General features: G+C 40.9%; 1 protein-coding gene and 1 long non-coding RNA gene across 2 annotated transcripts; both read left to right on the plus strand.

The window, feature by feature from the left end:
• Positions 1 to 32,012: 32,012 nt before the first annotated feature.
• LOC113018036 (B-cell receptor CD22-like) lies at positions 32,013 to 60,223 on the plus strand. Its single transcript, XM_026161109.1, has 11 exons — positions 32,013 to 32,130; positions 38,726 to 38,860; positions 53,367 to 53,723; positions 53,827 to 54,060; positions 54,244 to 54,504; positions 57,704 to 57,964; positions 58,262 to 58,522; positions 58,624 to 58,884; positions 59,505 to 59,595; positions 59,707 to 59,764; positions 59,890 to 60,223. The coding sequence occupies exons 1-11, from the start codon at positions 32,013 to 32,015 to the stop codon at positions 59,908 to 59,910; spliced, it is 2,058 nt and encodes a 685-aa protein (XP_026016894.1). The 3' UTR covers positions 59,911 to 60,223.
• Positions 43,527 to 45,580, plus strand: LOC113018033 (uncharacterized). The gene is made up of 3 exons (XR_003271665.1): positions 43,527 to 43,717; positions 43,830 to 43,955; positions 45,314 to 45,580. It is a non-coding gene; the product is annotated as an uncharacterized LOC113018033 (long non-coding RNA).
• Positions 60,224 to 72,089: the final 11,866 nt, after the last annotated feature.

Raw genomic sequence — 72,089 nt, forward strand, 5'->3', positions numbered from 1 at the left:
GTACTGTCCATGGAATCATTTTATATCTTTTACATTTCAAATATTGCGTCAGTGTTGCTGGACCCATCACTAATAAACACAAAAAACAAGGGTCGCTGGGTCAAATGACCCAGGATCATGACAGTTTTACCCCCTTTTTGTGGGCTGATCAGCCACTATTTAAGTTTCCCCTATGTCTCGTTAAGTTACCTCAGTTTTTTTGAGTTATCAGTATTGTTTGTCAACTTTGAGTAGAGTTCTGTTATTTTGACCTCTTTTATGGGCCAAGATTTTGATTCTTTTTGCATGATTTAACCAACTATGTTTTTGGGTTAAATAAAAAAAATCCTTTCTTGGCCTTTAACCTGTGCCTAAGTTTCCGTCACTGCTCCGTCCATCACAGTATCTGATCGATACTTTGTTTCTCTCCCCCTTAAGTTCAGTAGGTATAACTAAATTGTATTAAATAAAGTTTTTAAAATTTTAATTTCAATCACAGCTCACACCCTGTATTTTCACTTCCCGGCAGACTCAAGACTATTTTGTCATACACTCTGGCAAACCCACACATGTGGTAAAACTGTGGGCAAAAGTGATTTTTGTCATGGCTGTGTGCAGGCAGGCAGGGGGATAGGACCCAAAATGCAGGACTCGGAGGCAGACGTGAACTCAAAATACACAGCTTTATTGCTGGAGCAACGGAACAGAAACTAAACTAAAGTGAGAATACAAAAAAATAAACTAAGCAGGCAGATGACCGGAACACACAGATAACCTGAGGGTGCGACATGACACTGAGCAAGGGCAAACACAGGGCTAATATACACAGGGAAGTAATCAGGGAATGGAAGACAGGAGGGAGACACAGCTGGGAGAGATCAAGGCTAACGAGACCGGGGGAGCAAAGCTGGACACACTGGCATAGTACACAACCTTTCAAAATAAAACAGGAAACAACAAACAAAGATGCAGACTAAGAAACACGGACTTTACACGGGCAGAATTAAACCTAAACTAAACATGAGACACAACCTAAGAGCTAATCCCTCACCAAGAATAACTGAAACAGATCTATAATAATAAAAATTAACAAAGCACCAGAGCATCAGAAAATAATCCATAATGCAAAAATAAACCAAAACATAAGAAACTCAAAATGCTGGGTCAACACTGACCCAGAACCGTGACAATTCTTTTCTTGTCCTTGCCTAAGTGTGCTTGCTTTTTCTTTTGGGTTTGGTTTTTTTCAAGTTACTCATTACTTTCAAAGTAACTAGTTACCAGGGAAAGTAACTTTGGTTTTACTCAGAATTCTTCTATAATTGTGTTGCTTCCCTAACTGGATACCAGCTTGCTTACATGTTAGCACTATCCTGCCACAAGTGCACTGTGCCACCTAATGGCCTGAACCTAGAATGGCAGTGTAGTAGTGCGAGTGCAAGTTAATGATGAAATGAATGGAACTAAATTTGAAATTAACAATGTTTGTTTTATGTCTCACTTTTTTATCTGTCTGTTTTAAATCGATTTCTATTGTTTCAAACCGCTATAAATCCAAACACATCATTTTGGGGTTGATGCAGCAGTGTTATAAATCTAATCATTGTACATAGTATCACTAGGAAGAAGCAGTGGATCACAAAACACCACATACAGTGTGTTGAAACTTTTGAAAAGTATATTTATTTTTGCCATTGAAATGGGTAGAAAGTTTACTTTTAGCAGTGCCAACATTAAACTGTGCCTCAGACCATTTAGGAGCTGTAGGTATCAAAATAGTGCAAAAAATGGTTCAACGTGAACACAGTGAGGTTTGTCCATTCTGTGTAAGCTGAACTGCACCAACTGCAGACCTCATGTTCAGTAATGATGGGCAAACAAATTATGGCAATAAATGTAGTTTACTGATTTGAGATAACCTGCACATGATACTTGTCTTGCTGATGCTGAATGCTCTCATGATACAATTGTTTACCAGTGTGAAGTTTGATTTCACTTCCAGATCTTGTTTTCCAGGCTATGATGGTGTGTATGCAGGCTCCTAGCAGAGCCAGGTTTTGAGGAAACTTAGTATGCAAAACACACTAACATTTTTTATTGCAGTGTTATAGGTCCGGGGTGGTGCTGCTCCAGAGGAGGAGACGCCTTGATGTTGCCTGGGACATGCTCTGGCTAACCTTTTTCTTTAAGACAGGAATCTAGGGTTGATGAGTTGACTCATGGGAGTGTCCATGCGTCAAGAGGAGGGGTCCAGAATTACATGAATTACATGAAACTATGTTTTCTAAATTAGGATTTTTGCAGTGATTTGTGTGATTAACAGTTCATTTACAGGTATTGAGCCTATGCAAAGTGTTGCATCCATGTTCAGATGAGGCTTTGATGGCCTATAAGTGAAGTTCACTGAACTAAGGAGTGTTATTTGATGATGGTTGACATGCTTTCCAAATAGACGTTTTTCCTCCTAGCAAGGAAATATAGGTGCAGCAGTCAGAGTGTTGCTGAAAGGAATCTCCTGAGAAATCTTCAGAGGCCCAGTGAGAAGCAAGAACCATTCCAGGCATAGCTGACAGCCCAGGCAGTGGTTGAGGTCAAAGGTCGAGCTGGATGGGGACCACGAAACTGCGTTGGAATGAGAGCTGTGCCAAGGGGGCTTTCCAGAGGCCAACAGAGGAGATTGTGGACAACAGATGGGAACCTGAAGGATGAGGGGAGCGTGCCAAGCTCCATCGACAGCGCAGAGGGAGTTCGAGGATGGCATCATGATTCTGTGAAAAGCACAGGAACCAGAAGCTGTGGAGGTGATGACAGCAGTTTCCTATGAACATCACCTAATGCTGTGTCACTGTACTATGCATACGATGACACTCTGAAGACTGCTGGGATCATAAGAACAGTAAGATGACTGGATCCAACACCCTTTCCACAGAGGAATTTTCCTGGAGAGGATGGACAACTGAGGAGTCATAAGTATCCCCCACAAGATAAAGGCCTGAAGTGAGGTGATGGGGGTTGATAAAGGCCATAAAACAGGAGGGCTGACGAGGGCTGAGGCCTGCAGCTTTCAAGATAGCTGAGACCCATGTTTGAATGTCATTCTACATACATTTGGACTCTGGTCCTGTGGACAGTGATGGGAACAACTGGAAGGGACATCTACGAGGCACTGCAGAACTTAACTGCTCTGCAGAAATATGTGGCAGACCACACATCAGGAGGAGACGCGTCACAAGGCTGGATAGCCTGGTTGACATCTGGACCATGGTGGAATATGTTCTTAAAGTTTTGACTCCCATTCTTACATTGTTGGCATTGTTTTGCTTGGTTATAGGTTGCATCCTGCCATGTGTAAGATCGATGGTGAATAAAATGATTGCTAACACCTTTACCAACTTTATATTGTTGCAGCAGAGTGACATGGATGCTAAGGCTAATGTGTGTGTATGAAATGAAGCCTGCACTGAAAATGTTGACAAGTGGTGTAGAGCTGAAGATATATATACGCCGTATAGCCTTAAAAAATGACAAAAGATCAGGGGTGGGCAACTCCAGGCCTCGAGGGCCGGTGTCCTGCAGGTTTTAGATGTGTCCTTGATCAAACACAGCTGATTCAAATGGCTAAATTACCTCCTCAACATGTCTTGAAGTTCTCCAGGGGTAATGAACTAATCATTTGATTCAGGTGTGTTGACCCAGGGTGAGATCTAAAACCTGCAGGACACCGGCACTCGAGGCCTGGCGCTGCCTACCCCTGGTTTAGATGAACTGCTGGACTTACAGACCAGCAGGTTTAGGGAAGTCATTTATGGGGTCACACACTGACCCACCACACATACACACATACTTACACAACGCACAGGCAAGGTACTCTTTGTGTGTATGTATACGTCATATGTTAATGAACCTATGTATGTTCATGTGAGCTCAATAAAAGAACAATGTTACGGGGAAGCGGACGAGGGCGACTGGGGTCAAGTGAAGGAACGTCGCTTGTCGTAGTTCTCTCCCTCATGCATGAGTAACACGAAGAACTTTGCCTACTTGTGTCTTGCTTTTGCTGTGTAATCAAATTGTCCTTAACGTTCCAGCGAATAAGTTTACGCTACAAACCTATCATTAATATTTCTAAATTGTATAATTTTGACAGGATATAGTTTTATGAAGAGCAAAATATTTAAAGTTAAAGTTTATTTTTTTAAGTTTATTTAATCTGGAATAATATTCCTGTCTGTTTTTATTCATATTTATGTTTAAAAAACATTGTTTTTCTGTGTTCAATAAATGTTTATCTTGTTTGGCCCCCGACCTAAAGCGTGCCTTAAGTTTTGGCTCCCTGTGCAATTGAGTTTGACACCCCTGTTTTAAACCCTTTGGAGAGAATGAAATGTAAGTCGTCCTTTCTTTATCCAGGATTCAAATGTTTTTAGGGAAAAAGTCTCATCATATGTGCACCATCTGAAAGTTTCAGCATAATTTGTATTTTATATAATTTGACAACTTTCTGCCATAATTTCAATGTAAAACTTTTCCAGTTCAATTTTATGTCTAATTTGTCTGCAGGAAATCCATCTGCAATAACTGCTTGAAGTGTAATATTGGTGCATAATTCAAATTCAGATTTTTTCCATTATCCTTGTAGTCTTTGTTGTCCTGCAAGGTAGTAGTTTCTTAAGCATGGTAGAGCCATCCCTCCTCTTTCTTATCCTTGCTGCAGAACACTGAAATGATTCTAGGTTTCATAACCTGCCAGATGAATTAGGAAATCTATTTGTCCCACTCTGTAAACTCATTATCACTTACTTCTACCGACAGTGTTCAAAAATATATAAAAGATAATATATAAAAGACGAGGAAGGATATTCATCTTCATTTTAAAATAGTATAAGGTTCCGTCTTTGAGAGTTTACGTTTAAATAATCAGCAATTATATCAGATACAATGTCAGGCACATACCACAATGTGCCCGTGCACATTGTGCAAAAATATCATTTTGCACAATTATAAGTGAGGGTGGAAGATGATCGTAACAGATGGCAGAGAGAGGGGAATCTTTCCCTGACATTTGCATGCTTTTTCCAAACAAACATGATCGACATAAACTTGTGCAGCTATTCGCTGTGAATGGCAGGTGTGGCCATTCATTCCTTTGAGGCACTGCCTCGCTTTTTCTGTCATTTCCACATAAATTCTACGTTTACTTTAAAACTCCCTGTTATTTATGTGAGTTAATGTGAGTCTTAAAGTGTCTGACCTGAACCACAATGTTAGAAAGTTGTGTCCAAAAGAGGAAAGTAAAAATTGTTTTAAAAATACTCAGTCAGTGAAAATAGTTGACAGTGATATGACCCGTACCACATACAGGAGAAGACCCACAACATTGTCAAACTCATTTCTTTTTAACAAAACAAGCCAGAGATGTTTCAGTGTGACAATAAAACCTGAAGTCTTTCCAATTCTGTATTTATGTTTACAGCCTTACATGCAAATTCTTACATACAAAGCAAAATTTTTACATTTAATTTTAAATCCTTACTAAAGACATAATAAAAATGCAAAGGCATAATTTACAGTGGTTCCCAGCATTAAGCACCACTTAATGATCAAAATAACAAAGAAGGTAGAAAAACAAATGTCTTTTGGTTCATTAGGCTGAGAGTGAGAATGACTTGAAGGGATTTCACAGTTATGTACAGGAATTACAGATCCTTCCATCCTTCATCATTTTTTTTCTAAAATGTATCTTGAATAAAAACACTTTTGATAACAAAACAAATACATGCTAACTTGTTTTGACTAAATATGATGATGTGGGAACTTTCAGGCTAAATATCTTTAGCCTGAGTCTCAGGTGTATCAAACATATCGCTCACTCTACCCACTGTCTGCCACACTGCACCGAAGTAAGAGACAGATAAAGCATTAAAGGATGAACTGCTGAAATGAATAACAGAAGATTGACATTATTTTTTGTATAAATGATACCATTAAACAAAAGCATCTCGGTGTCTTTCATAGTGGGCACAAAAACATTTCTGTAAATTAATAGAAATTGTTGATCATTTTGATTATGGAGCAAAGCACAGAAAAAGAACTCCCAGTACTGTCTCTGTATTTTATTTTTTATATTTATTTAGAGTATAAGCTCAGTAGATTTCTTTGTAATGACATTAGATTGGCTGACTGTGGAAAAACACCACAGGCTGCTCAGCGCAGGTTTCATACATGAAGAAGAAGACATTTCAAATTGTGGCAGTCTTTGTTTTATTAAGCAAACATTTTAGTTTTAATGGTCTAACACAAAGGGCTGTTTGTGACACTTGAACTGAACACCTGCTGTAACCTGACTGGACTTGACACCAGCTGTTCCTGCTCCTCCTTGTCATCTGTCTGTGCTGCAGTCAGAGCCTTTGACGATTCATCGGGATTCAGTCAGGATGAGAGTATACCTAATGAAGAGAGATTAAATGCTCAGACTGAAACAGCTTCACTCATAAAACATGTGCATGTATTTCATAATAAGTCATTTGCTGAGTGGCATTTGCGCCAACTCCAATAATGCAAATAAACAAACCTCAGTCATCTCTACAGGTTCATTTGGTTCAGTTTTTAAGATGATGCGCTTCTTCCTCCTGGATATAATAAAAAACAAAAAACAAAAAACTTTAGTATAAATGTTATGAACTTTCAACTTTCAAGCTAAGAGTCTAATGGGAAAATAAAAGAGGGGTAAAGTGTTTGTATTGTTTTACCTCGTCAACAGACTCAAGACAAGCAGAGTAATCAGGATCAGGACCACCAGAGTCAGCCTGATGATATTCATGATTATTATTTTGGATTTCCCTAAAACAGAGACAAATACATGGCAGAGATTTCTCAGCAGTAAGATTAGATTGTTTGCCAGGTGATGCTATTAGTTATTCATTGTCATAATCCACTCATACAAATGTTTTTCCTTTAAAATGAATGAATAAATAACTATTTAAAATATTGTATACAATATAACAATTATATTAATATACTAAAAGATGCATTTTCTGAAGAAACAGCAGTGTGAATGCTGATAACTGATATTTTGAGCTGAAATGAAATAATTGCTGAATGTTAAGTGAAAAATAAAGAATTTTTCACTTGAAAACAAAAGTGCAGAACGGTTCAAAGCTGAAGTTCACACAGAAGTTGGAAAATAGCCGAACATGTTTAAAATGTGTATTAGAAAAACCTGAGTAATGACAAAAGAAAATTTAGCATCAGAAAACATCTGAATAACCATTAAAAGTTCATATTCTGCATCTCTGAGCTTTGGAAGACACACTGTCTGAAAGAAAACAACGATGGTTTTGTTTGGAGGTAAAAACAATGGCTGTAGATCAAACACTGTTGTTTTCTTTCTTCAATGCTTAATCACCATCCACACTAATTACTGTATAAATGTGTGTACTGTATTTACTTTACATCTGTTATTTTAAGGAGTGTAAAATTTACCTGCAACAACAGTCAGCTGTAAGGTGGAGTTATGAGTACATATGTACATTTGCATAATGACTGAAACTAGCACCACTGAATGAACAATGGACTGGGAGGTCAGTTCCTAGATCATTAAAATGCAAATTCTCACGACCACTGATCAACAGCCATGAGTACCATTCACAGAGAGTTGGGGAATGGCTGCAATCACAGCATTGTAAGATGGTGAAAGATGTACCCTTAGGCCCCCTCCTCGATTCAGAGATGGTCTTTCCCTTTTCACGTAAATGGTCTCCTTGACTCCCCGCTCAGACCAGCGTTCTTCCCTGTACAGGATGTGTACATCCTCAATGATTACCTGCTACAACAGTCAGCTGTAAGGTGGAGTTATGAGTCCCTCTGTTGTTGTGGGCCACACAGTAATAACGCCCACTGTGCTCAGGTCTGATGTTGCTGATGGTGAAGTTGTGTCCTGATGCTTTAGGTGAGTTTTCATCCTCCTTGTACCAGGTGTAGTTAGCTGCTGGGTTAGCATCACTGCTACAGGTCAGAGTGACTGAACTGCCCTCCACTATCTCAGCAGAGGGACTCACTGACACAGAGGGAAGCTTTGGAGCATCTGGAGGAGAAATAAGAGTTTAATGTAAATTATCAGTGTCTTACACACACACTGTTAATGAAAAAACTAAGTTACATACGTAGAAGAGTACATTGATGTGTTATATTTATTAAAAGAAATTCACAGAACAAAAAGAAATCCTAAATAACCTTTAGTCCAAAAAAGTGTGACAAAATTGTATAAAATATAAATAAAATACAAATACAATATATTGTTTTGCAACTCATCAGAACACAGAAAACATACCACATGTTAAACTAAGACAATGTACTTAAAAAATATATTTATTTTACTCACATTTCACATCAATAGTTCTGCTTTCAGATCTATTTTGTCCCAGGTCATTATCAGCTGTACAGTAATACTTTCCAGAATCAGAGGGCAGGATGGAGCTGAAAACATGTTGGTTTTGGTAACTGAGAGGGTTGATGACATCCTCCTTGTACCAGGTGTAACTAGCTGCTGGGTTAGCATCACTGCTACAGGTCAGATTCACTGAACTGCCCTCCACTATCTCAGCAGAGGGACTCACTGACACAGAGGGAAGCTTTGGAGCATCTGGAGGAGGAAACATACAATATGTAATTACAATATATACAATATATAGTTAGAACCAAATTTTCAAATATTAATAGCTTATATTCTAAAAGGAAAACATTGTAAACTTCCCAAAACGAAACAAATCAGCTTTATTGAGGAGTAAAGGAGTAAGAGAAGTGAACTCACACACTGTTAGAATGGAAAAGCTCTTATCCTTTCACAGCACAGTTAAAACTGTCTGCAGGTTTTTCTTCAGCTAAAAACTTGTTTGATTTCAATATTAGAGGAATCTCAATGAAACCGCTTTGCTTTGAAGAATTGCTTTGTGTGTAATGAGAAGCTGCAGTTGATGTTCTCAGTTGGATAAAGCAGTCTGTTATTTAAAGAAATGTCTCAAATATTTGTATGAACACACTTTTGAAAGTGGAAATGATCGGATCAAACTATATATCACTATTTACTGAGATTTCGATGTAAGATAAGATAAGATAACCTTTATTAGTCCCACACGTGGGAAATTTGTTTTGTCACAGCAGGAAGTGGACAGTGCAAAAGTTATGAGGCAAAAATTAGAATACATTAAGAATAAATACAGTACACAACTGTACAGAATAGAATAAAATGAAATACTATATACAGTAGAATAAAATAAAATAAATATACAATAAGATAAAAATAGAATACAAATACTATATACAACTGAGTAAAAATACAACGATGACAGAAAGGATTATTGCACTTAGTATTATTGCATATGTATGGATGTGTGTGCTTGATCAGTTAAAGTCTTTATTATGGAGTCTGACAGCAGTGGGGAGGAAAGACCTGCGAAATCTCTCCGTCCCACACCGTGGGTGCCGCAGTCTCCCACTGAAGGAGCTGCTCAGTGCTGTCACAGTCTGCTGCATGGGGTGGGAGATGTTGTCCAACAGGGATGACAGCTTAGCCGCCGTTCTCCTGTCACTCACCACCTCCACTGGGTCCAGAGGGCATCCTAGAACAGAGCTGGCCCTTCGGATCACCCTGTTCAGTCTCTTCCTGTCCCCAGCAGAGATGCTGCCGCCCCAGCAGACCACACCATAAAAGATAGCAGAAGCCACAACAGAGTCATAGAAGGTCTTCAGGAGTGGGCCCTCCACTCCAAACGACCTGAGTCTCCGCAGCAGGTACAGCCTGCTCTGCCCTTTCCTGTAGAGGGCGTCTAAGTTATGAGTCCAGTCCAGTCTATTGTTCAGATGAACACCAAGGTACCTGTAGCTGTCCACAGCCTCAATGTCCATACCTTGGATGTTCAGTGGTTGCAGTGGAGAATGCTTGTGCCTGCGGAAGTCTACCACCAGTTCCTTTGTTTTACTGGCGTTGATCTGGAGGTAGTTCAGCTGGCACCAGTCCACAAAGTCTTGGGTCAGACCTCTGTACTCCTTGTCGTCCCCATCAGTGATGAGGCCGACTATTGCAGAGTCATCAGAGAACTTCTGCAGGAAGCACTGGGTGGAATTGTGGGAGAAGTCTGCAGTGTAGATGGTGAAGAGGAACGGAGCCAGAACCGTTCCCTGTGGGGCCCCCGTACTGCAGACGACCCTGTCCAACACACAGCCCTGAGTCCTCACATACTGTGGTCGGTCGGTGAGGTAGTCCAGGATCCAGGTAGTGAGGTGATGGTCCACTCCAGAGTTCACCAGCTTGTCCTTTAGAACCGAGGGAAGAATGGTGTTGAAGGCACTGGAGAAATCAAAGAACATGATTCTCACAGTGCTTCCCAGCGGTCTCCAGGTGAGCGAGGGAACGATGTAGGAGGTGAATGACGGCATCATCCGCTCCAATGCCAGGCTGGTAGGCAAACTGAAGTGGGTCCAGTGATGAGCTTATTAGGCGCCGAAGCTGAGCCAGGACCAACCGCTCCAGGGTCTTCATCAGGTGGGATGTCAGAGCCACCGGCCTGTAGCTGTTGAGGTCCTTGGGGCGTGAAGTCTTTGGCACTGGTACAACACAGGAGGTTTTCCAGAGCTGTGGGACTCTTCCCAACCTCAGGCTCAGGTTGAAGAGGTGCTCCATCACCCCACACAGTTGGTCCGCGCAGGACCTGACGACCCTCGAGCTGATGCCATCTGGACCCGCTGCCTTCTTGCCATTAATCCTCCTCAGTTCCCTCCTAACCTGGGTGGTTGAGAGAGACAGGCTGGAGCCTTGTGTTGAGTGTGTATTGGATGCTGCAGTTGGGGGTGGGGGGGAGTGAGCAGGGTGAATAGAGGAGGTGTGAAGTGTCTGAGGTGGAACAGCAGCAGTGGGGGTGGGTGAGTCTGCAGCCGATGTTGCAGACTGCCTCATGGCTGAATCAAATCTGTTGAAGAAATGATTCAGTTCATTTGCCCACGTCACATCCCTCCCAGGCAGAGAGTTCTGCTGTTTGTGGCCCGAGATGGTTCTGAGGCCTCTCCAGACTCCACCAACGTTGTTTTGTTGAAGCTGGTTCTCCATCTTCTGCCTGTAGCTCTCCTTCCCATTCCTTATCAGTCCCCTCAGCTCTCTCTGCACCCTTTTCAACTCCTCTTTGTCTCTGGATTTGAAGGCCCTCCTCTTCTGCTTGAGGACGGTTTTAATTTCTGGGGTAATCCAAGGTTTGTTGTTGGAGAAACACCGTACAGTCCTGGTAGGTACAGTGTTATCCACACAGAAGTTTATATAGTCAGTAATGCATGTAGTAAGGCTGTCGATGTCCTCTCCGTGGTCATCACAAATCACCTCCCACACAGTCGACTCAAAACAATCCTTAAGAGCCTCCTCGCTCTCCTCTGACCATCTCTGTACTGTGCGGGTGGCTGGTGGCTCCCTGCGCACTAAGGGCTCATACACAGGGACAAGGTGCACCAGGTTGTGATCAGATCTGCCCAGGGGAGGGAGAGGTGATGAACTGTATGCCTCTTCTGCATTGGCATACAGTAAGTCCAGTGTTTTATTGACTCTGGTTGGGCAGGTCACATACTGGGTGAAGGTGGGCAGTGTGGAGTCCAGTGAGGCATGATTGAAGTCCCCTGATATTATGAGAAGGGCTCTCGGTGATTGTGTTTGCAGTCTGCTGACCACAGAGTGGAGAGAGTCACAGGCTGCATCCGCGTTGGCCGAGGGGGGGACATACGCTGTTATCGCGATAACATGCGAGAACTCCCGGGGCAGGTAGTACGGACGCATGCTAACGGCTAGCAGCTCAATGTCTCTGCTGCAGAGTTGCTCTTTTACAGTGATGTGCCCAGGGTTACACCATCTGTCGTTCACAAAAACTGCCAGTCCCCCTCCTTTCCTCTTACCGCTGTCTCTGGTCCTGTCCGCTCGCAGCAGCTGGAATCCCGGTAGTGTCACGCTTGTGTCCGGAGTTAGCGATGTTAGCCACGACTCCGTTAGCATCATGATGCTACATTGCCGGTACTCCCTCTGTGACCAGGTTAGCGACGTGAGCTCATCCATCTTATTGGGTAAAGATCTTACGCTTCCAATAATTACAGAAGGAAGAGATGGTCGATAACGTCTCCTTCTCGGGCGACGGCGCTCCTTCCCAGCACGACACCCCCGTCTTTTCCTCCTCAGCTCGCTGGGAATATCGGGTCTGTCCGCCGGCAGTACCGCTGCAGGACGCAGCGCTAACAGCTGATCCTTACTGTAAACAAAGGATCTCTGCTCTGGGTCCCCAGACACGGGTGAAAAAAGTAGAAATAAACTGAGAAAAACGACCAGGACTAGCACAAAACAGCAGAACATGGTTGCAGAGTCTAATTACTAATACGTTAGTTATAAAAAAATTACGAGAAAAAAGATAAGAAAGAAAGAAACTCAGAATGAGCAGAGCTGCTGTAACAGGCTGCCGCACACGGGGGGCGCCGGAAGCGCGAATGTAGACATTTGTAACGGTTCTTACATGTGTTCATCTACAGTGGCTTGCAAAAGTATTCGGCCCCCTTGAACTTTCCCACATTTTGTCACATTACAGCCACAAACATGGATCAATTTTATTGGAATTCCACATGAAAGACCAACACAAAGTGGTGTACACGTGAGAAGTGGAACGAAAATCATACATGATTCCAAACATTCTTTACAAATAAATAACTGCAAAGTGGGGTGTGCGTAATTATTCAGCCCCCTTTGGTCTGAGTGCAGTCAGTTGCCCATAGACATTGCCTGATGAGTGCTAATGACTACATAGAGTGCACCTGTGTGTAATCTAATGTCAGTACAAGTACAGCTGCTCTGTGACGGCCTCAGAGGTTGTCTAAGAGAATATTGGGAGCAACAACACCATGAGGGGATAAAGTTACTGAGAAATTTAAAGCAGGCTTAGGCTACAAAAAGATTTCCCAAGCCTTGAACATCCCACGGAGCACTGTTCAAGCGATCATTCAGAAATGGAAGGAGTATGGCACAACTGTAAACCTACCAAGACAAGGCCGTCCACCTAAACTCACAGGCCGAACAAGGAGAGCGCTGATCAGAAATGCAGCCAAGAGGCCCATGGTGACTCTGGACAAGCTGCAGAGATCTACAGCTCAGGTGGGGGAATCTGTCCATAGGGCAACTATTAGTCGTGCACTGCACAAAGTTGGCTTTTATGGAAGAGTGGCAAGAAGAAAGCCATTGTTAACAGAAAACCATAAGAAGTCCCGTTTGCAGTTTGCCACAAGCCATGTGGGGGACACAGCAAACATGTGGAAGAAGGTGCTCTGGTCAGATGAGACCAACATGGAACTTTTTGGCCAAAATGCAAAACGCTATGTGTGGCGGAAAACTAACACTGCACATCACTCTGAACACACCATCCCCACTGTCAAATATGGTGGTGGCAGCATCATGCTCTGGGGGTGCTTCTCTTCAGCAGGGACAGGGAAGCTGGTCAGAGTTGATGGGAAGATGGATGGAGCCAAATACAGGGCAGTCTTGGAAGAAAACCTCTTGGAATCTGCAAAAGACTTGAGACTGGGGCGGAGGTTCACCTTCCAGCAGGACAACGACCCTGAACATAAAGCCAGGGCAACAATGGAGTGGTTTCACACAAAACATATCCATGTGTTAGAATGTCCCAGTCAAAGTCCAGATCTAAATCCAATCCAGAATCTGTGGCGAAAACTGCTGTTCACAAACGCTGTCCATCTAATCTGACTGAGCTGGAGCTGTTTTGCAAAGAAGAATGGGCAAAGATTTCAGTCTGTAGATGTGCAAAGCTGGTAGAGACAAACCCTAAAAGACTGGCAGCTGTTTTTGCAGCAAAAGGTGGTTCTACAAAGTATTGACTCAGGGGGCTGAATAATTACGCACACCCCACTTTGCAATTATTTATTTGTAAAGAATGTTTGGAATCATGTATGATTTTCGTTCCACTTCTCACGTGTACACCACTTTGTTGGTCTTTCACGTGGAATTCCAATAAAATTGATTCATGTTTGTGGCTGTAATGTGACAAAATGTGGGAAAGTTCAAGGGGGCCGAATACTTTTGCAAGCCACTGTATCTTAGATTATAAAACATATCCTGCCATTTGTCCTCCAATTTTCAAAAGCATAAAGCTGACTAATTTCTGCATTAGGCTGGATGGAATACCCAGCATTCATACCCTACACACTTTTTTTTATTAGTGATATGACCAACTAGAAATATTGCTGCCCTTGCTAGTCACCTTAAACTCTAGTCTGTGGTCTTCTTATTGTATTAATATATAATGGCAGTTACTTGTTCAAAGATGAAGAGCCCACTGGCCAGTAACCTGGGCTGCACTCTTGACCGATGACTGAGCATCCAAAAAGAAGGAAGGATGTAAAGGAGAACCAGGAAAGGAAGCAAATGACAGCCCACTGGCAAAGGCAGTCTCATTCGGCATAAAGGAGTGGATGCTAGCTTGGAAGAAACCAACTTCTGTCTGTGCTGCTAAGGTTAGCCAAACTCTGCAAACTAATAAGCATATTTTGAATTCAGTGACAGCAGCACATTTTCAAAAGATCTGGAGCAGAGACACTTTTACCTTTTTGAGGGTCTGAATATCACAGGCATCCAATATTCATCTCAGTCAATGCAACTTATGCACACAGATTTCTCTAGATTCGCTCAATATTTGATGGTATCATGTAATGTAGTTTGTCAGATATCCAGAGTCTTAAAACATAAAATCGTGGACGATAATTTTGTAAAATTCCCACAATTTGTAGTCACAGGTTTTTACAGATTGAAGAACCTTTGCCCGTCTTTATTTCTGAGAAACTGCGTCTCTCGGATTTTATTTTTATACCCAAACATGTTGTGAGACTGTTGCCAGTTAACTTGATGCAACATGTTCCTCCAGATGTTTTTAGTAACTCTTAGTTTTCCAGCCTTTTGTTGGCCCCATCCAAATTTTTGGACTTGTGTTACTGTCATGAAACTCAGAATGAACAAATACTTTACTTGTACTCTTTAAATCGTACATTTTCTCAGCTGATATTTTTTTATGTTCTATTATGAATAGAAAACATGTAAAATTTGTTTATGACATTTTCTAATCATGGAATTCTGGGTTTTTTTTCTATTTGAATGCATAAAAATAGTTCAGCTCACACACTCAACCATTGAAAATAAAAAGAATAACAGTATTTCTAAAAACTGCAAACATGGTCTTCGTGATATGTAATTCAAGTTTTTCCATATTCCTGCAGCAGTCTCACAGCTCTTCAAAAAGTCTTTACAGCTTATAAATGTATTTTACTCACATTTCACATCAATAGTTCTGCTTTCAGATCTCTTTTGTCCCAGGTCATTATCAGCTGTACAGTAATACTTTCCAGAGTCAGAGGGCAGGATGGAGAAGAAAAAATGTTGGTTTTGGTAAATGAGAGGGTTGATGACATCCTCCTTGTACCAGGTGTAACTAGCTGCTGGGTTAGCATCACTGCTACAGGTCAGAGTGACTGAACTGCCCTCCACTATCTCAGCAGAGGGACTCACTGACACAGAGGGAAGCTTTGGAGCATCTGGAGGAGGAAACATAAGAATCACAACAAAACCAAATTTTAGAAATTTATATTCTAAAAAGAAAACATTGTAAACCTCCCAAAAGAAAGGCCTCTGACTAAAACTAACATACAGACACATTCACGTAAATAAAGAAAAATTAAATATAATTCTCTTAATGAAACAAAAAGTAGTGAACTCACACACTGTTGGAGAAGGGAATTGCTCATATCCTTTCACAGCACAGTGAAAACTGTCTGCAGAATCAAATGTGTTGAGGTGTAAATATTGTTCGTCTGATGAAAGTTTGTGTCCATTCCTGTACCAGATGTAGGAAGATTGATCGGGTAGCTGACAGTTGTTGTGACATGTCAGCTCTGTCCAGTTAGAATAAGAGTTTACTGTTGATCTCCTCACATGTACCTGGAGCTGTGGACCTGGGAGCAAACAACAGATATTATATTAAAACAAACTCTCAACATACAGACAGCTGAAAAGCTTATAAATGTTTAAAGTTACTTCCACTGAAAATTATTTTATCTGTGACAGTCAAAGTGACTCCAGGTACATCAGAATATTTCCCTCTTGGATCGTTTGTTATGAATCTGAACTTGTACTCGGCTGAGTCGCTCTCTCTCAGGTCTGTGATTCTCAGAGTGCAGTCGTTGTTTTTACACTGATACTGAACACGGTTTTTGTACTCTGACTCTGTTTTCAGGTCCACAGGTTCATTATTTTCGTCTCTGATGAACCAGAATTTTTGGACAACTCTTGTATTTATTCCATTTATAGTCGATGGGTATCTGAAGGTGCAGCGTATTTCTGCTGTTGCTCCTTTGAAGGCACAGACCTGAGTAGAAGTGTAAGTCACATCCCAGACATCCTTCACCACTGTGAGACAGAGAGAGTTGGATATTAGTCAGAGTCACAACATCCGAGGACAGAAATGAAAACGATGTGATAAGGCCTCAGTATAAGCCCATGAGAAAGGTCTCCTCCCTTCAGTGACCTCAGTGTAGGATAACTATTTATGAGCTCCGACTACACAGGTTGTGTGATCAACAGAAAATACAAACCAGTAGTGTTACCCTTATGAAAACCTATAAAATCTACAGCTCATTTGCCACATGGCTCCACAACATGGCATTATGTTAAAGCATAAACTCACCCACTGAAGGAGAGTGGAAGTTCTCATATCCTCTGACAGCACAGGAAATCCTGTTTGTAGGATCCAGGTAGTTTAGAAGAAGATTAGATGTTTGTCCTGTGATGATCTGTTCATTCTTGTACCAGATGTAGGAGAGATTATCAGGACAACTGCTCTCACACTTCAGATCTGCTGACTTAAAATCACCTCTGACAGCTGATCTGCTCACCTGCACCTGCAGATCTGCCCATTAGTAAATAAAGAACATTAAGCTCAGCTGACAACATTCAGATAAACCACACAAACACACTCACAGCAAACACTTGGATTTAAAATAGTAAACGAGTGGATGAACATGTTACCTGTGACAGTCAAAGTGACTCCAGGTACACCAGAATATTTCCCTCCTGGATCGTTTGTTATGAATCTGAACTTGTACTCAGCTGAGTCGCTCTCTCTGAGGTCTGAGATTCTCAGAGTGCAGTCGTTGTCTTCACACTGATACTGAACACGATCTCTGTACTGTCAATGGCGTGTCCAGCGGGGTGGCCTGGGGGGGCACAGGCCACCCCCCCAACCAGACTGGCCACCCCAGGTGCCACCCCGAAGGCAAAACAATAAAATTAAATCAAATATCCGATTATGTTTTCACGGTGACGCTCAGATATCCGAGTGTAAGTGAATGCAGCATCGGCTTCTGCGCTATGTGCATCATGTTAGCAAAGGTAGGAGAGCCAAGCACGAAAGACGTCACTGCAGGAAACAATTTTTCGGTGAAAGAAAATGAGGACAGAATAAATGTCCCGGTAAGTAATATTAAGTTTGTTGAGTTTAGTAAACTTCGGTGAAATTAGAATACCAAGGAAAAAATAACACTTAAAGAATTATTGCAGCCATGGAATATTTCAGACAGTATGCTACTGAGGGCAGCTAACATAAGAGTTATGCGTTATAAGATATAATCTAAGTCGTAACATTGCTGTATGGAGCTGCAGATTTGGTTGCAGGTTAACATAGCTGGACTGGCCATCGGGCATTACCGGGCATATCCCCAGTGACTTGTTTTTTATTTTTTTTGTAACGGCATGAACAATGAGAGGTGGTGGATTGGCCAGATGCTGGCGAATGTGTAAAAATAACTCAGTTGTTTGGTGGTGGCTATGGCGGGGCTTCCACAGAGGCCAGCAGGTGGATGAGGGAAGGGGAGGCAGGAGGAGAGCCCCGAGGCAGCCGCCAGTCCGAGTGTCAGGTGAACTGAACTTCAGGTAAGAAGTTATGACCTGCAGTCTATCTGGGTCAGATATAAACCAAGTTTAGGTGGAGTTTATTTTCATTGTGCTGACTTTTTACTGTCAGTTGCAATAACTCATATTGCGTTCTAGCCAGCTTGACGGAGTTTATATACAGCTGGGTGGGTGCTATGATGTTACTGATAGTGAACTTTATTTTATTCATAAGGTTAGTTAGTAGAGTTGCCAACGGCTCCTTAAAAAAATGGAATGGTCCCTCATTCAGAGAAAATATTACACGTTTGGTATTGAGCTGAGAAGAGATGCAGTTTGTCCTGGACTTTAGCTAGAATGGAAAAAGGCACAAAGCTGGAGTTATTCTGTCGTTACGCTGCACAGCTGCCTCTTCTCCTCTCATTCTCTCCCCTGCCTCTCCTGTTGCTACTTCAATCATGAAACTGATCAATGATCAGCTGATTGGCTTTTTTCCCTTGTTTATTTATCGCCCACTTTGGGCCAGAAAGAGGAAACCAGCAGATGTCGTGCTAAACAACAGCAGCACATTTAAACTTGATCAGCTGTTGTTAGAATTTATTTGATATTACTTTCTAGTATCAGCTGATGTTTGCTGGAGTCACAGCTGTAAAAGCTGCTGGTCATGATATCGGTTTGGATATGTGGTGAGAGGGAAACATGAAGATGAAACCAGGAGATGTCCTTACTGAACCATCAGAGCTGAACAGGTGATGGAGAAACAGGTTTACCTTTTAGGTGACATGAATGAGTTGAAGTTATGAACTGTTTCTGAGAGACAAATAACACCAGGATCCTTTTCTAAGCAGCTGACAGCTGGTAACTGTGCAGGTGTGGATCTAGCAAAGTGTTTCCAGGGGGGCAGGTAGGGCATTAACAGGGAGAGGAGGGCACAAAGAAATACTTTTCTTTCTTATTCTCATTTAAAATATTTAGCTTTTATTAAACAATTATCTAAATCTTACAACCAAAGTTTTTATCTGACGTAAAATGTATAGAAATCATACATATACCAACAAGACTGTACATCACTGTCACAACAGCATTTGTTTTCATTCAAAGGCTTTATGGCTTTAATACCTGGTGGGTCGGTCTGTAGTCAAAATGCCCGATTTTCTGTCCCAGTCCAGCCCTGCAGGTTAATACTGGCAGTGTCACCATGCCAGCTGATTGTATTTCATCATCAGCCAGTGTTGTTCTCAATATTACCAAAGTTTACCATAAGGCAGCATAGAAAGTATTTACTTGCTTTCAGGTTTTATTCAAATATTAGTCTTTTCAGTTGTTTCCCCACTTTTTCCTGTTTCAAAATCAAACACCAGTTTGTGAAAAGATTATCTTCTTTTTTTAACAGGCAGATAAAGTTTTGCATTGGCATTGGCTAATTTGTCAATTGTTTGTTACAAATGTTCGTATTTTAATATTCAAAAATGTTTTTGCCCAAAACATATGTGCACTATATGTCAGTAAAAATACTATGCAAATATTGCTGTCCTTGAATGCTGAGTAAACACTGACAGAGCACTGATTGTATCTCTTGTACTTTATCAACGCAGTATCTAAAAACTTTGCACCGTAGTGGTTAAAATCTCATTCTAATAAGAGTTAAAAGTGCATTCGGTTATTAGGTTTACAGGGTTATTGAATCATGGTTAACGGTTGGTAGAATTTTTTTTTAAACATTATCTGCCAATTACATCTGCCACCCTTCTCCAAATCTGTGCCCCTACCTGGCCCCCCCAACAAAAATTTTCTAGACACGCCACTGTGTACTGTGACTCTGTTTTCAGATCCACAGGTTCCTTATTTTCGTCTCTGATGAACCAGAATTTTTTGTCAACTCTTATTCCATTTATAGTCGATGGGTATGTGAAGGTGCAGCGTATCTCCACTGTGGATCCTTTTACAGCACAGATCTGAGTAGAAGTGTAAGTCACTCCCCAGCCATACTGACCCAGAACGACTGTAACACAGAGCACATCATAACAAAAAATAAAGTTAGATTAACAAAAATTAAACAGACTCATTTGGATTAGTATTTTTCTGTAGGCTACATTTTCAGCTTCATGTCATGGAAAACAAAGTTTGCAGATTTTTATTTTCAGCTAAAGATTCATCTGATCTTCACATTAGACGGCAGGAACTGAGTGAGAGCAGCTGCTTTGTAGACTGAGTGTAATGAGAACCTGCAGTTACTGTTGTCATTTGGACAGATAATTAGACTCTCACTTAATGTTAGAATAAAACAAACTATAATGAAAAATGATTTGCTGATGATAAAGGTAAATGTGTAGAAGTTACAGGCTGCTAGAGTTGACTGCATTGACCCACTGTTGCTCTGTGCACAAGGTAAGATGAGCTTGAAATTAATTTAAACATATTTCAGCCATCGTATGAGAGTGAAGGCAGCATGGAGATGGTTAGCACTGATGATGGAGACAGGAGAGGACATGGGAGAGGAGAAGCACGTGTAACAGTAACAAACACATAAGAGTAGAAACCTTTGTTGGAATTATTGCTCATGTAGTTTAATGTATTTCAGTCTAAAATCTTCAAAATCAGAAAAAGAAACAAAAAAAATAAAGCACAACTAAATTTTGAATAATTGTATAAACTTGTATAAAAGTAAGTTATCGTTGGGTTGAAAGCCTTGTTACTTTTTGTTTTGTTATATATTCTGTTGTGTTTAATGATCATTATTTTCTGACCTTGATGGACGATTTCATTTTTAACCAATCGGATTTGTTGTCCCGCCTTTAGCTGTTTCCTGTCTGTTTACACTGGTAAAGCTGCTTAGCGCTACACCCGCTAAAGGTGTACCTACAATGCTAAAGGAATGTTGTTGCTATTCAGGCTGGATAGCGGCTGAAGCCTGAGGTCTGTTCGGTCAGCTGCTACATCTGGAAACCTGTTTTTTGTGAATACACGGTGCTTTGCATTGGTAAGTTTTTTTTAAAATTGGATATCAAGAAACAGAGTCCACAGAGAACTTCCACAGACCTTCTGGAAATCAACAGAAGAATGATGATCTTCCATTGCGATGGATGGTGAGGCACAGCTCATATGGAACTGAATCTTGCAGTCCGATTGTGGCAGAACAAAATGTGCAAAACATACGTTGATTGTTGGACTGGTTTCACACCAGTAAAGTGCCCAGATCACCCAACAGGCCTGAACTGGACAACACTGACATTGAAAAGACCCAGGTCTGAATTCATTTTACTTTATTATATTTTTTTGGTATTCGTGCACGCACGCTGTATTCGCTACTGTTGTTGGTTGTAATTCAATTCAATTCAATTTTATTTATATAGTGCCAAATCACAACAAAAGTCGCCTCAAGGCGCTTGTAATACAGTTTACAATATTTTAATACAATGAGATGCAGTTTCAACATCTTGTGGTTGTGTTTTCCTTGTGGTTACCCATCCTCTTGGCTCCTACCATTCCTTAAGTTTCTAAAATTGGCCATCTTTTGTTATTTTTCTTACATACTGGTTACACGGGCAGAGTGGCGACGAACGGAACCACAAAGAAGAAGAAAGAAATAAAAATCGAGGCAACCATGGTCCTAAAGTACTCTTTTTATTACATTTATGGCTCTTTTAATGGGACATTAACTGGAGGGACAACTGTGCCACTGTCCATGAAAGAGCTGAGGAGAGCCCAAGGGTCACCCCGCAGCCGTGGAGCAAAAGCCAGAGGGGGTTGCAGTGACATGCCCGTCACTGCAATGATATAGATTCTTACACAGTCAGTATCAGAGTTTTTGTTATGAAAGGGTACATTTTAGATAATCAATTATTAACTCAGAAACACTCCAAAACAGAAAGGCACTAATCACTACTGTAGTACTCTAAGCACTACTGAAGAGCAGTGGTTAGACCCAAAATAAGCCTAATGGAGTATTTTGTTAGTTTAGTCAAATTGAGTTCTAGCACACACTTAAAACATCCACTGTTGACCAAAATGAAGCACAATAAACAGAAATAAAATGGAAAACATAGGAGAACAGGACAGGATTTTAAAAAGAAAGTAAAATAATAAATAAATAAAACAGATAAAAGTAGTTGGACCTCATTCTGATTTAAAGGGTAAAGAATAAAAAGTAAAAATGTAGTCTATGGAATTAACAATTTCTTACACAAGGAACTTCTAGGATAAATTACACCCAAACACACTTATATAACAAGAGACACACTGACACATAGAGACACTTCAGCAGAACCACAAAGAAGGACACAAACACAGACACAGAGACATGTTCTCATATGGGGACGTTACATGTTGGCTTTTCTGTGTAACGAGCTAAAAAATTCCATTTCACAGATAAAGTTTTGTTAAACATTAAATGACTCATTCATTTTACAGAGCAGCTAGAAGTGGCTGTAGTGTCACTATCACTTAGTCAATGGCAGCCATGACTTTACAATTTGGTCTTTATGTAGAGAAAGAAAAAAGGAAAGAGGTGAAGTGAGACTGATAGTCTGGGTTTTGTCAGCATGAAAACAAAAAGAGGAACAAACAGTTCACACTGATAAACGTCAGCCATGTTCATCCTGAGGAAATCCACTTAAACACAACAAATACATTCTGTGAATCTAAGACGACAGATGATTTATAATAATTAGACTAAATTATTGGGTCTTTCACCCAAACATCATTAGTGTCCAGATTTATGGCACTGGAATAAAACGCAGATAAAATGATTAGACTGTAAAACTCTGAACTGCTGAGTGTTAACAGTGCAAAGAAAAACATTCAAGAATGGAGACAGAAGGCTGGAGCTGCAGAGCTGTAAGGACAGACGATGTTTCACACAGCATCATTTTACAGATGGAAGAAAAATACATTCACCTGAAAAAAAATCAGTGTCTGAATTATATTTTCTGTCACATTTGGTTACTCAAAGTAGAATTACTCACAGCAGACCAACCTGTCACAGTGAGGAGAACAAATCCACTGACTGCTGTTATTACACTCATAGCTGCTCCTCTCATTGCTCTGTGTGAGCCGTTAAAATGCAAGTAGATAACTGACAGTCCTTTCTGTAAAGCAGAAGTCGACTCATCCCAGTCTTTAAGATACAGAAGTGAAGTGTTAAAAAATGACACCCTCTCATCTTCCTCCTTATTTGCATACATGGTTAACCAGATGCAAGTGGATAAAACTTCAAGACAGCAAAGCTGCAGTTTTACCAGCAGTGACAGCGTGTCTGATATTCTTTACAACGTCTTAGTCATCCAGGAGATGCTCTCTGTGGCAGGAAGCCTTTTTCAATCTGTGAACAAATGTTTTTGATGTGATACAAGTGTGTGAGATGGACTCACAACACTTTACAGAATTAGAGCTGAGCTCAAAATGAGGTCAGAGTTAAAAATGAGCGTGGTCTGAACCACGAGTGCTGAGAAAAGCACACATGAACTGTGAAAGCTAATTCCTGGTTATCTTCTTTGCATATTCATTATAGTTTAAATGTGTGTGTAGGTGCCTGTATGATCTGCTGACTAAACACAGTGTACATAATAACCTTGATAGCATAGAGTAGAGAATAGAGCTCTGCCCGTCACTTGATATTGGCAGAAGAAGCGTGACGAGACAGGTTCAACTTTTTATTGCAGACAAATTCAACAAATGCACATTTGCAGATTATCAAGTTACACATGAATATTGAAAATGCAAACTGGTTAATACACACGGCAGCTTCAGAAAAGACATCAGAGGGTTGCTCTGTGTGTGTTACATACTACACATATTACACTTGTGGTTGGCAGAGTTGGTTTATTGTGGTGCTTTTCAGTGTTTCTGCAGCATCTTGCACAGCAACAGTTGTTACAGCACAATTCATCAGCAGAAACTCAGAAAGGTAGATTTATTTTTGCCATTGAAATGGGTAGAAAGTTTACTTTTAGCAGTGTCAACATTAAACTGTGCCTCAGACCCAAGGGCGTAGATTTGGCATGGATGGAAGGAACGTGTCCCCACCAACATCCAGCGATTATTAATTTGATCTCCTCGAGTAAAGAAAAACAAACCTGATAGGAAAAAAAAAAGCGATCTGTCAACGTCTCATTCACCCAGCGGTGCAGAAAGAGTTAAATTACGTTCTCTACTGGAGTCCTACCTCATGTGACAAATATGGCCAATGTGATTGGCTGTGCCTTTCAGGGAGCTCTGTTTAGTTTTAGCAGCGGCAAGCAAGCCTGCGCTGCAAGGAGGAGAGGAGGGTTAATTTTCGAGACAAAATATCATGAGGTAGTCATGATTTTGCAAATATTCCACCTTGTAGTGCAGGTTGCACAAATTGTTTTAAAAATGCACTCACCCTACAAACATTACTGATGTTGCAAGGAGACGAGGAGGATGGCAGCAACAAGGAAGAACCTGGATATAAGAAAGTATTTTTCAAAGAAACCTGTAAGTCACTTAAAGCCAAGTTCACTCATAAAATGTGTCCGTCACAATAACGTTACAGGCTATGCTAGGCTTTGGCCCGCATCAGTCTAAAATTGTATGTAACCATGAATAGCGTGTTTTGTAAACTAACTGCACAACATGCAGGACTATTAGTTAGCTCAGTCTCAGAGTAGCATTTCTAATTTTGATTGAAAATGTCAGAGAAAACGGCAGCCTCGAGCAAGCCAGGATATTAGTTTACAGAGGCTGTTAAAATTGTATGTCTAACGTTAAAATGTTGGTGACACAATAATTTCATCCTAATGGCACTGACATATTCATAGGGTTAATTTTTGAGACAAAATATCATGAGGTAGTCATGATTTTGCAAATATTCCACCTTGTAGTGCAGTTTTCACAAATTGTTTTAAAAAATGCACTCACCCTACAAACATTACTGATGAGTCAAGATCTGCACAAAGTGACAGAAACACTGAAGCAGCTCCACATTTTATTCTTATTGTCATGTAGCTCTGCCATGTTGTAGCTCGGACAGAGGTGAAGAGGCGAGGTCACAGGTGACTGACTGATGATTTGGTGCTATAGATTAACTAGTATTTATTATCATAACAATTGTTAGGCTGTTGATGTAAATTGATTCATTAGTGTATATTTGACAAAGAATCTGAATTGACATGTCTCACTTTTTATATGGCACGAATCAATGTGTTATTTTATCAGGTGGCAATATGTCCTAGTGCAGTCAGAGGGGAGGAGCCAGGGCCAAACATGAGGCACATCAAGCACAGAATAATAATTTTAATCTGAGGATAAAACGCATGTACTGAGGCTGAAAGAAGCTTCAGTGATCTCAGAAAACTAAAAAGATGGCTAAGGTTAACAATGACTCAAATGAGATTAAACAATGCTGCTGTATGTCCACCAGGAGAGACTGGACAGTATAGATGTAAAACCAATATGCCAGCAGTTCATCTCAGTTAACGAGAGGAGAAGGCATGTGTTTGGCTCCTTCACATAGTGGACATTGAGTTGTTGTGTGGGACACCAGTAGCTGTAACAGTAGTTCATGTTTAGAATAAAAAAATCTCAGCTCACTGATTTGATCGGGGCAATAGTGCCTAAAATGTTGCATAATTTTGCTGAGAGATCTTTTACTTTGTGGTAATCTTAGATGAGTAGTTTTATGGACATTCAGTATTCCCTTAGTGCTAATGTATCAGAGATGTTGGTGTACTATAACTGAAGTAATGTTGTTAAGTCCTTAAAGCCATATTCTTTTATTGTCATGACTGTATTTGAAGCCATTTTATTTTTGTGTGATACCTGATTTATATGGAATGTGGAAGTAAACTAAAGCCTTAAAATAGTTTAGTCAGTCATTTGTTTAATAGTAATTTAACGTTATATAATTCACATATAAAACTATGAATTGTAATTTTAAATGGTTTAAAAGCATGCAGAATAGCACATGTAGGCACGTATATTTCTCCTTTTTTTTTTTTTTTTTTAATCAAGAAGCAAAGACAAAAAAGAAAAAAAAAAAAAAAAAGAAACAGGGCAGGGTTCGGTGGTTGAATCATCCGTCCCCACCAATGCCAAAACCAAATCTACACCCTTGCTCAGACCATTTAGGAGCTGTAGGTATCAAAATAGTGCAAAAATGATTCAACATGAACACAGTGAGGTTTGTCCATTCTGTGTAAACTGTAAGCTGAACTGCAAAAAGTATTTTCAGCCTCACAAAGAGAAATAAATTAAATGATAAGTACTAAAATAATATAGCTAGATAAATAAAATATAAGATAAGATAAGATAAGATAACCTTTATTAGTCCCACACGTATGATGGTAGATTAAGTGGTAGGAAGATGTAGGTAACGCCAGACTGCAGATGAGCTGCATATGTGTTTAGAAGTAATTTGTTTTTATAGAGGGCTAGCAAAACAACCGTTTTCGAGGGCGTTGCCATATTGGAATCCCGACTAACCAGAACGCCGTTTACTCGAGTGAGACATTCCCAGGTTCATGGTCCGATTTCCGAGGTAAGTCGAACGCAGCACACGAAGTAGCGAATAACGACCCTATCTAAATCCCAGTAACGATAAATGATTTTGGCATAATAACTAGTTACCGTGCTCGTTACCACAATAATAACGTAGTTACTATAACGGGTTCCTTAATAACGCGTTAGTCACTACACTGACTGTTTATAAGGTTGGGGAAACCTGCAGTCAGCTGAGACTGAAGAAGTCACTTGGATGAGCGACGAAACATTTCTCCCAGTGAAAACGCTTCGTCCAGATCAGAATCAGCCTTCTGGGATAAAGTTGTTTCCATGTTCACAGATTATATGTAGTTGCCACAAATACATGTTGTTTCCATTTCAACCTTCTTAAAAGTAATGTTGAGTCTATAGAAACGTTTGGTCACAATAAATAAATGAATAAATAAAAAGAGAAAAATCCATAACCCAGAATTTGGACCTGCGGCGTCCAGGAAATTGCTGATTTTTCATAAAAACCTACAATTGTATCATTTTGCAAAATCCATCACCAGCAGTTGTCCCGGGGCAGCCACTGACAGCAGCAGCAGACCTGACCCTGGCCTCCAAAACCTGAGACATTTGTGCCTGTGACTTTTGCGACTGTCTGAGTTCTGTATATAGTGTGTACATTAGTCTTCATTGTAAATAGCACATTGTAAATAGCACTGGAACAGAAGGGGTGAGCTGCCTTATTGTTTTCCCTTGCACTGTTTTCTCCTGTTTATTTCAGTTAGGGAGTTAGGTGTAGTGCTTGTCTTTTGTTTGATGTTTGATTTCACATAGGGTTTTAGATAGCACCTCCTCCTGACTTAGCTTGTTTTGTTTGTTATTTTGGCCTTTGTTCACCCCGGAGCTTCATTTTGCAGTGTAGAGAAATAAACCACCATTCACTAAGAAATTGGTTTTCCCTCTGTGTATGGTTTTGGGGACCAGGGCGGGGCAATCTTTTCAAACTTATGTTGCGTTCCTGTACCCCTAGACTGGGGCGTAACATAAAGTGGGGGCTCGTCCGCTCTTTTCTTTTGCCATTCTTTTTGCTCATTGTGTTTTGTGGGTTGTCTGCAGTTTTTGGTTGGCAGTTTTCTTGTAGTGTTGGGGGTGATCTAGTCACAATGACTTTTGACGTGGATGGTTTTGCACTGCAACCCATCATGGATAAGTTGGATCGATGCACAAAGGCAGATTTGTTGTTGGTGGCAGAATTGTTTAATGTTAGTCTGCCTTTACATGCTAAAAAGGCAGAAATTAAGCAGTGCCTGACAGCACAGCTGGTGGATAAGGGGGTATTTGCAAAGTCGAAACCTCGGCCGGTTGAGGCGACTGGAGGTTTGGTGGTGGATGCGGGAGCAGAAGCTGCTGCAACCATTCCACAAGCTGCCAGTGGACGGATGACGCCAGGGGCGGAGGCTCCTGCTGCCATTCAGATCCCAAACGTTAGCCCAGCCAGACATTTAACAGGATTGGTTAAATGTCTTTTAATCATGGCTTTTAAGGTTTGGTGGAAACGCTCAAGCGCACCCTGTGATTCGGGGTGATATGCACTGGATTTTTGATGCTTGATGGATAGCGATTTTAAGACCTGAGCGAAAATTTTGGACATGAAGTTAGACCCTTGGTCCATTTGAACTGATTTAGGCAAACCGAAAGTGGAGAAAAAGTTTACTAATGCTCTGACAATGGCTTTGACTTTGATAGTGCGTAACGGAATAGCCTCGGGGAAGCGTGTGGCGGTGCACATCAAAGTCAAGATGTACTGATGTCCTGACTTTGTTTTTGGAAGCGGACCTACACAATCGATGATTATGTGCTCAAATGGTCCCCCTAAAGCCGGGATTGGATGCAATGGAGCGGGAGGAATAACCTGGTTGGGTTTTCCACTGACCTGGCAAACGTGGCAAAAACGGCAATACTTGGTCACTTTAGACTTCAAACCTGGCCAGAAAAAGTGACGCAGAATACGATGGTAAGTTTTCCTAATTCCTAAATGTCCAGAGAAACTGTCATGTGCGAGGCTGAGTACTTGGGGTCGGAATTTTTGCGGTACAACCACTTGTTGAAATACATTCCAGCCAAGATCACTAGATGAGGGAGGATGCCATTTGCGCATTAACACATCATTTTCAATGCTGTAGACACGGGGATTCTGATCGCTGGAATTTGCGGCGAGTAAACATTTGGCCAAAGTCGGGTCACTCTGTTGCGCATGAATAAAATCTGTTTTGTTTACCTCAAAAGACAGGTCAGGTGTAGCGGGTAGCATTTCATCAGACACACATTTTTCAGCTTTTTCCACAGGCAGTTGAGCAGTCTCAGGAACAGCTTCAGAACATAGAAAAAAGTCAGACAACTCAACATCACTATATTTGCGCTTGTGGGCGCGTGTGACAATACAGGCAGGAAAAACAGAGGGCAGACTGTCAGCAGCAGGCTCAGAAACAAAAACAAAATCATCGACGGGGTTTTCAATTACTTCAGGGATCGGGAAAACTTTTCCATTGGCTAGATCATTCCCCAGAATCATAGTAACCCCCTGCACGGGCAAGCGAGCGCGCACCCCAACTGTTACCGGGCCCGAAACGAGAGGTGACTGTAGGAAGACTCTATGCAGCGGCGCTCGTAACACACTCATTTTCACTCCCCACACGAGAGCATCAGCACCACAAAACGAGTTACTTGAAAAAGGCAACGCGCTTTTCCACTGGGCAGCCCCAGTGTCGCGCAAAATTACAATCGGCACGCGATCCCCCTCTATTCCAGTCAGTGAGGCGAACCCTTGTGAAATGAAAGGTCGGTAACTGCTGTCAAGACTGTCATTTCCTGGTTCATCCCTGACGGGATTAGGAGTAGAAACCGACTGAACAAAACCAACACTTTTTGGCTTTTTCCATGTGTGAGTTTGCTCTTTGCGACGGAGCGACGGACAATTGGCAATGAGATGGCCAGTATCATGGCAATAAAAGCATTCTTGGACAGTCATGGGAACCTGATCAGGGCGCGTTTGACGCTTAGGAGAAACCCTCAAACTCCTTGCAGGTTTAGACAACGGGGCCCATTCACGGCGCATAGCTGAAAACGTGACGCGATGGGTCAACACAAACTCATCTGCTAGAATAACAGCTTTAGACAACAAATCCTCCTTTTGCTCATTGATATATACAACAACATTCTCTGGAAGACACGTTTTGAATTCTTCCAGCAGGACCAATTCTCTTAGCTGAGCAAAGTCCTTCACTTACAATGTGCTCTTTTTCAGCAAGAAGTTTCCTACTTGCTGGAAAATGGGCTAGCTGTCCCTAGTTCGAGTGCCTGGAGTTCCCCATGCCTTCTTGTGCCGAAGGAAGACCCCACGTTTTTGTACTGATTTTCGAAAAGTGAACAGTGTGACCAAACCCGACTCCTACCCTCTTCCCCGCATGGAAGATTGTGTTGATAGGGTTGGCTCCGCAAAGTTTGTCACCAAACTGGATTTATTAAAGGGTTATTGGCAAGTTCCCCTCACTCCGCGTGCATCTGAAATTTCTGCTTTCGTCACTCCTGATCACTTCCTCCAATCCACCGTCATGCCTTTTGGCCTTCGAAATGCCCCTGCCACATTCCAACACCTTATGCACATTGTCTTAGGTGGTGTCACAAACTGTGAAGTGTACTTGGACGACATTGTAGCCTATTCACAGACTTGGTCAGAACACCTTGAAACACTCACGGAGATTTTTGAAAGATTAAAAGAGGCATCCCTTACCCTAAATCTTGCCAAATGTGACTTTGGTAAGGCCACTGTGACTTATCTAGGGAAGCAGGTGGGTCAGGGACAGGTGCGCCCCCTTTTGGCTAAAATCCAGGCTGTCCTAGATTTCCCTGTGCCTCGCACTAGACGTGAACTTCGCCGGTTCCTTGGAATGGCCGGCTATTATCGTGGCTTCTGTAAGAATTTTGCAGATGTAGTTGCACCTCTCACCAGTCTCACAAGTGTGTCAAAACCATTCGTATGGTCCCCCACATGCCAGAATGCTTTTGAGTCTCTCAAAGCTCTCCTCTGCAGCACACCAGTACTTGCCGCCAGGCCCGGCCCTAACCAATCTGGCGCCGTAGGCAAGATTTTAGGTGGCGCCCCCCTACATCGGCAGTGTAGTGTATGTACTCACAAGAAACCGAATAGCTTTTTCTTTGACCTTTTTTTTTTACTTAAAGAAAGCAAATTCACAATCAGAATAATTAACAAGATAAAAAAATATATGAATAAATAAATGAATACAAAAAATAAAAAATGAATATATGAAATACAATAAATTTTACATACATAAATACAATAAAACGTGTCAACAAGTTGGATAAAATAAATTAAAAATACAATATAAATAAGGCAACAGGAACACCACTTGATGCTGCTGCAAAACTGGTGGGTTGTGCTGCTGAGGTGGAGGCAACAGGAAGGCCGCTTGATGCTGCTGCATCATGGCTGGGTTGTGCTGCTGATGCTGCATCACTGGTGGGTTGTGCTGCTGAAGTGGAGGCAGCAGCGGTAGACGTGGTAGATGGCCCAGGGGTGGGATTTAGAAACTTCAACAGTGCATCTGAAGAGAAGAGTATGTGACACCACTGAGTATTAAAGTCTAATAATAAAAACATATGATTCCAGGAATAAAATGAAATGATATAATATAAATGAGAAACCAAAGAGATATATGTATGATCTTAACTGATATGCAAATTAGATTAGATTCAATTTATTGTCATCATTACAGTGAAATGCTGAATAGCAGAATGCAAAGTAACAGTATAATATCATATGAGAATGTTATGTTATGATTATCTTTGACCGAATCACAGCAGTGCTCATATTAAAAAACAGCATTCCCTCTCATGTGATATTGCTTAATTAACATTAATGATGTGCACTTTAACAACTAGGCTTACAACTATAATATATACAGGGGTGGAAAAGTGACTATTACCTGCAGGGTAAACGTTAGCTAACCAGAAGGCAATAACAATGTAAACAAAAAACACCTGCTTAAAAGATGAATACAAATGAGGAATGGTGGGAAAGGTGGGAGTACTGTAATTACCTAACGTTACATTATTATTTTCCATAACAATTTAGCCCCCTCCACAATATTAACTGACGTTAAAACAGTTAACTAGCTATTTATTGATTAGCAATTAGCGAATCATGTAACATTAGCTTAATGCTAAAAATTTAGGTTACTATCACATTCAGACAAATAATTTCATGTAGGCTAACGTTACCTACCTCTGTCTTTTTCTCGTTTCTCCTCCTCTTCTTCTCTCTTTTTTCTTCCCTGGGCACCTGACAGTTTTGGCCGCTTTGACATCTTGTGTTGATTTTTTTGTTGTGGTGACGTCCAAAAGGAACCATGATACGGGAAGGGAGGGGGCGCACCGTGCGGGGAGGGGGGGCGTAATGTTGTAACAAATAATATTTCTATTAAATAAGCTTTACTTTGCATTTTAATTAACGTGGGATTATTTTTTGTATTTAGAAATAATAGTACCAGCTTTTTTTCTTTTTCTTTTTTTTCCCCAAACATTTGTGGCACTGGCGTGGCGCCCCCTGATGGCCGGCGCCCTTAGCATTTGCCTATACGGCCTATGCCACGGGCCGGCCCTGCTTGCCGCTCCTGCTTTCACACATCCGTTTAAACTCAAGGTGGATGCCAGCGCCGATGGTGCAGGTGCGGTGCTGTTGCAGGAGGATAGGCAGGGTGTTGATCACCCAAATGGTTACTTTTCAAAAATATTCAACTCCCACCAACAGAAATACAGTACCATTGAAAAGGAAGCTCTTTCTCTGTTGCTTGCTCTACAGCATTTCGAGGTCTATGTCGGTTCTAGTTCAGCACCTGTCATTGTTTACACCGATTACAACCCCCTCATGTTTTTGACTAGGATGCAAAATTCTAACCAAAGGCTTATGAGATGGTCCCTCTTAGTGCAGGATTTCAATCTGGAGATCCATCACAAAAAAGGGACAGAGAATGTAATGGCAGATGCGCTGTCGCGTGGTTTTCTGAACTCCTGAGTGCCAAACATCTATAGGGGAGATGTTTGGTCTTGGGAAGGGGGGTGTTATGGCCCTGTCCATAATCTGTTTTGGTGGCTGTTTTTGTCTGTGTCTTTAAGTAATAATTTGATATCCATTTAATGTCTTCATATGTTTATGAATGTGTTTCCAGCTGCAGGATTTCAAACGTGTCTGTGAAAGAATGTTCCAGCATTGTGCCGTGATATATTTCCACCTCACTTTGATGTTTTCTTGGAAATAAGAGTAATAAATGAGAACCGTGCAAGTCCAGGGAGTTTTGTTGTTGTTGCTTACTGTATGTCGAGCATCTGTTTCGTACGGCTTGCATTTTATTGACATAAAAACTGTGTACAGTGTAGCTGATAAAACGGGTTCGCAGCCACAAGGTTTTTTATCTCACATTTAATTCATTCAATCAAAGCTCATATTCCATAATTTCATAAGTCCAGTCGTGAAATTTCCCAACTACTAAATATTCCACAGTCAGCTGTTTGTGGAATTATAACAAACTGCAAGTGATTGGAAACAACAACAACTCAGCCATGAAATGGTAGGAAATGTAAAATCATCATATCAGGAAAATTCAGACAACGGATGAGTTTTGGGATGGACTCTTCCTGCTCCAATATAACTGTGCACCAGCACAAAACTAGGTTCAAAAAGATATGGATGAGTGGGTTTGCTGTGGAAGTAGAAAGTGAAATTAGACTTCTCATCCAAGATCAGAGTCTGACCTCACAAACTCCCATAAACACTCCTAAACCTTGTGAAAAGTCCCCAGAGGAGTTAAAGCTGTTCTACAAATGGTGGGCTGACATCACAACAAACCTTGTGGATTAAGAATGGGATTTCACTCAAATACATGTGTATGTGAAGGCAGAAGAGTGAATACTTTTGGCCATATAGTGTATTTTTGAGTTCATAGAAGAGAGAGTGAGCTTTTACTTGGACATGGTGAGGAGGCATATGAGGAGGGTCACTGGGAGGGTGGGAATGCCAGTGGAAGCTGCAGGGGAGTATTCTGATGATTGATTGCAAAGGAATCACCCAATCCGAGAGGACAGGAACGGGAGGTGAGCAGGTGAGCTGGATTTCCATTTCTGGATTCCACCCAGAGAAGGATTATATTTAACTGAATTTTGGGTTCACAAACTGGGCCTGTTTTCTTCTTAAAGTCTGACGTTTTACATTGTTGATCTATCACCATGGATCATCTTAAAAGCATATCCCTTTGTAGTTTTTCAAACTGTTTCTTACATAGGGGCCATAAAAAGCCCAGATTAGCACACAGAGAAAGATGAGCTGTATGATCAGCTGACAGGCGGACTATTTCTAACTACAGTACCGTATTTCTTATTTTAACAGTCTGCCACACTGATGCAGCTCTTTTACTTACATACAAAGCAAAATACAATTCAGCTAATTTAGCTTTAATTTGAACCAATAAACCCCAAAACAAGTGGAATCAGTGAACTAGTGCCCCTTTCACTGCAGGTGACACAAAAAAACACTTTAACACCACTGATACTGTACTGATCTGAATCACAATCATTCTGGATGTTTTTACTCTTGTACACATTGTTCAGTGTGCTGCTAAAATGGTTGAATTAATATTTTTATAGGAGTTTGGGCCGACACACTGGATTTCTCTGAAGAAACAGAAATTAATTAAACTTAACATTCGACCACTAAAAATAGATTTTCTGTTCAGGAATGCAACTAAATATAATTTGGCCTCTTAACCAAAAAAAAAAAATCCTTTATTTACCCCCTTTATTTGTAAAACAGTAAAAATGAAGCTTCATGGGCAACAACAATAATTGTATTTTATCATTGATATTATTATTTTCATTAAAGAATTTGTGCATACTGGTGAATTAACCTTTACAGGACCGTAGAAAATGATTTTGGTAATTACCAATACTGTAAATTTAGGTCAGTTGTGGCGTAACCTTAAACTGGGTGATGGTCTTTGTTACAGAATGTATTTTATTTTTGTATTAAATTCGTGTGAACAATGACAGAGTAAAACACATACTGGTTGCTGAGTATTACACGGTCAGTGTGAACTAAAACTAAAAGTACATATGCTCGTAATGTGATGAATGATGATGAAGTTAACAGCGATGCAGGTGGATGCTTCTCTGGTGTCCTGGATTGTTGATTACCTGACAGGGAGACCACAATATGTGCGTCTTCCACAGTGTGTGTCTGACAAGGTAATTAGCAACACAAGGGCACCACAAGGGACCATCCTCTGTCCTTTCCCTGTACACCACAGACTTCAGCCACTGCACAGAGACCTGCCATCTTCAGAAGTTTTCTGATGACTCTGCGGTGGTTGGATGCATCAGCAGGGATGATGAGACAGAGTACCGGGCTGTGGTCGACTCCTTTGCCACGTTGAGCTGCAGATGATTCTGCTCACACCACGTGACAAAGACCAATGAACTGATCGTGGACTTTAGGAAGACCAGGAAACATTTGACCCCTGTTTCAATCCAGGGCAGGGGTCAGCAACCTTTAAGACCCAAAGAGCCATTTGGACCCGGTTTCCATGCATGCAAAAGAAAACACTGGGAGCCACAAATACTTTTTGACATCTAAAATGAAGATAACACTGTATATACTGTTTGTTTGGTTTTTTTACCTTTATGCTTTGTGTGAACAACTAAGGTGTGTTGTTTATGAAATCCATGAAGTGCTACAGAGAAAATTACATTTTATTCATGTAATTAACACATTTTGAACTAACAAAAGGAAAGACACCCAGCTGAACTAAAATGATCCATGTAGCAAACAAAAACTGTTGTGAGCCCTTATATCTCCTTTGGGCTTTTGGAGCCTTGATCTGACTTTTAAATAAATAAAAAAGCACTATGTGCTGAAAAATGAAAAATAGATATTTGCAAAATTCTGCCTAAATATGTATTTTACCTGGTTAATGTGTGTGGCGGGGCGTGGTGTGCAGCGCCGCTGCAGAGGAGGCGGACGCACCTGAGCGGCACCCGCATTCACGCCTCGCCGCCTTGACGCCTGTGCCATCTATGCTGTTGTTGGTATGTGTCGGGCTGTGAGCTAAAAAGCTACAGCCAGCTTTATGCGTACAGCAACCATGTGTGAAAAGCGTGTTCATGCAGTAGTACAATGGGACTTCTGCTCCCGAACCTCTTGCACAGCGCCTGCAAATCGTGGCTGTACGAAGTCACTTTCATCTTTACGCAGGCAGCTTTACATCTGTGAGGCGTGAGTGGTGTTTGTTTTAAACAAGAAAAAAATCAGTTGCACTAACGCAGCGCGCTTACAAGAAAGTAACAGTATAATTACCTGTTTTGCAATAGTAATCCCTGTAATGATAACAGCAAATCCTTATTTGCCTAGTATCATGTTTTATGTTGTTAATACTCCTAGACTGTAGGGGGAGCTAGAGAGCCAGAGGGAGTTACCTCTGACTAGACTGTGATGGCGAAGCTTTGTTTACATGTGAACCGCAGTTCGATAAAATACCTTCTCTTCAAGTAATGGTGTCATTCTTAAGAACCCACAACAACATAAAGAAACAATACAATCCCTTACATTACTCGTTACTTGAAAAAAGTAATCGGATTACAGTAACGCGTTACCTGGGGTACATCATCTATAAAAACGTCTTGCAGCCTGCAACCTGTCTGCTCAGATGCAAGCATTTCACTGCATGCTGTACTCAGAAAGAAATTTGAAACAAACAAACAAAAAAGCCAAACTTGCAAACAGTTGTGCCAAAATCTATTTTGACATACTGTCAGGCTGAGTTAGTAAATCAATCCAGTTGTTAGTGTAAACAAGTAGAGAAAACGCCTTTTCTTATTTCTTTCTTTCTGCTTTTTTTTTGTACAAATGCATTCTCACTCTTTTATTTTGAAAAAACAATTATTTTGAAAAGAGGAAATGTGATCCTCTCTCTAACTTTAGAGAGAGGATCACATTTGGTGTTGATAATTTCATTTGTTTAGAAGCAATATTAGTCCCACCTTCCACGCATAGGACCACCATCACGCATTAGCTAGGTCTTTCACATTTTGAAAGCAAATGAGCTGAACTATCCATCGTTTTGGTGAGTTTTAATGCAGAAAAAAGTGTTATAAACCAGTGTTTGCACTGTTCAAAAGCTGATTTGAAAACTTTAATGTGTTAAGTTAACGGAGCACCTTGCTGTGTTCCCGCCCATAGCTTATCTTGGTGAGTTGAGACCACGTGCTTGCTAAAGAAGTATGCTAGTCTCTTGCTAAATTTGGCATCTTGCTAACGATAATTCACGAGTGTGTTTTTATGGTAGACAGCCTGTATTTGTATAGCGCTTTACTTAGTCCCTCTGGACCCCAAAGCGCTTTACACTACATTCAGTCATCCACCCATTCACACACTGGTGATGGCACGTCACATTGTAGCTGCACTGACAGAGGCGAGGCTGCCAGTGTTCTAGATTAACTGGATTTGGTTTAACTGGTTTTGTTGTTGTAATTTGGTGCTATATTATAGATATATGATAATAATAAAACTGATTTGAATTCAGTAGTTTATTGAAATTAGCCTTCACATTTTCTTCTGTTAATAACTGTTGAAGATGTAATATCTTCTTTTTCTGTTTTTCTTTCTTTGTGGGGGAAGCAGACGCCAAGCCTGACCAAAAGCACATCGTGGATAAACCACAACACCAATATGAAGATTTTTCTTGCTACAAACTCTAGATAATCTCTCACATGAATTTTCTACAGTGATGTATTCTCAAGTCTCAAGCGAGTAAGCTGAATCTGAACCCTGTCTCCTCTCGTTACACTGAGTGACTCAGAAACCTGCTTCCCCGGCCTGACTCCCCTTTTCCCCCACACCACATCTGTATATAGTTTTTTATAGTTGTGTATATAGTTTTTTAGTTGGCGGTGGAAGATCTGGATATGTGTGGGATGAGGTATGAAGTTATTACACCGTCAGTTTCATTACCCTGGGCAGCAATGTTTGTTGGAAGTACTTATGTTTTTGTTTTGTTTTTTCTTTTAATGTATTTTTTTCAGGAGCAGCTGACGCAGGGCATTGTGCCTGTAAGCAATCCCCCCCTCCTCAGGGGGCAACACAACAAAGTAAACCCCATCCCTCACCCCCCCCCAGCCCCAACCCACAGCACAACTGATCAGGTAAACTGACTTCTCAACTGATCAGTTGTACTGTCTCTTGTCCCCCGGGGGGCAAGCACAGAGCTAGCCCCATCCCTCACCCCACCCCAGTCCAAACAAACTTTAGATAATCTCTCACATGGATTTTCATTTCTGCCCCCAACCACCCCCACTATCCCACCTGGGGGGGGGGATCCCTCGCACCGGCCCAGCCCAACCCCACATCGACGGCCCAGAAGGACGAAGGAAAAGAAGGCAGCAGGTCCAGAGAGAATCTGCTGCAGGACTGTGCAGAACAGCTTTGTCAGGTGATCCTGTACATCTTACATATTTCTCTCATATTTCATCTTGTGTCAGTACCAAAGAATATTTCCTAATAGTCATAGTGTGTGTGTGTGTGTTCTTATATCTTATATATCAGAGAGTGAGTGTGTTTGGACTCGCCTTCTAATTTAATGGTTTTCTTCTTCATGACGATTTACATTGTAGATTGTATCTGAAAGAATCAAAACTTTGAATGAACACATATAGTATTATGTAGTAAACAAAGAAAGTGTGAAATAACTCAAATAATGTTTATTGTATAGTCTTCAAAATAGCCACCCTTTGCTTTGATCACTGCTTTGCACACTCTTGGCGTTCTCTCAATGAGCTTCATGAGGTCGTCACCTGAAATGGTTTTCCAACAGTCTTGAAGGAGTTCGCAGAGACGCTGAGCACTTGTTGGCCCTTTTGCCTTCACTCTGCGTCCATTTCTTCCAAAATCGTCTGGATTGGGTTTAGGTCAGGTGACTGTAGAGGCCAGGCCATCTGACGCAGCACACCATCACTTTCCTTGGCCACACATAGGTGTGTTTGGGGTCATTGTGCTGTTGAAAAAGTTATGATGATCCAACTGCAGAGAGATCAAAGTTACTGTTTTTGTAGAATTGGAAAGTAAGCAATGTGCTTCCTTTGAGGTAGTACAGCACGAGTTGTGTGTACAGAAAGTGAGAACATTAAGCTTCTTCCTCATTACCGCACTTGACCTTGAACTGTGTCAGTATTGACTCTTTCAATCCTCTCGCTTTGGTAGGTGAGAAGCCCAGAACTAAGGCTGCCAACATCCAAAGACTGGTGACTCCTCATGCGCTGCAGCGCAAGCGCCGCCGCATGGCTCTCAAGAGACAGTGCACCCAGAAGATCAAGGAGGAGGCCTCGGAGTACAAGCTGCTGGCCAAGAGGATGAAGGTATGTGTTAATCTAGGCCTTTATTCTTAACCAGCTGCTGAGAATCAAAGATCACACTAGTCTGCTTTTGTCGTGTAGCTGAACACTACATTTATTTCTAGTGGTTCAGATCAATGAAGATAATGTGACAAATACATTTCTGGCAGGTGTGATATTTCCACGAGTGTTGGAGCGGCTGTATTACATCAAGTGCATTGTGTCTAACAACATATTGTAATTAATTTCCTGACCTTAAATATACTTTTAAGTTGTGATTTAATCGTGAGTCACTTGAAATTTAAAGTACCGGACTGTGTTTTTCAGCAGTGTAGTTCTGAGTTGCCTTGCATGATATAGCTGTAATGGCATTCGGCCGATTATGGGTTGAAAACCTTCAAGGAGCACCTGATGGTGAAATGTTAAGGAGACAAAGTTGGACATGTGGGAGCTGTTTGACTGACACGCATTTGTTCTTGTAGACAGGAGGCCAAGGAGAAGCGCCAGGAACAGATCGCCATGAGGCGCCGCCTTCATTCTCTGAGGGCGTCCACATCCAAGTCAGAGTCAGAAGTGAAACGGAATCAAATAAAGTCATGTTTTGCTGAAACAGTGTTGTGCAGTTGTCAGTTATTTTCTCTTCCACATATCCCCCCATGAAGAGACGCATTAGATGATTTTTGTCAGCCCCTTGTGTGTCTACATGAATGTGTATGCAACGGAAACTTTTAGTTAGTGGTGGATAATCTAGAGATACAGCAACAGCCTCAGGTCAGTCGTTGCTATTATGGAGTACTGCAATAGTACTTTTATTTTTTTGATTCTTTGGTATGAGTGAATTCTGGTTCACACTCCGAGCCAGTTGGTGGCGGTAATGGACCACATCGTTGTTTGACAACTGGCAAAACACAGAAAAGGAGGAGGAGGTAACCAATGAGAGGAAATTGTACAAAAAAATGGTAAATGGCCTGTATTTGTATAGCGCTTTACTAGTCCCTAAGGACCCCAAAGTGTTTTACACATTCAGTCATCCACCCATTCACACACTGGTGATGCCAAGCTACATCGTAGCCATCCTGGGGCGCACTGACAGAGGCGATGCTGCCGGACACTGGCGCCACCGGGCCCTCTGACGACCACCAGTAGGCAGCGGGTGAAGTGTCTTGCCCAAGGACACAACGGCCGAGCCGGGGCTCAAACCGGCAACTTTCCAATTACAAGACAAACTGCCAACTCTTGAACCACGATTGCCCAAGACTAAGAGGGGCAGAGGTTTTAGTTGTAGGATCTGGTGTAGAAACCCACTCCCTAACAACACAAGGCTGACGAGACCAGTAATTTTGACCATGGCCTTGGATTGCAGGACAGAACTGTCTTCTGCTGCTAGTCTGCTGCTGCTGCCTTGGAGGAAAAATAAATCTGTGTACCCTATTTTAAGTGTGGGTGTGTTGGTTTTCCTGATGGTCACCATTAAAACTTGTTGCTTTCTTGCACGCAGGCAAGTGACCCACTTAACATGTTAATGAGCAGTTAAGCAGGTGCACCTAAGTTACCTGATTTTGGTCATTAGGCGTTTTAAAAAGTATTACTGCCATTTGTGGCTTTTTCTGGTGGTAATTGAATTTATTTGCCACAGACAGTGACTAAATCCAATTTACTCCTAACCCCACTGGCCCTGACGTGAACCTACTTTTAAACTACAGTTAATGGTTATTTTGTCCAAATACAGTAATTACACTGTGTACGAATTTTTTAAACCACAGCTCCATGGTCCCAAAGTCCAACAACCCTACTGGCAACTTTTAATTGGAAAAGGGAGGAGAAGTCAAATGTATTATTATTCACATATTACACAGACTGTGCTGACTGGACAGGCTCAGTGCAGTTCCTGGATTATTTTCAAGCATCATTAAAGTTACAGCATGTAAACTCTCACCATTCTTATCTGTCCTTATTAAAGTCCATAAGCTGAACTACGGTAGCTCTGCTAACTCTGGTAATTCTGACTGTAAATCTTTCCTTAATCTCTTTATTTGCTATTTCGACACATGAAGTTACAAAAATGTACTTTGGTAGACAAAAAGAAAACCTTTGTAGACTTTTTGGAGTAACTTTTCATAATGTGGAACTTTAGTCTTGAATTTTCAAAAGTGAACTTTTGGCTTCTAGTTATGTTGCCACCGGAAATATTTTGTCAACACTGAGAAGTCAAATCATTAATGGTGTGTGGTCAGCCACAGGTGATGGTGTGGCTGTCTTAGTTCTCTTTCTGTACCAGAACTTTAAAAAACTGACCAGGAAGAACGTAACTATAATACTGAACCTGAAGTATGATCCTCCCACCAACCAAGCGGCGCCACTGGTAGCTGTGGGTTCCCCACCTCCTGCTGAACTCAAACAACCAGTCCAGAGACAGACTCTGATGTAGCATCACTTTCATCGCTCACTCCTGAACTCCTGTGAACCATAATGAGTGTGGCCTCTCTAAACATCAGTGACTAAGAAAACTTTTCAGTTTGTTATCATTTGAGTTATTTATTAATGACTCACTTAACTCAGTTAATATGTTACAGGTCACTGTTTAAGGAAAGTCAGAGTAGGGTAGTTTCAACGGGTGGAGAGGCGTGTAACGCTCATCGTGCCAGTGCAGCTTATCCTACAGAAATGTTTCCAAAGCGAGGACGATGGCTTCATGTTTCAGCATGCTGTGAACATTCAGACCTGAGAGAGAAAATATGACAAATAAACTGAGTTTTAAAGAAGAGATTTGTTACATATAACACTTAAAACCCTGAGCTTTTTATGAACTGTTTAATCACGTCACACTGGGCTCTTTTTCTGCCACTTTTTTTATTCGTATGAAAGCCATTTCCGCTGTGTTGGGTGTAGCATAGCCAAACTTGCCACCCGGTTTCGTTTTTGTAAAAAATTCAAAATTTCAGTCTGATTTTCTTACATCAGCCTAACACGGCTTAGCAGCAAAAATACTCACACTTGACACCCTAGGGACCGTTTTGTGCCCCATTGAAACCCATTATAAACGCTATTTTTCACGGCAAAAAAATTACGGTCAAATCGATCGTGATCGGTAATGCTTCCGTTTCCGTTTGCAGTAGTGGCCTTAGAGTTGTAACTTTTTTATTTGTCCACCGGGTGGCGCCCTTGCTCCACATTTGACCCCGGGCTGGAAAACAGCGGGCTGCTTAAACAGACCTGCGGGAAACGAAGCCTCATTTCCGGCGTGCAGTAGCGCCTTCGCCCGCTGATCGGGCGGGACCATTTTCAGCCCCTAGGACCGTTTGAGGGTGCATTTTTTTTAATCAACAGGAAATGACGTATTTGTTGTGACGTGGTACCGGACGTGTGTGTTGGAAAAAGGGGTCCGACGCAACATGCCCCGGTGATCGTCGCGACTTATGCCGGGGAAAGACACTTCTTTCGGCTTAGAGGAGCAACATTGGCCGCCTGGAGACCATTTTCTGCTCCTGCAAAAAAAATAAAAGGCGATCGAAATGAAGGTTGGTGCCAATCTTTAGTACATCTAAAGGCCTAATTATAATAACAATCAAATATTACTTCAAATGTTTTTTTTTTTAATATTTCGTTTTGTTTTGGGGGGCTAATTAAACTGCGATTAAAAGGGTTAAAACCCCCGAAATATAATTAAAACTTTACATGAATATTTCAGGGAGAAGTAGTTTTAAAAGACTGGCTAATTTAAAGTGGAAAAAAATATGAATATATAATCTTTTTATAGCATTTTTCGGGCGTGGCAGAAAACGGTCCCCAGGGTGACGAACGTAAGTTTTTTAAAGTATGACGTGAGGGTTAAACTGTGCCAAAACCAACCCTTTGGTCTGATAAAGTATGTATTTTGTATTCACGCTTCTCTTATAAAGTAATTTGTGGCTGTCGTCAGTGAAAATTGCTCTCTAAATAAATATTATTTTATTTAAAGGAATTTGTGATATTGGCCAGGGTTTTCTCTTTGAAAACTCAGAAGGAGGTGACGAAGTCCAGCTGGCCACAGGATGTGGCATTAGGGCTCTAGGCCAGCCTGTTGATCACATCAGCAGCAGTATTTATGCTCTTTGACATCAGGTAAGCATATTGATATGCTACATGTTACACTTGAACATAAGTTAAAAGAGAGCCTCTGTTCCACAATTTGACTGTTATTGGATATCATTTTTAGCTTCCTGGCTTTTCATTACTTAACAATTTCTTTCCTGATTGTATTTTATTTATGTATTTTTATTTGACCTTTCTCAACTTTAGTGCCAAACATGCTGAAATCTTCAAAGAGTTTGTGCAGTTCACTGACTCAGAGACTCTGAAGATACTCCAATACTGTGCAACCAGGTGGCTCAGCTTGCTGACTTGCATAAAGCGGGTGCTCAACCAGTGGGATGCACTGCAGGCCAGTATGAGGATGTGGAGAAGCCTGGTTAGGTGAAGATGCTGGCAGAGCATTTAACCAGCAAGAAGACAAAGTTCTTCTTCCAGGTTCTGAAGCCACTGGCAGAGTTCAAGGTTATGTTTCAGCTCAGCCAGCCCAGCAAAAGATAAACTTTAATAATTGTGATAATAAATAAAGCTGTTCTCATAATTTTTCAAAACTGATAATCCGTCTTGTGTTTCTAGGCTGAAGGAGTGATGGTCCATAGGCTACCCAAGGAGGGAGATGACCGGCCTGGTGAGAAGACTGATGGGAAGATTTCTCACTGCCAGCCTTATTGCTGACGTCCCACTGAAGGACATCAAGTTCATGGATGCCAGCCTACAGTTGCCAGGCAAAGAACTCTTTCTTGCAGTAGCTGCACAAAGCCTCTTGGAGGACAACATGGATGAACTTTACTCTTCTGTCCCAATGATGATCCAGTAAGCATTATGATTATTGTGTTGTCCAAATAAGCTTACCTCCTAAGAGCTAACTGACTGATAATCCATCATACAATGCCTGTAATCATTGATCCGATCATGTGTCACAAAGCAGTGAGAGACTTCTTTGTATCTGTGACCACAAAGATGATGACTGCATCCCCCCTCGACAACATCATCCTCCAAAGCCTGACCGTGTTGGATCCAGCGTCACGGCATCAATTTTCTCCAAACTCAGGTACATCCCCTTTTTTAATTGATGGTGGTAGTTGTTTAATAATCAACTTCAGAAGTTACAGAGTATAATAATAGAGCAAGCAATTATATCTCCAGCTCACTTGTGCTTAATTTGCTCATTTTCATGTGCAGTCATAGAGCTAGGGAAAAGTCTGCTGCAGCTGCGGTTGGGCCTGGATAGACTTAGGGAAGAATTAGTGGAGTACCAGGTGCTTGGCAGGGAAGATCTTCTTCAGGAAGCAAGGATTGACAGGGTTTGGGCCATGCTAGGGAGAGATGGGAGATTCCAGACTCTGGTGCATTTGATGAAGGCACTATTGTGTGTGGCACACAGCAAGGCATCATCAGAGAGGGTGTTCAGCATGGTTAGAAAGATGGTGACACAGAATAGAACAAGGATGGACAATTCAACCCATAACTCACTTCTTCCAAGTAAATTAAATTTCACAGGTGCTGCCCACACCTGTGCTGCTTCAAGGGGTGTGCTTCTGGCTGCGAAGCATTGCAGCTTCAAATACAACCATGTGTAGAGGAGTGTTGATGTTATGGATATTGTTATAGTTAAGGACGAGTATCCCCAGTTCTGCTTATGTATATAACTGTATCAGTTGTTGTATAGGATGTTTCTGTTGAACCATCACTACCATCTGTTGCACAGGTACTGGACAGCTGTTTAATTTAACTTCTTTTGTCCGATAAATAAACACTGTAAAATTCAAGTGACTCACGGACCGGTAGGGGCTGGAGCGCTGGGTCAGGGTTAAGAGTAGAGTGCTTCATCACAGTGTTAAAATCAGATGCTGGAGAAGTTCATGGGGAAGTTTATTATACAATGATTTGATTTCAGTTCAGTACAGTTTTATTAATGCAGCACCATTTAACAACAACAGTCACTTCACAGTATTTTCTGTTAACCTGTTGTCTGCTGGGAACAAGGCTCACCGTATAACCACAGAGGTAGACTGCATCAAGGTCTAATGTTCATGTCTAAAAATATTCACTTGAAAAAAACCCTGTAAAGTAGCAGGGAGCTACAGAGAGTTTAAGGAGTCTAAAAGCAAAAATAAGCTCAGTGCAAAAAGTCGAGCAACACAACATGTACCATAAAAAGACAGAGTATTGCAGATAGATGTGAACTCTGTGGGAGGTGTAACCAGACAGACAAAGCGACTCACTGATCCAGTCACAGACTTATGACCTTCATGATCCAAGCAATTCAAATTCAGTCAAGTATGAGTGAAGCACCCCAAACACCTGATGCTTACCTATTTAACTGATTCCATTAAAGTGGAGATTGAATATCTTGTATATTTCCAATCTTTCTAAGCCCTCTTCTGTTCTGTGACTTCTCTCTTCCAGAGTGGGTTCCCCAGTGAATACTTTCACTTCTTCTTGAACTCAGTGGAAATGATGACTGTAGAATTAACCTCGCCTGTGGATGCTGTTATGTCCTGCAATCCAGATGAGAAGATGGTGTTGAACAAAGGCAGCTATGACTCCACCAGCTCCAGGTTCTCTAACCCAAGTTACTCTGAGCTTTGTAGCCTCCTCCTATCTCCTCACTGACTGCTGGGAATCTGAAGCCCTGTGTGGCTGACACGCCTTATGGCCCTGTTGGTACTCGGGGTGAAGGAATAAGCACAGAACAGGAACAACTGGTACACGTGTTATTGTTAGCTGTGCTCGTGTTATTGTTAGCTGTGCTCTTTTTATTCCAGCTGGTGAGGGATCCACAGCCTGTAGCAGCCTCACACACCTTTTATCACTGCCTCCTCCTCATGTCCTCGCAGGGCCTGTCTGCACACTGTTATATCATGAGTAATAATTGAAAAGAAGTCTATATACATAAAAAACGTGTGTGCGCACACACACACAACTACATATGTGATATTTAGAGTTACGTTTAATTTAGATAAAGTAGTTTTTTAGCCTTAGACACAAACAGTGAAGGGCAGAAAGTGAGACCATTTTCACTAAGACAAGAATTCAAATGAACACTTATTTGTTTCTACTTTTGCAAGCTATAAAATTATGGCTCCTCTGACGAGACTCCTCTCTCCTGTCCCCAGGACAGTAAAAATCTTCATGAGTGAAGACGACATTGACTTTAGAGCTGGAATATAAAGTAGACCCCAATATTTCGCTTCGGTTCAGATAGAGGGGGAGGAGGTGGAGGTGGTCAACAAGTACAAGTACCTCGGGCTGTGGGTGGACAACAAACTGGACTGGTCATGCAACACAGAGCACCTGTATAAAAAAGCCCAAAGCCGACTGTACTTCCTCAGGAGGCTGAGGTCTTTTAACATCTGCAGGAAGCTCCTGAGGATGTTTTACCAGTCGGTGGTTGCTGGAGTACTTTTCTATGCTGTGGTGTGCTGGGGGAGCAGCACAGCAAAGAAGGACTCATGCAGGCTGGAGAAACTGATCAGGAAGGCTGGCTCTGTGGTCGGCATGAAGCTGGACACTCTGGTGACAGTGGCAGAGAAAAGGACACTAAAGAAACTGATGGACATTATGGACAATGCCAGGCATCCTCTGCACACGGCCATTAACAACCAGAAGAGTCTGTTCAGTGACAGGTTGCTTCTCCCAAAGACAAGAACTAACAGACTTAAAAACTCCTTTGTCCCACACGCCATCAGACTGTTTAACTCCTCTCTGGAGGGGAGAGGGAGGGGAAACAGGAGGACAAAGGAGGGGGGAACAACTAAGCTGTAGTGCCTCTTCACCTCACTGTGCAATACTTTTGTAAATAGTCAACGGTGCAATAGACCTCAATACTTGAAATGTGCAATTCACTTGTATTTTTATTTTTATTCCTATTTATTCTATTTATCCCCTTCCTATATTTTATTTATATTGTCTCTGTATTTATATATATGTGTGTGTGTATAACTCTGTAACTTCTGTCGGTGCTGTGCTTTTTTGGAAATCGAATTTCCCAGAGGAACCCACCCGAGGGATTAATAAAGTTCTATCTTATCTTATCTCTTCACATAAACATCGTCATTTATTCCCTCTTACTGTGGCTGTTTTTCTTCCACCACGATAAAATCACACTTCATGCAGAGCTCTGTCTCTGAGGAAGAGTTTCCCATCTAAAAATCAGTTTTCTGCATTATTCTCTTGCTTATTACCCACCAGTCCAACGTTGTTTGCAGCACTGTCGGACGCTGTTTAATTGTATTTATAATGCACACACAAAGAAGTGTGTGTGTTCCTTACAGAGAGTTACTTACTGGCACTACTCCCTGTGCCAGCTGCTCCTGAAAAAATACATTAAAAAAAACATAAGTACTTCCAACAAACATTGCTGCCCAGGTCAATGAAACTGACGGTGTAATAACTTCATGCCTCATCCCACACATACCCGGATCCTCCACCGCAGCTGGTGGTGATCCCGCTCCCCCGGTGCGGGCTGCCTCTCCCAGCCCTTGCGATACTGGTGATATCTGCAGACATGAGAAAAACCAGTGAGCAAACATGTAACTATCACATCAATGTGAATCTGATGGGTGTGATCACTGCAGCCTGGATCCCTGAAATGAAAATTCATGTGAGAGATTATCTAAAGTTTGTAGAAAGAAAAATCTTCATATTGGTGTTGTGGTTTATTGCTGACTTACATGACAACCCTTTAGCCGGGCTTGTCTGCTTCCCCCACAAAGAAAGAAGGAAAAAAAAAGGAACTTCTTCAACCGTTATTCACAGAAGAAGAAGTGAGCTAGAGCTTGAGAAAAAATGTTAGTCATTTAAATAGTGTCTTACAAACACTGCAAGACGCAGAGGCCAACCTAAACATTTAGTTTAAAAACATTACCTAGTCAGAGTCGCTGTCATCAAGTGAAAGGTTAAAAGGCCTTTCCCAGAAGCGTCTGACTCCAAAAGAACCTGAGGATGTTGGAGGGCAACAGAACGTGTCATCACTTACCTTGCACCTGTTTGCACTTACAGTGGGGCAAAAAAGTATTTAGTCAGCCACCGATTGTGCAAGTTCCCCCACTTAAAATGATGACAGAGGTCAGTAATTTGCACCAGAGGTACACTTCAACTGTGAGAGACAGAATGTGAAAAAAAAAATCCATGAATTCACATGGTAGGATTTGTAAAGAATTTATTCGTAAATTAGGGTGGAAAATAAGTATTTGGTCACCTCAAACAAGGAAAATCTCTGGCTCTCACAGACCTGTAACGTCTTCTGTAAGACGCTTTTCTGTCCCCCACTCGTTACCTGTATGAATGGCACCTGTTTGAACTCATCATCTTTATAAAAGACACCTGTCCACAGCCTCAAACAGTCAGACTCCAAACTCCGCCATGGCCAAGACCAAAGAGCTTTCGAAGGACACCAGGAAAAGTATTGTAGACCTGCACCAGACTGGGAAGAGTGAATCTACAATAGGCAAGCAGCTTGGTGTGAAAAAATCAACTGTGGGAGCAATCATCAGAAAATGGAAGACATACAAGACCACTGATAATCTCAATAAACACAAATATATATATATATATATATATATATATATATAAGTATATATAGCTGTACATTTGCATATGGTTTGATGTGTTACTCTATAAAAGCAAACATGTAACAAATTGTAAGGAAGAGTTTATGATGGATAGGGCCTAAACTGGAAGAAAAAGTGTGTTATTAAATATTGAAAAGGGGGCAGGATTAAATAAGATTATGCTTCTTCCTACTGCTTTTTGAACATTTAAGTTATTTATAATTATTATTTTGTTTTCCTTATATTTTGTATTTTTTGACTCTTTTTTTTTCTGTTGTTGTTTTACTATTTTAACATGTTCAAAGTAAATATACAATACCAGCTGTTCACTGTCTATAATAAAGACAGTGAACAGTTAATAGTTAGTATTCCCATGTACTCATATTATATTATGATTATATTAATGTAGCACCAGGTTCTGTAAACTTGTAACAAAACTATCTGGTAGAAACTGAGTACATTTCAGAGCCCTCGGTACTTTGACTTAAATAAAGATGTTGAATCAGTACTTCACAGTACTTTAAATATCAAGCATTTTTAAATACTTCTTAAGTACAAGTATCTGCACTTCTTCATAAGGACAAAGTGTCAGTATTTTGTCGCCTCTGTTGACAGACAGTGTTAATCTCTCTGTTTTGTGTCACATGTCAGATCAATGTGGGGATATTTCACTTTTTCTGACACAGAACATAAAAGTGTTTATCTGCTTGGCTCCACTGATCTGAAAATGGGTTCGTTAAACACTTTTGTTCTTTCAAACAGTTTCAAAAATGCCTCCAAAGAGAAACGTACAGAACCTTTTGGTTTCCATTTCCTCGTCTCTTCTAAAAGACAAATGACAGACGAGTGAAGTCAAATGAAATGGGTTTGATTCTTTCCTCTGACTTTTCTCTCTTAAAGACAAACAGCTGATGTGACAGTACTCACATCATTATTGAATGTTTTCAGTCCATAAATGCAATGATCAGATTGTCAGTGTTACACCTGTTACCACTTGTAACAGGTGTAACACTTGTACCACAGCTGTTCATTTTGCTGATGTTTTGATTCAAACTTGATCTTTATTTAAAGTGAAAACAGAGTTTCTGATGAATTGTGTTGTAACAACTGTTGCTGTGCAAGATGCTGCAGAAACACTGAAAAGCACCACAATAAACCAACTCTGCCAACCACAAGTGTAATATGTGTAGTATGTAACACACACAGAGCAACCCTCTGATGTCTTTTCTAAAGCTGCCGTGTGTATTAACCAGTTTGCATTTTCAATATTCATGTGTAACTTGATAATCTGCAAACGTGCATTTGTTGAATTTGTCTGCAATAAAAAGTTGAACCTGTCTCGTCACGCTTCTTCTGCCAATATCAAGTGACGGGCAGAGCTCTATTGTCTACTCTATGCTATCAAGGTTATTATGTACACTGTGTTTAGTCAGCAGATCATACGGGCACCTACACACACATTTAAACTATAATGAATATGCAAAGAAGATAACCAGGAATTAGCTTTCACAGTTCATGTGTGCTTTTCTCAGCACTCGTGGTTCAGACCACGCTCATTTTTAACTCTGACCTCATTTTGAGCTCAGCTCTAATTCTGTAAAGTGTTGTGAGTCCATCTCACACACTTGTATCACATCAAAAACATTTGTTCACAGATTGAAAAAGGCTTCCTGCCACAGAGAGCATCTCCTGGATGACTAAGACGTTGTAAAGAATATCAGACACGCTGTCACTGCTGGTAAAACTGCAGCTTTGCTGTCTTGAAGTTTCATCCACTTGCATCTGGTTAACCATGTATGCAAATAAGGAGGAAGATGAGAGGGTGTCATTTTTTAACACTTCACTTCTGTATCTTAAAGACTGTGCTGAGTCGACTTCTGCTTTACAGAAAGGACAGTCAGTTATCTACTTGCATTTTAACGGCTCACACAGAGCAATGAGAGGAGCAGCTATGAGTGTAATAACAGCAGTCAGTGGATTTGTTCTCCTCACTGTGACAGGTTGGTCTGCTGTGAGTAATTCTACTTTGAGTAACCAAATGTGACAGAAAATATAATTCAGACACTGATTTGTTTTCAGGTGAATGTATTTTTCTTCCATCTGTAAAATGATGCTGTGTGAAACATCGTCTGTCCTTACAGCTCTGCAGCTCCAGCCTTCTGTCTCCATTCTTGAATGTTTTTCTTTGCACTGTTAACACTCAGCAGTTCAGAGTTTTACAGTCTAATCATTTTATCTGCATTTTATTCCAGTGCCATAAATCTGGACACTAATGATGTTTGGGTGAAAGACCCAATAATTTAGTCTAATTATTATAAATCATCTGTCGTCTTAGATTCACAGAATGTATTTGTTGTGTTTAAGTGGATTTCCTCAGGATGAACATGGCCGACGTTTATCAGTGTGAACTGTTTGTTCCTCTTTTTGTTTTCATGCTGACAAAACCCAGACTAGCAGTCTCACTTCACCTCTTTCCTTTTTTCTTTCTCTACATAAAGACCAAATTGTAAAGTCATGGCTGCCATTGACTAAGTGATAGTGACACTACAGCCACTTCTAGCTGCTCTGTAAAATGAACGAGTCATTTAACGTTTAACAAAACTTTATCTGTGAAATGGAAGTTTTTAGCTCGTTACACAGAAAAGCCAACATGTAACGTCCCCATATGAGAACATGTCTCTGTGTCTGTGTTTGTGTCCTTCTTTGTGGTTCTGCTGAAGTGTCTCTATGTGTCAGTGTGTCTCTCATTATATAAGTGTCATTGGGTGTAATTTATCCTAGAAGTTACTTGTGTAAGAAATTGTTAATTCCATAGACTACATTTTTACTTTTTATTCTTTACCCTTTAAATCAGAATGAGGTCCAACTACTTTTATCTGTTTTATTTATTTATTATTTTACTTTCTTTTTAAAATCCTGTCCTGTTCTCCTATGTTTTCCATTTTATTTCTGTTTATTGTGCTTCATTTTGGTCAGCAGTGGATGTTTTAAGTGTGTGCTAGAACTCAATTTGACTAAACTAACAAAATACTCCATTAGGCTTATTTTGGGTCTAACCACTGCTCTTCAGTAGTGCTTAGAGTACTACAGTAGTGATTAGTGCCTTTCTGTTTTGGAGTGTTTCTGAGTTAATAATTGATTATCTAAAATGTACCCTTTCATAACAAAAACTCTGATACTGACTGTGTAAGAATCTATATCATTGCAGTGACGGGCATGTCACTGCAACCCCCTCTGGCTTTTGCTCCACGGCTGCGGGGTGACCCTTGGGCTCTCCTCAGCTCTTTCATGGACAGTGGCACAGTTGTCCCTCCAGTTAATGTCCCATTAAAAGAGCCATAAATGTAATAAAAAGAGTACTTTAGGACCATGGTTGCCTCGATTTTTATTTCTTTCTTCTTCTTTGTGGTTCCGTTCGTCGCCACTCTGCCCGTGTAACCAGTATGTAAGAAAAATAACAAAAGATGGCCAATTTTAGAAACTTAAGGAATGGTAGGAGCCAAGAGGATGGGTAACCACAAGGAAAACACAACCACAAGATGTTGAAACTGCATCTCGTTGTATTAAAATATTGTAAGCTGTATTACAACCAACAACAGTAGCGAATACAGCGTGCGTGCACGAATACCAAAAAAATATAATAAAGTAAAATGAATTCAGACCTGGGTCTTTTCAATGTCAGTGTTGTCCAGTTCAGGCCTGTTGGGTGATCTGGGCACTTTACTGGTGTGAAACCAGTCCAACAATCAACGTATGTTTTGCACATTTTGTTCTGCCACAATCGGACTGCAAGATTCAGTTCCATATGAGCTGTGCCTCACCATCCATCGCAATGGAAGATCATCATTCTTCTGTTGATTTCCAGAAGGTCTGTGGAAGTTCTCTGTGGACTCTGTTTCTTGATATCCAATTAAAAAAAACAACCTTACCAATGCAAAGCACCGTGTATTCACAAAAAACAGGTTTCCAGATGTAGCAGCTGACCGAACAGACCTCAGGCTTCAGCCGCTATCCAGCCTGAATAGCAACAACATTCCTTTAGCATTGTAGGTACACCTTTAGCGGGTGTAGCGCTAAGCAGCTTTACCAGTGTAAACAGACAGGAAACAGCTAAAGGCGGGACAACAAATCCGATTGGTTAAAAATGAAATCGTCCATCAAGGTCAGAAAATAATGATCATTAAACACAACAGAATATATAACAAAACAAAAAGTAACAAGGCTTTCAACCCAACGATAACTTACTTTTATACAAGTTTATACAATTATTCAAAATTTAGTTGTGCTTTATTTTTTTTGTTTCTTTTTCTGATTTTGAAGATTTTAGACTGAAATACATTAAACTACATGAGCAATAATTCCAACAAAGGTTTCTACTCTTATGTGTTTGTTACTGTTACACGTGCTTCTCCTCTCCCATGTCCTCTCCTGTCTCCATCATCAGTGCTAACCATCTCCATGCTGCCTTCACTCTCATACAATGGCTGAAATATGTTTAAATTAATTTCAAGCTCATCTTACCTTGTGCACAGAGCAACAGTGGGTCAATGCAGTCAACTCTAGCAGCCTGTAACTTCTACACATTTACCTTTATCATCAGCAAATCATTTTTCATTATAGTTTGTTTTATTCTAACATTAAGTGAGAGTCTAATTATCTGTCCAAATGACAACAGTAACTGCAGGTTCTCATTACACTCGGTCTACAAAGCAGCTGCTCTCACTCAGTTCCTGCCGTCTAATGTGAAGATCAGATGAATCTTTAGCTGAAAATAAAAACCTGCAAACTTTGTTTTCCATGACATGAAGCTGAAAATGTAGCCTACAGAAAAATACTAATCCAAATGAGTCTGTTTAATTTTTGTTAATCTAACTTTATTTTTTGTTATGATGTGCTCTGTGTTACAGTCGTTCTGGGTCAGTATGGCTGGGGAGTGACTTACACTTCTACTCAGGTCTGTGCCTTCAAAGGAGCAACAGCAGAAATACGCTGCACCTTCAGATACCCATCGACTATAAATGGAAGAAATACAAGAGTTGTCAAAAAATTCTGGTTCATCACACACAAAAATAATGAGCCTGTGGACCTGAAAACAGATCCAGAGTATTCAGGTCGAGTTCAGTATCAGTGTGAAAACAATGACTGCACTCTGAGAATCACAGACCTGAGAGAGAGCGACTCAGCTGAGTACAAGTTCAGATTCATAACAAACGATCCAAGAGGGAAATATTCTGGATCACCTGGAGTCACTTTGACTGTCACAGGTAAAATAATTTTCAGTGGAAGTAACTTTAAACATTTATAAGCTTTTCAGCTGTCTGTATGTTGAGAGTTTGTTTTAATATAATATCTGTTGTTTGCTCCCAGGTCCACAGCTCCAGGTACATGTGAGGAGATCAACAGTAAACTCTTATTCTAACTGGAAAGAGCTGACATGTCACAACAACTGTCAGCTACCTGATCAATCTTCCTACATCTGGTACAGGAATGGACACAAGCTTTCATCAGACGAACAATATTTACACCTCAACACATTTGATTCTGCAGACAGTTTTCACTGTGCTGTGAAAGGATATGAGATATTCCCTTCTCCAACAGTGTGTGAGTTCACTACTTTTTGTTTCATTAAGAGAATTATATTTAATTTTTCTTTATTTACGTGAATGTGTCTGTATGTTAGTTTTAGTCAGAGGCCTTTCTTTTGGGAGGTTTACAATGTTTTCTTTTTAGAATATAAATTTCTAAAATTTGGTTTTGTTGTGATTCTTATGTTTCCTCCTCCAGATGCTCCAAAGCTTCCCTCTGTGTCAGTGAGTCCCTCTGCTGAGATAGTGGAGGGCAGTTCAGTGACTCTGACCTGTAGCAGTGATGCTAACCCAGCAGCTAGTTACACCTGGTACAAGGAGGATGTCATCAACCCTCTCATTTACCAAAACCAACATTTTTTCTTCTCCATCCTGCCCTCTGACTCTGGAAAGTATTACTGTACAGCTGATAATGACCTGGGACAAAAGAGATCTGAAAGCAGAACTATTGATGTGAAATGTGAGTAAAATACATTTATAAGCTGTAAAGACTTTTTGAAGAGCTGTGAGACTGCTGCAGGAATATGGAAAAACTTGAATTACATATCACGAAGACCATGTTTGCAGTTTTTAGAAATACTGTTATTCTTTTTATTTTCAATGGTTGAGTGTGTGAGCTGAACAATTTTTATGCATTCAAATAGAAAAAAAAAACAGAATTCCATGATTAGAAAATGTCATAAACAAATTTTACATGTTTTCTATTCATAATAGAACATAAAAAAATATCAGCTGAGAAAATGTACGATTTAAAGAGTACAAGTAAAGTATTTGTTCATTCTGAGTTTCATGACAGTAACACAAGTCCAAAAATTTGGATGGGGCCAACAAAAGGCTGGAAAACTAAGAGTTACTAAAAACATCTGGAGGAACATGTTGCATCAAGTTAACTGGCAACAGTCTCGCAACATGTTTGGGTATAAAAATAAAATCCGAGAGACGCAGTTTCTCAGAAATAAAGACGGGCAAAGGTTCTTCAATCTGTAAAAACCTGTGACTACAAATTGTGGGAATTTTACAAAATTATCGTCCACGATTTTATGTTTTAAGACTCTGGATATCTGACAAACTACATTACATGATACCATCAAATATTGAGCGAATCTAGAGAAATCTGTGTGCATAAGTTGCATTGACTGAGATGAATATTGGATGCCTGTGATATTCAGACCCTCAAAAAGGTAAAAGTGTCTCTGCTCCAGATCTTTTGAAAATGTGCTGCTGTCACTGAATTCAAAATATGCTTATTAGTTTGCAGAGTTTGGCTAACCTTAGCAGCACAGACAGAAGTTGGTTTCTTCCAAGCTAGCATCCACTCCTTTATGCCGAATGAGACTGCCTTTGCCAGTGGGCTGTCATTTGCTTCCTTTCCTGGTTCTCCTTTACATCCTTCCTTCTTTTTGGATGCTCAGTCATCGGTCAAGAGTGCAGCCCAGGTTACTGGCCAGTGGGCTCTTCATCTTTGAACAAGTAACTGCCATTATATATTAATACAATAAGAAGACCACAGACTAGAGTTTAAGGTGACTAGCAAGGGCAGCAATATTTCTAGTTGGTCATATCACTAATAAAAAAAAGTGTGTAGGGTATGAATGCTGGGTATTCCATCCAGCCTAATGCAGAAATTAGTCAGCTTTATGCTTTTGAAAATTGGAGGACAAATGGCAGGATATGTTTTATAATCTAAGATACAGTGGCTTGCAAAAGTATTCGGCCCCCTTGAACTTTCCCACATTTTGTCACATTACAGCCACAAACATGAATCAATGTTATTGGAATTCCACGTGAAAGACCAACAAAGTGGTGTACACGTGAGAAGTGGAACGAAAATCATACATGATTCCAAACATTTTTTACAAATAAATAATTGCAAAGTGGGGTGTGCGTAATTATTCAGCCCCATGAATCAGCACTTTGTAGAACCACCTTTTGCTGCAATTACAGCTGCCAGTCTTTTAGGGTTTGTCTCTACCAGCTTTGCACATCTACAGACTGAAATCTTTGCCCATTCTTCTTTGCAAAACAGCTCCAGCTCAGTCAGATTAGATGGAGAGTGTTTGTGAACAGCAGTTTTCAGATCTTGCCACAGATTCTCGATTGGATTTAGATCTGGACTTTGACTGGGCCAGTCTAACACATGGATATGTTTTGTGTGAAACCATCCCATTGTTGCCCTGGCTTTATGTTTAGGGTCGTTGTCCTGCTGGAAGGTGAACCTCCACCCCAGTCTCAAGTCTTTTGCAGATTCCAAGAGGGTTTCTTCCAAGGTTGCCCTGTGTTTGGCTCCATCCATCTTCCCATCAACTCTGACCAGCTTCCCTGTCCCTGCTGAAGAGAAGCACCCCCAGAGCATGATGCTGCCACCACCATATTTGACAGTGGGGATGGTGTGTTCAGAGTGTGCAGTGTTAGTTTTCCGCCACACATAGCGTTTTGCATTTTGGCCAAAAAGTTCCATTTTGGTCTCATCTGACCAGAGCAGCTTCTTCCACATGTTTGCTGTGTCCCCGCATGGCTTGTGCCAAACTGCAAACAGAACTTCTTATGGTTTTCTGTTAACAATGGCTTTCTTCTTGCCACTCTTCCATAAAGGCCAACTTTGTGCAATGCACGACTAATAGTTGTCCTATGGACAGATTCCCCCACCTGAGCTGTAGATCTCTGCAGCTCGTCCAGAGTCACCATGGGCCTCTTGGCTGCATTTCTGATCAGCGCACTGCTTGTTGGGTCTGTGAGTTTAGGTGGACGGCCTTGTCTTGGTAGGTTTACAGTTTTGCCATACTCCTTCCATTTCTGAATGATCGCTTGAACAGTGCTCCGTGGAAATGTTCAAGGCTTGGGAAATCTTTTTGTAGCCTAAGCCTGCTTTAAATTTCTCAATAACTTTATCCCTTCATGGTGTTGTTGCTCCCAGTTTTCTCTTAGACAACCTCTGTTGCTGCACTCAGACCAAAGGGGGCTGAATAATTACGCACACCCCACTTTGCAGTTATTTCTTTGTAAAAAATGTTTGGAATCATGTATGATTTTCGTTCCACTTCTCACGTGTACACCACTTTGTGTTGGTCTTTCATGTGGAATTCCAATAAAATTGATCCATGTTTGTGGCTATAATGTGACAAAATGTGGGAAAGTTCAAGGGGGCCGAATACTTTTGCAAGCCACTGTATATGAACACATGTAAGAACCGTTACAAATGTCTACATCGAAATCTCAGTAAATAGTGATATATAGTTTGATCCGATCATTTCCACTTTCAAAAGTGTGTTCATACAAATATTTGAGACATTTCTTTAAATACCAGACTGCTTTATCCAACTGAGAACATCAACTGCAGCTTCTCATTACACACAAAGCAATTCTTCAAAGCAAAGCGGTTTCATTGAGATTCCTCTAATATTGAAATCAAACAAGTTTTTAGCTGAAGAAAAACCTGCAGACAGTTTTAACTGTGCTGTGAAAGGATAAGAGCTTTTCCATTCTAACAGTGTGTGAGTTCACTTCTCTTACTCCTTTACTCCTCAATAAAGCTGATTTGTTTCGTTTTGGGAAGTTTACAATGTTTTCCTTTTAGAATATAAGCTATTAATATTTGAAAATTTGGTTCTAACTATATATTGTATATATTGTAATTACATATTGTATGTTTCCTCCTCCAGATGCTCCAAAGCTTCCCTCTGTGTCAGTGAGTCCCTCTGCTGAGATAGTGGAGGGCAGTTCAGTGAATCTGACCTGTAGCAGTGATGCTAACCCAGCAGCTAACTACACCTGGTACAAGGAGGATGTCATCAACCCTCTCAGTTACCAAAACCAACATGTTTTCAGCTCCATCCTGCCCTCTGACTCTGGAAAGTATTACTGTACAGCTGATAATGACCTGGGACAAAATAAATCTGAAAGCAGAACTATTGATGTGAAATGTGAGTAAAATAAATATATTTTTAAGTACATTGTCTTAGTTTAACATGTGGTATGTTTTCTCTGTTCTGATGATTTGCAAAACAATATATTGTATTTGTATTTTATTTATATTTTACACAATTTTGTCACACTTTTTTGGACTAAAGGTTATTTAGGATTTTTTTATTTGTTCTGTGAATGTCTTTTAATAAATATAACACATCAATGTATTCTTTTACGTATGTAACTTAGTTTTTTCATTAACAGTGTGTGTGTAAGACACTGATAATTTACATTAAACTCTTATATATTAACAGATGCTCCAAAGCTTCCCTCTGTGTCAGTGAGTCCCTCTGCTGAGATAGTGGAGGACAGTTCAGTCACTCTGACCTGTAGCAGTGATGCTAACCCAGCAGCTAAATACACCTGGTACAAAGACAACAAAGTACTGGCAACAAGACAAAAGAATGTTTATCACTTTATCTCCATTAAATTGGAGAACAGTGGGAATTATTCCTGCAAGTCTGAGAATCAGTATGGACAGAAGAACTCTACGTCTCTATCCATAGATGTTCAATGTTAGTTGTTTTTTTTTTCAGTGGAGATCTCTAAAAAAATAACACTTGGTAACATTAATAGAATGTAATTATATACATGTTTTTTATTTAATGTTTGCTAGATGCTCCAAAGCTTCCCTCTGTGTCAGTGAGTCCCTCTGCTGAGATAGTGGAGGGCAGTTCAGTCACTCTGACCTGTAGCAGTGATGCTAATCCAGCAGCTAAATACACCTGGTACAAGGACAACAAAGTACTTTCAACGGGACAAAAGGATGTTTATCACTTTATCTCCATCAAATTGGAGAACAGTGGGAATTATTCCTGCAAGTCTGAGAATCAGTATGGACAGAAGAACTCTACGTCTCTATCCATAGATGTTCAATGTTAGTCTTTTTTCAGTGCAGATCTCTAAAAAAATAATAACCATTTTTAAGGATTGATAAAGCCATCCTCTGTACCTGCTTAGAGTACAGGGAGGCTAAACAAGACTGTGGCTCACCTATCAGACGACTGGACCATCTCACTATCTGATTTAAAGAGTTTTTCTCTGTGACAGAGGTCTGACCAAACCATGCCACCAAACAAAAGGATAAAACAGACTCAATAAAAGAACGATAAAACAAAGTTAAAATTTTTTGGTCAATGTGGAAATGAACAAGTTTCCTAAGGCAATAAAGGTGCTGGTGACCCTTTTTACAAACTGATTTGCAATTTTGATCAAAGTTCAGTTTTTCATTTATTATGGTCCCAAGATATTTATATGATTGCACTTGCTCTATTTTCTGACCTTTAATTAAAGTGACTCCGTGCCCATTTTGTTGTTTCCTAAAATATTTTAGATATGTTCAGCTGGAGATAAGATAAATAGTTATTTATTCATTCATTTTAAAGGAAAAACATTTGTATGAGTGGATTATGACAATAAATAACTAATAGCATCACCTGGCAAACAATCTAATCTCACTGCTGAGAAATCTCTGCCATGTATTTGTCTCTGTTTTAGGGAAATCCAAAATAATAATCATGAATATCATCAGGCTGACTCTGGTGGTCCTGATCCTGATTCCTCTGCTTGTCTTGAGTCTGTTGACGAGGTAAAACAATACAAACACTTTACCCCTCTTTTATTTTCCCATTAGACCCTTAGCTTGAAAGTTGAAAGTTCATAACATTTATACTAAAGTTGTTTTTTTTATTATATCCAGGAGGAAGAAGCGCATCCTCTTAAAAACTGAACCAAATGAACCTGTAGAGATGACTGAGGTTTGTTTATTTGCATTATTGGAGTTGGCGCAAATGCCACTCAGCAAATGACTTATTATGAAATACATGCACATGTTTTATGAGTGAAGCTGTTTCAGTCTGAGCATTTAATCTCTCTTCATTAGGTATACTCTCATCCTGACTGAATCCCGATGAATCGTCAAAGGCTCTGACTGCAGCACAGACAGATGACAAGGAGGAGCAGGAACAGCTGGTGTCAAGTCCAGTCAGGTTACAGCAGGTGTTCAGTTCAAGTGTCACAAACAGCCCTTTTGTGTGTTAGACCATTAAAACTAAAATGTTTGCTTAATAAAACAAAGACTGCCACAATTTAAAATGTCTTCTTCATGTATGAAACCTGCGCTGAGCAGCCTGTGGTGTTTTTCCACAGTCAGCCAATCTAATGTCATTACAAAGAAATCTGAGCTTATACTCTAAATAAATATAAAAAATAAAATACAGAGACAGTACTGGGAGTTCTTTTTCTGTGCTTTGCTCCATAATCAAAATGATCAACAATTTCTATTAATTTACAGAAATGTTTGTGCCCACTATGAAAGACACCGAGATGCTTTTGTTTAATGGTATCATTTATACAAAAAAATAATGTCAATCTTCTGTTATTCATTTCAGCAGTTCATCCTTTAATGCTTTCTGTCTCTTACTTCGGTGCAGTGTGGCAGACAGTGGGTAGAGTGAGCGATATGTTTGACACAGCTGAGACTGTCAGGGCTCTGTGTGCGGGCAGACAGAGAGGAGGATCCAAATGCAGGACTCGGAAAACGGAATGCAACTCAAAAACCTCAGCACAAAGCACCAGGCCAGGGCGGGTGGAGGGGGTCCAGGACGGAGGGACAGAGACCAAACAAAAAACAAGGAGCTCTAGAGTCCACGACGAGTTCAGGGGGCCGACCGTGCACACGGCAACGGCGGCGATGGGCGAACAGTTCCGGAGGCCGACCACTTGGAAGGCAGTGGCGGCCACTGAGCAGGTCCGGAGGGCAGCCGCGATGCCAGCAGCGGCGACGAACCTTTTCCGGAGGCCGTCCCCGAAGGCCATGAGGCCACCTTATAGGCCTGGAAAATGGCCGGCAGAGGCTAGGCGGAACAGGTCGAGCTGGCTCTGACGGCGGTGTGGCAACCGCAGGACCAGGCGTGGATGAAGACACGGAGGCCGGACGCGGCGTGGATGAAGACACGGAGGCCGGACGCGGCGTGGATGAAGACACGGAGGCCGGACGCGGCGTGGATGAAGACACGGAGGCCGGACGCGGAACCTGACGGCAGCGGGACGGCTGCGGAACCTGACGGCAGCGGCGCTGCAGGCGGTGATGCGAATGGTGATGATGTGAATGCTGCAGGCGGTGATGTGGATGCAGGCAACGGTGTAGGAGTCACAGGGGATGATTCAGCAGATGGTAGCTGAACAAACTTCCCCGGACCGCCAGCAGACGAAACTTGAGGCTGGACAGGCTCCTTGGGCCCTCCAGCTGGAGTAGATGCAGGGCCAGAGGCAATAGGGACCCCTGACTGAGGGTGGAGATGAGAGGCTGATTTAGCAGAAGACAAAGCTAACGATTCCTGCACTAGCTGCGCTACTGACTGGGCCATGGACTGTAATAAAGTCTGCAAAAAGTCTGATTGAGGTAGCGACTGAGCCATGGATAACTGAACTTGAGGTGATAGTGGTGGTGGTGGAGTTGGTGACTGTGCTACAGACGGCTGCTGACCAGGTGACACTGGAAACTGAGCTGAAGGTGTGGAAATGAAAACTGCACCAGTCCCTACTACAGGTGAGAATGGAAGTGTGGTTGGATGATGATGGCGAGGGTTGCATTTCTTCCTCAGGGACGGATCAAATGATTTGGTGATAAACCGTGGCAAAAAATGCTGCTGTCGCTGAGAGTACCAAGTGGCGAGGGCCTCCAGGAGAACGGCTGAATCTTCTTTCCCTGGGCCACCCATGCCAAACAGTTCAAAGGCTAGCCTCGCTCTTAGAGCTGTTATCATTTGCTTAAGTCCGTTTATGTGCAGAAAACTGACGGTGGAGGCAGTAGACGACAAGAAATTATCAAAAAAACACTACCTCCATATGCCTCGTGTAGGGGCTCGCAGCGTGGATTATCCTCCGACAGTAATCCCATAGGTGCGCGAGATTCTCTCCCTTAGAGGTGAAAAGTGAGTCCGCTGGATCCATACTGGTCGCGTCGTTCTGTCAGGGCTCTGTGTGCGGGCAGGCAGAGAGGAGGATCCAAATGCAGGACTCGGAAAACGGAATGCAACTCAAAAACCTCAGCTTTATTGCTGGCCAGAAAACAAAACATGAAGTGAGGACTGAACACCGAAACCAAAAACACACAGGCATAATCTGAGGGTACAACACGACACTGGGCATGGGAAAACACAGGGCTTAAATACACAGGGTAGTAATGAGGAAATGGGCCACAGAAGGGAGACACAGCTGGGAGAGATCAGGGCTAACGAGACATGGGGAACAAAGCTGCACACACTAACATAAGACAAAGTCTTTCACAATAAAACAGGAAACATGAATCACAACTCAGAGACATGGACTCAACACAGAGACAGAAAATGAAACATGGAACTGAACTATACATGAAACCACCATTCCTAAAACATGGATAATAGAAACATGAAACTCTAATAATGATAATAATAATAATAATAATAATAAACATCACAACAAGAGAATGAGAAACAATCCAAAACACCAAGATAACTGAAACACAAAGTACCAGAGAAACAAAGAATAATCCATGATGCAAAAGTGAACCAAAACACAATAAACTCAAAATACTGGGTCCAACGGACCCAGAACCGTGACAGAGACTCAGGCTAAAGATATTTAGCCTGAAAGTTCCCACATCATCATATTTAGTCAAAACAAGTTAGCATGTATTTGTTTTGTTATCAAAAGTGTTTTTATTCAAGATACATTTTAGAAAAAAAAATGACGATGGAAGGATCTGTAATTCTTGTACATAACTGTGAAATCCCTTCAAGTCATTCTCACTCTCAGCCTGATGAACCAAAAATACATTTGTTTTTCTACCTTCTTTGTTATTTTGATCATTAAGTGGTGCTTAATGCTGGGAACCACTGTAAATTATGCCTTTGCATTTTTATTATGTCCTTGGTAAAGATTTAAAATTAAATGTAAAAATGTTGCTTTGTATGTAAGAATTTGCATGTAAGGCTGTAAACATAAATACAGAATTGGAAAGACTTCAGGTTTTATTCTCACACTGAAACATCTCTGGCTTGTTTTGTTAAAAAGAAATGAGTTTGACAATGTTGTGGGTCTTCTCCTGTATGTGGTACGGGTCATATCACTGTCAGCTATTTTCACTGACTGAGTATTTTTAAAACAATTTTTACTTTCCTCTTTTGGACACAACTTTCTAACATTGTGGTTCAGGTCAGACACTTTAAGACTCACATTAACTCACATCAATAACAGGGAGTTTTAAAGTAAACATAGAATTTATGTGGAAATGACAGAAAAAGCGAGGCAGTGCAAAGGAATGAATGGCCACACCTGCCATTCACAGCGAATAGCTGCACAAGTTTATGTCGATCATGTTTGTTTGAAAAAAGCATGCAAATGTCAGGGAAAGATTCCCCTCTCTCTGCCATCTGTTACGATCATCTTCCACCCTCACTTATAATTGTGCAAAATGATATTTTTGCACAATGTGCACGGGCACATTGTGGTATGTGCCTGACATTGTATCTGATATAATTGCTGATTATTTAAACTTAAACTCTCAAAGATGGAACCTTATACTATTTAAAAATGAAGATGAATATCCTTCCTCGTCTTTTATATATTATCTTTTATATATTTTTGAACACTGTCGGTAGAAGTAAGTGATAATGAGTTTACAGAGTGGGACAAATAGATTTCCTAATTCATCTGGCAGGTTATGAAACCTAGAATCATTTCAGTGTTCTGCAGCAAGGATAAGAAAGAGGAGGGATGGCTCTACCATGCTTAAGAAACTACTACCTTGCAGGACAACAAAGACTACAAGGATAATGGAAAAAATCTGAATTTGAATTATGCACCAATATTACACTTCAAGCAGTTATTGCAGATGGATTTCCTGCAGACAAATTAGACATAAAATTGAACTGGAAAAGTTTTACATTGAAATTATGGCAGAAAGTTGTCAAATTATATAAAATACAAATTATGCTGAAACTTTCAGATGGTGCACATATGATGAGACTTTTTCCCTAAAAACATTTGAATCCTGGATAAAGAAAGGACGACTTACATTTCATTCTCTCCAAAGGGTTTAAAACAGGGGTGTCAAACTCAATTGCACAGGGGGCCAAAACTTAAGGCACGCTTTAGGTCGGGGGCCAAACAAGATAAATATTTATTGAACACAGAAAAACAATGTTTTTTAAACATAAATATGAATAAAAACAGACAGGAATATTATTCCAGATTAAATAAACTTAAAAAAATAAACTTTAACTTTAAATATTTTGCTCTTCATAAAACTATATCCTGTCAAAATTATACAATTTAGAAATATTAATGATAGGTTTGTAGCGTAAACTTATTCGCTGGAACGTTAAGGACAATTTGATTACACAGCAAAAGCAAGACACAAGTAGGCAAAGTTCTTCGTGTTACTCATGCATGAGGGAGAGAACTACGACAAGCGACGTTCCTTCACTTGACCCCAGTCGCCCTCGTCCGCTTCCCCGTAACATTGTTCTTTTATTGAGCTCACATGAACATACATAGGTTCATTAACATATGACGTATACATACACACAAAGAGTACCTTGCCTGTGCGTTGTGTAAGTATGTGTGTATGTGTGGTGGGTCAGTGTGTGACCCCATAAATGACTTCCCTAAACCTGCTGGTCTGTAAGTCCAGCAGTTCATCTAAACCAGAGGTAGGCAGCGCCAGGCCTCGAGTGCCGGTGTCCTGCAGGTTTTAGATCTCACCCTGGGTCAACACACCTGAATCAAATGATTAGTTCATTACCCCTGGAGAACTTCAAGACATGTTGAGGAGGTAATTTAGCCATTTGAATCAGCTGTGTTTGATCAAGGACACATCTAAAACCTGCAGGACACTGGCCCTCGAGGCCTGGAGTTGCCCACCCCTGATCTTTTGTCATTTTTTAAGGCTATACGGCGTATATATATCTTCAGCTCTACACCACTTGTCAACATTTTCAGTGCAGGCTTCATTTCATACACACACATTAGCCTTAGCATCCATGTCACTCTGCTGCAACAATATAAAGTTGGTAAAGGTGTTAGCAATCATTTTATTCACCATCGATCTTACACATGGCAGGATGCAACCTATAACCAAGCAAAACAATGCCAACAATGTAAGAATGGGAGTCAAAACTTTAAGAACATATTCCACCATGGTCCAGATGTCAACCAGGCTATCCAGCCTTGTGACGCGTCTCCTCCTGATGTGTGGTCTGCCACATATTTCTGCAGAGCAGTTAAGTTCTGCAGTGCCTCGTAGATGTCCCTTCCAGTTGTTCCCATCACTGTCCACAGGACCAGAGTCCAAATGTATGTAGAATGACATTCAAACATGGGTCTCAGCTATCTTGAAAGCTGCAGGCCTCAGGCCTCGTCAGCCCTCCTGTTTTATGGCCTTTATCAACCCCCATCACCTCACTTCAGGCCTTTATCTTGTGGGGGATACTTATGACTCCTCAGTTGTCCATCCTCTCCAGGAAAATTCCTCTGTGGAAAGGGTGTTGGATCCAGTCATCTTACTGTTCTTATGATCCCAGCAGTCTTCAGAGTGTCATCGTATGCATAGTACAGTGACACAGCATTAGGTGATGTTCATAGGAAACTGCTGTCATCACCTCCACAGCTTCTGGTTCCTGTGCTTTTCACAGAATCATGATGCCATCCTCGAACTCCCTCTGCGCTGTCGATGGAGCGTGGCACGCTCCCCTCATCCTTCAGGTTCCCATCTGTTGTCCACAATCTCCTCTGTTGGCCTCTGGAAAGCCCCCTTGGCACAGCTCTCATTCCAACGCAGTTTCGTGGTCCCCATCCAGCTCGACCTTTGACCTCAACCACTGCCTGGGCTGTCAGCTATGCCTGGAATGGTTCTTGCTTCTCACTGGGCCTCTGAAGATTTCTCAGGAGATTCCTTTCAGCAACACTCTGACTGCTGCACCTATATTTCCTTGCTAGGAGGAAAAACGTCTATTTGGAAAGCATGTCAACCATCATCAAATAACACTCCTTAGTTCAGTGAACTTCACTTATAGGCCATCAAAGCCTCATCTGAACATGGATGCAACACTTTGCATAGGCTCAATACCTGTAAATGAACTGTTAATCACACAAATCACTGCAAAAATCCTAATTTAGAAAACATAGTTTCATGTAATTCATGTAATTCTGGACCCCTCCTCTTGACGCATGGACACTCCCATGAGTCAACTCATCAACCCTAGATTCCTGTCTTAAAGAAAAAGGTTAGCCAGAGCATGTCCCAGGCAACATCAAGGCGTCTCCTCCTCTGGAGCAGCACCACCCCGGACCTATAACACTGCAATAAAAAATGTTAGTGTGTTTTGCATACTAAGTTTCCTCAAAACCTGGCTCTGCTAGAAGCCTGCATACACACCATCATAGCCTGGAAAACAAGATCTGGAAGTGAAATCAAACTTCACACTGGTAAACAATTGTATCATGAGAGCATTCAGCATCAGCAAGACAAGTATCATGTGCAGGTTATCTCAAATCGGTAAACTACATTTATTGCCATAATTTGTTTGCCCATCATTACTGAACACGAGGTCTGCAGTTGGTGCAGTTCAGCTTACACAGAATGGACAAACCTCACTGTGTTCACGTTGAACCATTTTTTGCACTATTTTGATACCTACAGCTCCTAAATGGTCTGAGGCACAGTTTAATGTTGGCACTGCTAAAAGTAAACTTTCTACCCATTTCAATGGCAAAAATAAATATACTTTTCAAAAGTTTCAACACACTGTATGTGGTGTTTTGTGATCCACTGCTTCTTCCTAGTGATACTATGTACAATGATTAGATTTATAACACTGCTGCATCAACCCCAAAATGATGTGTTTGGATTTATAGCGGTTTGAAACAATAGAAATCGATTTAAAACAGACAGATAAAAAAGTGAGACATAAAACAAACATTGTTAATTTCAAATTTAGTTCCATTCATTTCATCATTAACTTGCACTCGCACTACTACACTGCCATTCTAGGTTCAGGCCATTAGGTGGCACAGTGCACTTGTGGCAGGATAGTGCTAACATGTAAGCAAGCTGGTATCCAGTTAGGGAAGCAACACAATTATAGAAGAATTCTGAGTAAAACCAAAGTTACTTTCCCTGGTAACTAGTTACTTTGAAAGTAATGAGTAACTTGAAAAAAACCAAACCCAAAAGAAAAAGCAAGCACACTTAGGCAAGGACAAGAAAAGAATTGTCACGGTTCTGGGTCAGTGTTGACCCAGCATTTTGAGTTTCTTATGTTTTGGTTTATTTTTGCATTATGGATTATTTTCTGATGCTCTGGTGCTTTGTTAATTTTTATTATTATAGATCTGTTTCAGTTATTCTTGGTGAGGGATTAGCTCTTAGGTTGTGTCTCATGTTTAGTTTAGGTTTAATTCTGCCCGTGTAAAGTCCGTGTTTCTTAGTCTGCATCTTTGTTTGTTGTTTCCTGTTTTATTTTGAAAGGTTGTGTACTATGCCAGTGTGTCCAGCTTTGCTCCCCCGGTCTCGTTAGCCTTGATCTCTCCCAGCTGTGTCTCCCTCCTGTCTTCCATTCCCTGATTACTTCCCTGTGTATATTAGCCCTGTGTTTGCCCTTGCTCAGTGTCATGTCGCACCCTCAGGTTATCTGTGTGTTCCGGTCATCTGCCTGCTTAGTTTATTTTTTTGTATTCTCACTTTAGTTTAGTTTCTGTTCCGTTGCTCCAGCAATAAAGCTGTGTATTTTGAGTTCACGTCTGCCTCCGAGTCCTGCATTTTGGGTCCTATCCCCCTGCCTGCCTGCACACAGCCATGACAAAAATCACTTTTGCCCACAGTTTTACCACATGTGTGGGTTTGCCAGAGTGTATGACAAAATAGTCTTGAGTCTGCCGGGAAGTGAAAATACAGGGTGTGAGCTGTGATTGAAATTAAAATTTTAAAAACTTTATTTAATACAATTTAGTTATACCTACTGAACTTAAGGGGGAGAGAAACAAAGTATCGATCAGATACTGTGATGGACGGAGCAGTGACGGAAACTTAGGCATAGGTTAAAGGCCAAGAAAGGATTTTTTTTATTTAACCCAAAAACATAGTTGGTTAAATCATGCAAAAAGAATCAAAATCTTGGCCCATAAAAGAGATCAAAATAACAGAACTCTACTCAAAGTTGACAAACAATACTGATAACTCAAAAAAACTGAGGTAACTTAACGAGACATAGGGGAAACTTAAATAGTGGCTGATCAGCCCACAAAAAGGGGGTAAAACTGTCATGATCCTGGGTCATTTGACCCAGCAACCCTTGTTTTTTGTGTTTATTAGTGATGGGTCCAGCAACACTGACGCAATATTTGAAATGTAAAAGATATAAAATGATTCCATGGACAGTACAATACCTTATAGTGTGTCCTTTAAGAAAAAGTCACGTGATCGATACAGCTGCTGTATCGCTCATTGCCAACATGCCAAACTGTGTTTAAAAGGTACCGCATCAGCATCTGTCAACGGAATGAGTCGCCACCAAAAAATCCAAAATTACTCTCACAAAGAAAAAAAAATACATATCCCTCTACAACAAAATGGAGCCCGAAAGAAAAAGAAAAGTTTCTGCTGTGTGGGATCATTTCGATCTTTTAACTGCAAATAAGTTAACTGTGTGTCTGCCTTTGTTTCAGTGTAATCTATCAGAATAGGAAAAACAGCATTGTGACTTGCAGTGTAAAATATTTATTTTATTTTTTGCAGGTTAAATGTCGCATCTGTTCTGCGGAGCTTTCGTACACAAACAAAAGCACCTCCTCAATGTTTAGGCATTACAGAGCCAAACATGAAAATCAGGAGACAAACACACCAAGAATGAACACAGGTAGGCCTATATAGACATTGAGCAGCTTTATCATTTTTTTTTTTAAATTAATGTTTTATTATTTTGAAATCAAGCATCTAGGAAGATTGCTCTGGACCAGGCAGTCCTGAATTTTATTATAAAGGACTGCCAACCCCTTAGCATTGTGGAGAGTGAGGGGTTCAGGGAGCTGGTTCAGGTCCTTGATCCATCATATGTTTTGCCAACCAGAAAGGTTTGTACTGCATACTGATTTAGTTTTGTTTCATCTTCAGACCGTAAAGGAATTGATAGCCAAAAAACATACGGAGGAACTCGAACGAGTGAAAATGGAAGTACAGCAAGCTGTGGCAGTGAGTATAACAGCCGACCTGTGGACCTCTTTGAATATGGAGGCTTACTTGGCTCTTACCTGTCACTACATTAATGAGAAAATGCAGTTGTGTACATCTGTGTTGGGTGTGAAACACTTTCCACAAAGTCACACTGCAGACAGTTTGGCCCAATTCAAAAAGGGCATGATGGATGACTGGGCCATCACAAATAAGGTAAGGTGTCTTGTGACCGATGCAGCACCAAACATTATTGCTCCAAATTCGACATTCAGTTTGCATTGCACACAAACTCAATTTATTAGTCAAGAAATCATGCGATCAAATCCCTGAACTTTCATCCATAAGAGATAAATCTAGACAAATCGTATCATTCTTCAGATCCAGCACTACAGCCAAAGAAAAGCTTGCTCAAGTGCAGCAGCAGATGGGACGGCCCATCTTGGAACTTATCAACGAGGTACCAACGCGTTGGAACAGCACATATCAGATGCTGTCACGGCTACATGATGAGAAAGAAGCAGTCTGGGTATCTCTTGCTTCTCTTCCAACAGATTTAAGTCCACTTACGACTGATGAATGTAACATCATAAGGGAAGCACTTCTTGTGTTGGCCCCTTTCCATCAGGCCACAGTGGAGTTGTCTGAGGAGAGTTTCAGGATCAAAGGTAATCCCGATGATGAAAATGCTATATTGTGCACTTGAGCGGAACTCTTTACATCTACACACACAAGCTGCCACCCATCTCCATGACCAACTTAGGCATCGTGTCACAGACACTGCTTCTAATCTGGAGTCATTAAGTGTGTTGACCCTCTCAACACTTTTAGACCCCAGATTTAAAAAACTCGGATTTCGTAGTTCCTCCAAGTGTAGCGAGGCAGTCAATTGCCTAAAAGTGGAGTGTGCTGCAGTAATTGCCCACACAACATCTGAGCCACAGCCTGGACCTTCATCAGAGCAGTCACCTGTTCCAGGCAAGTTCAGTATTATCAGCTTATTCATACATTTATTTTGATGCTAATGTGTACTAATTTGGAGTAGATGACAAAAACTAAAACGGCATTAATTTTTTATTATTTCAGAAAACCCGTGGCATCGGCTCGATGAAGAAGTTGGCAGACAAACAAACAATGCAACAGCAGACTCCATCACTGAGGTCCAGCGCTACTTGGCGGAGAGAAACATTCCACGATCAGAGGATCCTTTAACGAACATCTTATCCTAACCTTTTCCACCTGGCATTACAGTGAACGTGTATTTTCCAAAGCTGGGGAAATAGTGTAAAAAAAAAAACCACAATAGACTGAATGCAAAAACATTGGATAAACTTATTTTTCTGAATAAAAATTTATAATAAACTCTGAGTCAATTACATTTAAATGGGTAAAATTACATTTACAATACTTTCATTCTAATTTTCACTTAATGTCATTCACAATATATTTTAAAGATGTCTACAATATTTGAAATGTAAAAGATATAAAATGATTCCATGGACAGTACAATACCTTACAGTGTATGCAAGTATGACTAGGTCATTGAATTAGTGTCTGTTGCAAGTCTGAAGTAAGTTGCCTGCAATGATACTTAAAGTCCAGCAGGTGACAGTATGGAGAAAAACAGCAACACTGTGTCGACACAGTATCGATACAGTTTGGGGAATGTGCTGAAACGCTTCACGAGGCCTCATCTACCCATCACTAGTGTTTATTCTAATTTTGGTATTAGTTCTTAGGGTTTGGTTCTTGTGTTTAGTGCTCAAGTGTTTTATCAGCCCTACCTGTGTCTTTCCTCTGTGCTCTGTTCGTGTCCACGAGTCATGTAGTAAAACAGTCTGTTTTACTTGGTTGTGTCTCGTTATGCCCATTAGTTCCAGCTGTGTCCCCTCCTGTGTGCCATTTCCTGATTACCTATTTATAGTGTGTGTCTGCCTGTGCTCCTCGTCGCGTCGTCTGTGTTTCTCTGCGTTAGTTGGTATCTCTCCGTGTGTCTCTCTGTTCCATCTCGTGTTCCAGGTTTATTAGTTTTTCCCAGTTTAGGTTCTTGTCTTTGTGCAGTCCTCGCCACCCTCGTTTCTGTGTATATTTCACCATTTGTAAATAAAACGCTCACCTGCATCTAGACGTTTCTTGCATCTTGGGTCCTCATTTAACTCCACCACACGACTGCTGCCCCAGCCGTGACAAAAACACACAAAACCTAACTGAAACTAACATAATGAACTCCAAACCCCCCCATGGTCCCGAGTTATGGAATGAGACAATTTGCAGTCCTCCATTAAAGCTCGCTCTGCCCCTTTTCCATCTCTTGCCTCTTCAATCAAGGAACTGGAGCAGCTGCAACAAAGGTAACTCAGAAAACAAAGATTAAATCATAACAATGTAGTGAATCAGAAGAGCCAATTCCCATTGAGAGCGGCACCCCATTTTTTTTTAATGAGGTTTGTCGTGTTGCCACAGTATTTAACTGTAGGGATGGGTATCATTTAGGTTTTATCCGATACCAGTACCAAACCGGTACTTTTGAAACGGTGCTGAACCGGTGCTTAAAGAATGGAGAACACAAACTTTGTCCAAAAACCTTTCATGTTTAGCTGTTTTTTTTGTAAAAAGATAACAATGTTAACTATAAAATGATTGGTTAGAATCCAAAGTGTATGACATTTCAGGAAAAAAAGCACCGATATAAAGCACCGAAATGTGCGCTGCTTTTTGGTCTGGTTACTACCATTTACGTCAGAACCGGTACCCATCCCTATTTAACTGTTTTCACACATACATCGCACAAAGCACATCGCATTTACGTTCTATGTTGAACGTAAATGCAGTTATGATCTGTGAACAAAGTCAAGATTGCATGTTTTGTGGTC

The sequence above is a fragment of the Astatotilapia calliptera genome, unplaced genomic scaffold (assembly GCF_900246225.1).
Source record: "Astatotilapia calliptera unplaced genomic scaffold, fAstCal1.2 U_scaffold_34, whole genome shotgun sequence".
Lineage (NCBI taxonomy): Eukaryota > Metazoa > Chordata > Actinopteri > Cichliformes > Cichlidae > Astatotilapia > Astatotilapia calliptera.

Excerpts from the sequence above, each read along its gene's own strand:
- LOC113018036 (XM_026161109.1), top strand. The coding sequence starts at position 32,013 with ATGGCCGGCGCCCTTAGCATTTGCCTATACGGCCTATGCCACGGGCCG. Across the intron at positions 53,724-53,826 it reads AGTCACTTTGACTGTCACAG|GTCCACAGCTCCAGGTACAT; the intron begins GTAAAATAATTT and ends GTTTGCTCCCAG. Across the intron at positions 54,505-57,703 it reads CAGAACTATTGATGTGAAAT|ATGCTCCAAAGCTTCCCTCT; the intron begins GTGAGTAAAATA and ends TTCCTCCTCCAG.